The following is a 72089-nucleotide window of genomic DNA, read 5'->3' on the forward strand; positions in this document are numbered from 1 at the left end:
GAGATGGTGAGGAAAGTGGACCTTTCCCTACACTTAAGTGGATTAGGTTCTTCCTAGAAGGGGAAGCACTGGATTTGTTAACATTTTTACCATTCTTACAGTTCTTAGCCATTGTTATTAAGATTGCATAGAACAATTGAGATTGGCTTCTTTTTTGTTTTTGAAAGTCTTCCCCACAAACGGCGCCAAATTGTTTCTGGTGAAAACAATGGGACCTCCGGATAGACCCTTTCTGGTGGGCTGAAGACTGAACTCGGTCCAAGTGAAGGCTGGGTCGAGGATTTCCTGCACAACAAACACACGTAAACTGGCCTCGGGGGTTGTGCCGAGGAAGGCCCCTTTGATGCCGAAGTCAATAAAGTGTTTAGAGAGAGAAAGCTATGCAAGAGTATTAATTGCTTGAGGTCTAAGTGAATAAATGTAGAGAGAGAAGATTGATTACTTATACCTTGACATAAGGGAGAAAATAGGCCTTGAGTCAAGTGGGCTGGCCACATTGAATGGGGCTTTGACTGACGTGGCATGGATTGCAGGGTTGGACCTTGACCTTGGGCTTACGATTGAATCATTTATGGACTGGCTCAATTGAAGTAAATTGAACCCAAACAGGGATTATATAATTATGTAAAACAATTTTATTTTTTAATTTTAATGCAATTTATACAAACAACCAGTGTCCATGATTATAGATTAACAATCAACAGAAGTAATATGCATAGTCAATTAGTATATATATATAAGATCTTTTCCCAAACAAAACCAATTAATAATCTGGTAAAGCCTAAAGAATCCGAAACAATTTATGCATGCTAATAATTATAGATAACAAAGTTTTATCAATTAATCACGCAAAATTAGTGAAACCGTAAGCGTACCTTATGTTGCCATTTAATTTAAATTGTAGTATGAAACTATCATGATTAACGATATGAATCTGCTCAGTCGGCTAAGGCTGGTGCTGATAACGTGTTATGAAATTAAAAGAAAGAGGAAAAAGTAGGGGAGAGAATAGATCTATATTCTTCTTCCTGAATGATGTAGGAGTACATATATATATATATATATATATATATATATATATATATATATATATATATATTAGTGTTTCCTTGTAGAATAATAAACCTAGTATATCTAACGTATTCTAAAATTATCATATGGGTATAATGGGCATCCACTAAATACATATATTATATAACAATGTGAGATATGTTGAATTTATCACAATTTGTTAAAATATATGCATTTATAAATTTTTTTTCTCAAACAAAATTGAATAAATAAACACACGAGACACAGTCTTAGAAAATTGAGAGTACATATAGTTTTTAAGGAAAATTTTTCAATTACTTGTTTATAAAATTGTGAAACATACTATCTGATTTGCGAATTTATAAAATTGTGTCTTACTACCGTAAACAGTTTTAAAATTTTTATTACTATCAAGCTCTACTTAAGACCATTATTTATGACATCACTTTAGACCCTTAACTCATTTTAACCCTTGGTTAATCTTTTCAAGGGCTCAAAAAAAATCTCCTTAACCCATGGTTACCCCCTCTAACTAACTTAACTATAACCCCTTGTAATCCCCCGTATTTTTAAAAAATTTATAAATGAAATTTTATTTTATTTATAATATTTATTTATATTTTTTCGGAATTTATTTTAATTATTTTTAGGTGGAAAATTATTTTATTACATAGGATTTTTATGTACATATAATCTACAATTTATGCTCATACAAACAAAGCCTAACTCATTTCATTTATTTAATTGACCCATTATTTTCATGAGGCTTAATTTTACCCTACAACTCTCTCCTATAAATACCCCATAAATCCCTAAATTTTTCCCACACACAAAAAGGTTAGTCTTTGTAGGGAATATTTCAAGCATTATGATAACCCCAAACTTGAACCCCACTGTGATCATACACTAAAGTACGGTGGCGTTCCAAAGGGAAAGATAAAGAGCAAAAAGAGTCGCCAACAAGTTTTAGGAACTTGTAAACCCAAAAGACAATCCAAAAGGACCATCAACTACTCCATAAGGTCTTGAACCAAACAGGGTCCGGGGATGAAGGTACAAATCCAATCTACAAAAGAAAGGACCCGCCCTATAAAATAGGCCTCTACTTTGTTCTGCTCGTATTCATGTGCGCTTTTCGAATAACATACAAACATTATATTAAACCTACCCTGTTTAATCTATGTTGGTTGAATATTAATGCACAAATAATACTATTATTGGTGATCACTTGACTTAAAATCACATTAGCCTAAACCAAATTATTAATTATCTTATTAAGCGTGATTTCAAGGACAAATTCCCTTTAAACCTGCATAAAAGGCGTGATCAAGCAATAACAATAAAATATATCAAGCAACATAATAAATAAAGCATAATGAATAATAACGATGATAATAACATGATAAGGCATAATAAAGCTTAATAATAATAGCAAGATCCTAGGCATGATACTAACAAGATTAATAACAAATCCTAGCATGTCACTAAACAATAAAGATCGAAGCTTTAAACCTAACATGGTACTAACATGATATTAGAAAGAGTAAAGGCATCCTAAACATGATTCTAGAAAGCATTAAAAACATCCTAACATGATACTAGGAATTAATCAAATCTAAACATGCTTTCTACATTGAAAGAGAGTAATAAGATTACATACTTTGAAGCCTCGTACCTCTTTCTAATAACAAAATACACAAGTTAGTAAACTTCAATGAAAATAATAAACAATAATTAAAGAATTAAATTGAAATCAAGTTAAATAAAGTTTTGACTAGTTTTGGACCAAACCCTCAGAAAATATTAAACCTTGCACGTCTAGGGCGAAGGCAACTTCGAACTTGGCTAGGAGATTCTAAGTCTTGTGAATGCGGAATATTGTGTTTGAAAAAAGGTTGTTTAGAAAGAGAGAGAAAGAAAAGAATTAAGTAATTCTTGAGAGGGAATAGAGAGAATTGAGAAAGAATAGATGATTGTGAATGATGTTGGTAGATGAATGATGTTAGTAGATGATTTTGAAAACAGGGATTCGGACGCTATTTATAATGAAAATAATCCGAAAAAACATAGAATTTGATAAGGAATAAAACTCCACGCTATCGCCAGGAATTGACTCTGTCGCGCGGCGACAGGGTCTGTCGCGCGGCGACAGACTTGTCGTTTGGCGACAGCCTGTATTAGCGCGTTTTTCTTCACGCGGAATCCGATCTTTAATCAACTTGATCTACGGAATCCGTACAGAAGATAAAATATATTTTTAAGATAATAAAACCATATTTTATTCCAAATAAAAATCTTTTAAAAATAATTAATTATTAAATCTAACAATATTAGAATTAAAAGGAACTTTCTAGAAACTTCTAGAAAACTATAATTAATCCTAACAATTTTAGGAATAACAATTAATATTGGGCCCAGTTTAGTATTTTGGCCATAACTTCCTCAATAATCATCGGAATTGGGCTTATAATATATCGTTGGAAAGGTCTTTTCAAACCCCATGCATCTACACCATTATTGGACCCTTATCATGGACCAAAATAATTTAAAATGGACGTTTTCAAATAAATAAAGTCATTTTCAAAAACAGAGAGAAAAGAATTTAATTAAAACTAAACCGCATCACTCGACTTTCGAACCACTTTCACCTAATTCGATAATAACACAATGCGCAAGGCATTCATCACTGGGTTTGGTTTTGGGGAGACACAAATGGGTGTCTACAGAAGCCCCCACTTTGACTGAGTTTAAAGAAACTTATGTTTCGAAAACGAAAGTTAAAGTAGCGATAGGGACGGAGAATGATTCAAAACGTTCTGCGATTCCAAATCATTCTTATAACGCCGATACCTGCAAAACTAATCATCAGTTAAACAGATAAGAGAGTTAAGAAACGCGTATCTTGCACCGTCGCGCACACGTCTCTGAAAGTAACCGTTTGTTGCTGCATTTTGTTGTTTGTGACAACCTCCACAGTATTTCGTGAACGCCATCCTTGAAGATAACCATATTTCGTCGCCTTCAATATTCTTGGTAACAATCCTCCACAGTATTTCGGGAACATCGTCGAAAATAACTGTATGTCGTCATTTCCTGGGTGTGGCAATATGTCGCCACAACAGTATGTCGCCGCTATAGACAATCTCTTCTTTACCTTGAGGGACCGCCAAAGGTGGCCTTGCTTCGCCATCCCCACTATTTGTGACACTACCTCGTCACGACCGTACTTCGTCGCTAAATAATTCCTCTCTATGTTGAGACATTGCCAAAGAATCACTTTACCTATTGACCCTTAATATCATTATTTATCATTGTTTTTTTTATATTTGTGCCGGTACTTTGGTGCTTTTGCCTTTGTAAGCCATTACTTTGGTGCCTCTATTGAACCATTATTTCGGTGCCTTGAACCATTATTTCGGTGCTTTATTATGAGCCAATACTTAGGCGCTTTAAGCTAAAGTGAGACGATCTTTCATCAAGTCGATCACTCAGTGCATTTTCGATCAAGCTGACTAAATCATGTCAATTTGCTTAAAGGGGCTAACTGGCGTACCAAGGAACCCAAATTACTAAAATGGACCCACAAAACCATAAGGAAGAGCCCAGCACTCTGTCGCCGCTCCTGCGCTGACCAGAAGTGCCTGTCGCGAGCTTTTGCATCTGTCACCGCGCGACAGAGTCTGTCGCCTCGCGACAATTCTGTCGTTTGACGACAGAATCGGGGTTTTAAACCCGTCTTCTTCTTCTTTCTCATTTCGCTGCTCTGCTTCACAAATTTCGCGAAAAACTTCAAATTACTCGTTCTTGCTCATTTCTCAACCAAATTTGCTCAAACTTGTTGCAAATCGAAGCTTTTCTCATCTATTTTCCCGATCTATGTAAGTTTTGCTCAAACTCTACTCGGTTTTTGACGAATTACACGTTCTAATTCGCGAATTTTCCGAAAAATTCGAAACTCACTTTGCTTAATTTGCTTTGCTCGCTGAATTTTATGCCTTGAATTTGTTTAATTATGCTTGTATATTACTTTGGGAGTATTTTGAGACTTGTTTGACTCAATTTGGTGAAGAAATAAGCAATTCACCATTGTAGGACCTCTTAAGGTCGTGAAGAACAATAGGGGTCGTTCTTTGCATTTTGACTGCTTTTACTTGTACAATTTGTCACAATATTCATCATATATTTGCAAGAAATCATTTGATTGCTCAAAGAAACACTTCCATGCTTGTTTGAGATTTTGCTCTGTTTTAGTACTACGTACTCTGTTCTTTTTTTTTTTTGAACATAGTATCATGCGGCTTAGGCGAACTTTAGATACTGTAGAGCCTTAAACTTAATTACTTTTACATACTTTAGCATGGCTAGACGACGTGGCTCCGGTTCTCGGTCGAGGGACACGCATCGAGAGGACGAGCCCACCAGCGAGGGCGAGGACGTGCCTTCTACTTCCGGGCTGGGTGTCATGCCTGATTGGGACGAGCGCACTCTATTTCACGCACCAGTTCATCATCTGTCGGAGAGAATCCGACGAGGTCTAGCGAGTGGGAGGACCCGTAGTCATGGTTCGGGTAACTCCACCATCATCTCCCTGTACGACAACTTCATCTGCCGCAATGAGGGGCTTCGTCGTCTTTGGGAGTCATGTGGGTTGACTCCTCTGCTGCAGGCCACTCGGGCCATGTTTTCATACGATGGGGGTAACCTCGTCGTCCGAGCTTTGGTGGAGTTCTTTTGGGACACCACTAACACTTTTCACTTTCCCTGGGGTGAGATGACAGTCACTCCAGCTGACTTTAGTCTCATTACGGGGCTAGAGTTCCAGTCTACTTCTCTACCTTTCGATGCTGGCGTTACCGTTTACTCGCCGGAGGTTTTGGAGTTATTGGGGCCGATCGTTATTCGGGCCCAGGCTGAGGCTCAGTCGGGACAGCTGAGTTCCCGATGTATCCGTCGCGGCACGCTGGCTGCGGCTTTCGAGGATGATGCGACTACCCGAGAGCAGCGGGTGCGCATCTTTGTGCTGATTCTGCTATCAGGGACATTTTCCCCTGATCGAGGTAGTAGAGTACTTCTATACTACCTATCCGCCGTTCGCGACCTTCAGTTGGTCGGGACATATGACTGGGCCAGCATGGCCTATGCTGATTTTTTACTGGGCTTGCGGCGCTCCTGTCGTCACAAGGCCTTGTCTGGAGAGATAGCCCTTTCCAGTTTCTGGAGGGTCGTAGAGGTATATCTCCTTTCCTTATTTAGATTTTAACTCTAGCTTAGAGGCACAATCTTTACTGATTCTCACTTTCTGTATAGATTTGGTTCTACGAGTACTTCCCTTCTCTTGCGCCTGTGAGGCCTTCTCCTCGCGTGCTCCCCATTGCTGCTAGTTGGGGAGGCCGCAGAGGTCCGCCGGAGGTGTTACGCCTTCGAGAGATGATCCTCACGGTAGGTTTTTCTTTAAATTCTTACTTTCTCTTTTATCACCTTTTAGCGTTAGTATCTTACTTAGTGATGTTTCAGGAGCCTAGCCCGGTATATCGACCTTGGGCTGCTTTTCCTATCCCTGCGCTGGCGGCGCAGTACATGGCTGAGCGTCGTTACTTTCTGGGGACATATGGCGCGGTGGTCTACTTAGGGGAGAGGGTGGCCATCCAACACTCCTCGGATACTTTCGTTGTTCCTGCTCCTCCACCTCGGCATATGTTCCACGATGCCTTGCAGCGGGATCGTGCTGGTGGGCCTTCGCGAGGTGCTCCCTGGAGGTCACACGTTTTCCTCGAGCAGAGCTATGAGGAGGACCTAATACCGTTGCTAGCGCCGGCTCCTGTCCCTTCAGAGGAGGCAGCGGTATGCTTTTATTCGTTTAGTTTATCTTTTTTAGGTAGCCCCCAAGTATCTTTCTAACTTTTACTTTTAGCAGGCTGGTCCTAGGGAGTTCATCCCTCCGAGGATGTCTATACGCTACCAGGGTACGTATGGACCGATCGAGGAGCTTATTCCGCCAGCTCCAGCGGGAGAGCAGTTTGTGGAGCGGTCTATTCCTCGTCACCAGACTCGAGTAAGTAGTTTTTCTTGTTATATACCATCCTTATGTTGGGCTTTATAATTGTTATTGACTTTGGCTATTTTGGCAGTTCTCTCGTGAGGTGGTGACGGCTATGGCCAGGTGCATTGACGCCTTTCGCAACCAGCTCGTGAGGTTGCGGAACCTTGCTACCTGTCGTAGCAACGACGCTGAGGAGGTATTACTTTTACTTTTACTACTTTTGGCTTTATTTTCGTTGCATCTGCTAACCTTGATTTACTTTTGCAGGGGCAGCCTATTCCTTCTCCACGCACTCGATCGAGGCCCGAGCCTAGGAGGGAGATTACTAGGTCCGACTCAAGGCGTCGCCGGACTACTTCTGGTGGTCGAGGTGGGATGGGTGGTGGGACATACGAGTTCGGCTCGTCGTCGCAGCAGCCTTTGCAGCCCCAGCTTCTTTCCGTCGGGTTTCAGGGTGAGGTTAGATGGCCTGGTCCTGAGCTGCAGTTCGCGCCGCCTAGTGGTTCAGGGGGCTATGATGGACATACTCCACGGAGTAGGACATTTTTCGATACATTCGGCATCCCTCGCGACTTGCGACCTCCAGCGCCATAGTTGTACCTGTGTTTGTTTTATATTTGACTTTTGTAGGACTTTGTCTATTGTATTTATATGACTTATGTACCAGACACTTGTATACATATCTGCATTTTATTATTTATTAACATTTTATTTGCCTGATTTATTATTGTATGTGTGTGAGAAAGTGTAATTTTTGCGCAAAATTTCAAAATTTTTGCGTCATTTTTAATATTAATGGAGGGTACCGACTCTCTCCCCCAAAAAAAGAAAAAAGAAAATGAAGGAAAGTGTAAAAATACATTAGGCTTTAATATAATAATAATAATAATAATAATAAGAATAATAATAAGAGTAATAATAATAATAATAAAAAAAAATAAAAATAATAAAAATCATAATATTGAGGGTATGAGAAGAGGAATAGAACAATAAGCCAAGTCAAAGTCGAAATCAAATACGTAAAAACACGGTTTCCTACGCGCAATAGGTGACGCTACTAAGGAAACAACTGGCGCCGCGTAATCCATCCTGTCGCCACGCGACAGGCTCTGTCGCCACGCGACAATTTTGTCGCCTGGCGACAGACGCGCTTTCCTGTTTCCTACAGGAATTGAAGTCTGTCGTGCAGAAAAAGTTATAAATAGCCCCCGAATCATCCGTTTACTGCATAATTTAACCAGCTTATTAAATAGTAATCATGCCTTTAGCTAAAAGAACCTTTTGTGGGTACATGGATGAATGGTGTCGTCACTTGACTGCTAAAGATAAAAAAGCATTAGATCTTTCTCATATGGGGGGTATGTTTGGAGTCAAGGGGATGAGTCTTGATATTGACTTTATTTATTCTGCCATAAACTATTGGAATATTGATACTCATTGTTTTAGATTTTTTTATGATGAAATATGTCCTTTACCGGAGGAATTTGGGGCCATTATAGGTTATTATTCCACAGACCTTGCGGTAATGCCTAGAATCAATGAATATTACTATAAAGATTTCGAACACTTTTTTGATTTGAGGGGGACGGCTTTGAAACACATAGTGCATGGTAACATAGTTAATTTGACAGAATTTTCACATTATTTTTATGATAATCCCAATCCCGATTTCCGTGTCTATAAAAGAAGGGCTTTCCTTTATTGTTTATTTAACCAATTGCTCTTAGTGAGTGGCAAAGATAATGAGGGGCAATCGATAATTATATCTGTTATAGAACAAGTTGAATCTGGGAGAAATCCAATGCCATTAATTGTTGGAGAGACTATGCTGTGGTTAGATGCACTAAGAAAGGATTCAAGGGCGCCTTTAAGAGGTTCTCCAATTTTATTACAGGTATAAAATAATATTATTATTAATTTATCAAGAACTAAAGAATATCATTTTTACACTGTAATGTTAATTTAAATACATATTTGCAGATATGGCTCATGGAGAGGTTGAAGCTTATTAATCCTCCCGATGATATTCACACATATGTTCCAAATTGCATAGTCCGCCGAAAGAAACGATTTTTGAAAATCGGTCGCCATGAGTGGAGCAAGGTGTTCGCTGCCGGTGACTTTACCATAAACTGGATTGTTCCTTGGTGGAGGATTTAGGCGATGATTGGTTGTAGTAATCAAGCATATTGTCGTCTCCCGAGCTTATCGAGACTAACCTTTTACTTTCCTTGTAGATTCATGAGACAATATGGTCTCGCACAAACCATCCCTACAGGAGATCTTCGCCGTCCTTATGAATTTCCTGTGTCACAAGAGATTGAGCGTTTTGATGGATACTGGAGTGGTAGGCCCTTATAGGAGGTGATTACCCATAAGGAACCACCTTGCTTGTCAAATAAAGTGAAGCAATGGCTTGATGGAAGATTCCAAAAACCTCAAGTTACAATTGAAAAGACCAATGTGAAGTATCGTCTAGGTGACAAGAAGATCCCTGCTAAGGAACGCCTAGGGGAAAGAATTGAGTTCAAGACTCCTATTATGCCTAGAAAGAAGAGTGCCAAGAAGAATCAAGGAAAAAGAAAAGTCGACTCTACTAAGAAGGAAGCTTGGGTAGAGAAGAAACATGGAGTCCTAGCGGAAGGAGAAACTATCTATATATACTAAAATAGAGTGTAGATCTTCTAACGGTTGTCTCCTAGCGAAGGTTATGGATCAAGAGGAAGAGGATGAAGACACAAATTGGAAAAGAATGAAGAAGGAGAAAAAAGATTAGAACATTGCTTTTCTTTTGATTTATTAGACAAAGTTAATTTGTTTTAGTTAATTTTTCAGCTTTTATTTTATCAATAATGTCCTTTCTTTATTAATCAATAAAATTTCAGCTTTTATTTTAATTAACTTTCAATTAGAGCAATGAAAACAATTACAACATTTATTTTTCGGGAATTAATTCGAGTACGAAAGTCGAATAAATTTCCAGAACATGCGAAACTGGTCTAGACACTCGCAGAAGACTGGCGCTGCTATCTGATGCACTGTCACTGACGATTGGGCTCTGTCGCCTGGCGACAAAATTGTCGTCTGGCGACAGAGACTATCGTCTGGCGCCAGTTTTGAAATTTTACAGACATGAGTTTTTTACTTCGGAGATACAGAATCTGAAGAGATTAAAGCGGCCGCACCCTGTCTGGGTTGCCTACGTATCCTTTGCTTAAGGAATCAGGCCAAACGTAGCTCTCTTGAGTATTTTACTCAAGTACTTATGGGTAGTATTTCTTAAGTTGGTCAAGGTTTGTCATGTTTGAAAATTCATTGCCATCCATATCAGTTAATTTAGCCGCGCCTCCTGACAGGATTGTTTTGACAATATATGGTCCAGACCAATTAGGCCGGAATTTGCCTCTCGGATCTAAGACATTTTTCCTTAATGCTTTTAATACCAAGTCCCCAACCTTGATATTTCTGGTCTTGACCTTTTTGTTGAAATGTCTAGCCATGCGGGTTTGATAACATTGGGTATGATGTAGAGCTTCTAGTCGTTTTTCATCGAGTAGGATTAGCTCTTCATATCGTGCTCTAGTCCACTCAACTTCATCGAGTTTACTTTCTAACGCAATGCGTAAAGAAGGTATTTCTAACTCTACAGGTTGTACGGCATCCATTCCATATACCAAGTTGAATGGCGTATTTCCTGTTGATGTTCGGATTGACGTGCGATAACCCCACAATGCGAAGTGAAGTTTGTCAGGCCAATCTTTATAATTTTCCGTCATTTTCTCAATGATCGTTTTCAAATTCTTATTAGCGGCCTCAACTGCTCCATTTGCTTGAGGTCTATACGGGGAAGAATGGTGATGTTGAATACCATACTTTTGTAGCAATTCTTCACATTCTGCTTGAAAATGAGTTCCATTGTCACTTATCATTTCATGTGGGACTCCGTATCGACAAATTATGTTTCTTTCGATAAAGAATGCTACATGCTTGGCGGTGAGTTTAGCATATGACTGTGCTTCCACCCACTTTGTGAAGTAATCTATTGCAACCAAGATGTATTCATGGCCTCCTGTTCCGGGAGGTGTAATCTTTCCAATTATGTCTATTCCCCATGTAGAGAAAGGCCATGGTGAAGTGTAGGTGTAGAGAAGAGATGGTGGGATATGTTGCAAATTTGCATAAATTTGACATTTTGGGCATCTTTTTACATATTGATGACAATCTTTATTCATGGTAGTCCAGTAATATCCTTCTCGTATTATCTTTTGGACTAGCATTTTGCCGTTAACATGTGTTCCGCATATACCTTCATGGATTATTCTCATAGCCCTTTGAGCATCTTTTTTGTCTACACATAATAGAGCTCGTCCCTTAGGTACCCTTTTGTGTAGTTCATTTCCTATGAGTACAAACTGGGAAGCTAAGAGTCTTAATGCTCTTTTCGCTCTTTTGTCAGCATGAGGAGGATATTCTCCTTTGGTGACATAATTCAATATATCTACGAACCATGGTTCCTCCTCTGGTTCTTCTTCTTGAATTACTTCGTCGTCTTCTATGGCCTGAATGTATGCTGGTTTATGCCTTTTTTCTATGGTTAATGGCATTTGCTCAATTTCTTTAGGTATTCTGACCATTGAGGCTAGCCTCGCCAAGGCGTCGGCAAATTGGTTTTCCTCTCTAGGTAGGTAAGTGTATTCCACTTTTTCCAATTGATCGGTGAGAGTTTCCAAATATGTTTGGTAAGGAGCTAAACTTTCACTCCTAACCTTCCATCTTTTGGAGATTTGATTAATAATTAGGGATGAATCTCCGAATATCCGGAGTTTCTTTACACCTAGGGCTAAAGCGGTTTCGAGGCCCACCACGCATGCTTCATATTCAGCTGCGTTGTTGGTGACGTCGAAATCTAATTTGATGGATATAGGGACATGTTCCTCCTTAGGTGATACTAATAAGACTCCTACGCCGCACCCCTTTTGGTTTGAGGCTCCATCAAAATATAGAGTCCATGTATCATCCTCTGTCATCATTAAATTTTCGTCCGGGAATTCATTCTCTTCTAAGGGTGTTGAATCTTCTATTGGGAAATCTGCTAGAAAATCCGAGACCACTGATCCTTTAATTGCTTTTTGAGGCATAAACCTTATGTCAAATTGGGCCAAATTTACTATCCATCTTGAGATTCGTCCATTAAGTGTAGATCTTTCGAATAGATATTTCAGGGGATCCATTCGTGAGACTACGTAAACGGTATGCACGAGCATGTAATGTCTCAATTTAGTTGTGGCCCACACCAATGCGAGGCACAGCTTTTCCAATGGTGTGTAGCGTGTTTCATATTCGAGCATTTTTTTACTTAAGTAGTAAATAGCATTTTCTTTGCTTTCTACCTCTTGTGCGAGCATAGCTCCCATTGTTTCTTTTGTGACGGTTAAGTATAGTCTTAAGGGTATTCCGGGGAGTGCTGGGGCTAATACGGGAGGATTCGCAAGATAGGCTTTGATCTTCTCAAAGGCTTTTTGACACTCATCGTCCCATATGATTGGTACATTTTTCTTAAGCTTTTTTAATATTGGTTCGCATATCGTGGTTAACTTGGATATGAACCTACTTATGTATTGTAACCGGCCAATAAATCCTCGAATTTGCTTTTCGGTTTTGGGCGGTGGCATGGACATGATTGCTTTAATTTTGGTGGGATCTATCTCTATTCCTCTAGAGCTTATGACATAACCCAAGAGTTTCCCTGAGGTAACTCCAAAAGCACATTTAGAGGGGTTTAACCTCATGTTGTATTTTCTTAATCTTTCAAAGAATTTCTTTAAGGCTGTTGGATGTCCTTGGCGGTCTTTTGATTTTACAATCATGTCATCCACATAGACCTCCACTTCTTTATGCATCATATCATGAAGTAAGGCAGTTGCTGCTCGTTGGTAAGTAGCACCCGCGTTTTTTAACCCGAATGGCATTACCGTATAGCAATAAGTACCCCAAGGCGTTATAAATGTTGTTTTCTCCATATCTTCTTCGACCATGAGGATTTGATTGTATCCTGCGTATCCATCCATAAATGAGAGAAGTGCATGGTTTGCTGTGTTATCTACCAAAATATCGATGTGTGGCAAAGGGAAGTCGTCCTTTGGACTTGCCTTATTTAAATCTCGATAGTCGACACACATTCGAACTCTACCATCTTTTTTCGGAACCGGGACAACATTGGCGACCCATTCGGGGTATTTGGATACCCGGATGAAACCTGCAGTTATTTGTTTTTGTACTTCTTCTTTTATTTTAAGGGCCACGTCGGGTTTCATTCGACGTAACTTTTGTTTTACAGGTTTCATTCCTGGAATTAATGGTATAGTGTGTTGAGCTATTTCTCTATTAATGCCTGGCATATCTTTGTATGACCAAGCAAATACATCGATAAATTCTTTAAGTAGATTAATTAAATCGGTTCTTTCTTCTTTGTTTAGCGTCAGTCCGATTTTAACTTCTCTTTTAATGGTTGGATCTTTTGAGATATCAACTGTTTCTGTATCCTCAATTATTGGTGTCTTATTTTCAAGTGTTTCCATTGCTTTAATTATTTCTTTGTCATTTTCATCATTAGTTAAGCAATGCTCGTCATCTTTAGATAAAGAAAAACAAGAGAAATAAGGGGAAGAAGACATATTATTGAACTCAGAAATCATTACATCAAATAAAGAGATGTCCGTAGGGACTTGATTGCTAACTATCCTAGGAGTAGAAAAAGAAGGTGAGGGTGCTACAACTAAAGACTTAGAAGACTCGACGAGGGAAGACTCTAACTCAGACTCTGACTCAGACGACTCTTCGAATATTGGTCCTTGCCCTGTAGTTATTGAAATTTTCTTTCCATTTATAGTAACTATCTTCACCGTCTTGCGCCATCCACGCTCTTGATCTTCTATTGGAGTGATAAGTTCGGAGGGATCGAAATTTTCGCTTTGGAGAACTGCTTGGATGAAGTCCATAGGTTTATCAATGTCTTTAAGGTAAACATCCTCATCGTCACTGTCCCATACTCCATTAATCATGGCATCTTGTGGAAGTCGAACTAACTTTTTCTCATCAATCAAACGTTGAACCAAGTCCTTAAACTTGAAGCATTGCTCTATTGTATGTCCTCCTGATTGATGATATGCACAATAATATTTGTCTGTCCTTTTCAGTGATTCAAATGGTCTTGGTTCGAGAGGTTGAACTTTTCCGTTCTCGAAGAGCATTTTGAACATGTTTGTGTATGATGTCCCAATTGGAGTATATTTCCTATTGTTCTTTTTGGGAGTGTCAATTACTTGGAGGGAAAATGGTTTCTTTGGCTTAAGAGGAGATTTATTTTTAAGCAACTCATTTTTCTCTTTTATGGCCTCGAAGGTTTGTGAGATTAATTCTTTTAATTCCGAAAGTATTAATGTCAATGCCAATACTTCTTGCTTAGTTGCGGGTTCCTGACCGGAGAATTCGAGAGCATCTTCAAAGATTTCTTCTTCAATGGTCTCGATAGGCTCTATGAGGCTAGATGGATCCTCTTGGTTTTCTTCGTCGGAAATAGCCAAAGAATCCGATAGCGGTGCAGTATTGATACTTGGCTTCTTACTTGCAGGAGGTAATGGGAGCTTGTTACTATCAATCAAATCTTGAATGGCTTCCTTTAATCTCCAACAATTCTCTGTAGGATGACCCCTACCTTGGTGATATTTGCAATGTTCGTTTGGGTTCCAGCTAGCCGTTCTCCTTTCGACAGGTGGGTCCCCAAATGGTCCAATAGGAGTTATAAGACCTTTTGCATGTAAACGATCAAATGCGGTGTCATAACTCATACCAATAGGAGTATAATTCTTCCTAAATGGTTTCTTTTGTCCTTGATTATTATTCATTGCCAATACTTCATTAAGAGGGAAAGTGCTAACATTATTTGAGTGGGTAGATTTGGATGAAGAAGGATTGTTGTTCTTCTTATTTTTCCAGCCACTACTCGAGTTGTTATTAGCAATTTTCTGTTTAGCAAGGTCATCTTCAATATTAATTCCAATGTCATATACCGCTTTGAAAGTATTTAAGTTGCTTTGATATTTGAGATGCTTAGAACATTTTTCTTGGAGGTTTTTAATGAATATCCTGACGGATTCCTTTTCGCTAGGCACTTCAACCATTTTTGCAGTGGTTTCCCTCCATTTATTAAAGAAGGAGGTAAAACCCTCGCTTTCTTTTTGTTTCAGCATTTCTAATTCTCTATGATCGGTTTCAACTTGTATATTACATTTATATCTTTCAATGAAAGCGCTCACAATAGATTCCCAACTAGAAGTCTTTTCTTTATCAAGTGAAAAGTACCACTGTTGACATACAGCTTCTAAGGATAGTGAAAATACAGAATGAAATGCCTTTCTATCTATCCCCTTAATACTCATTACAGTTTCAAAAGCTCTTAAATGAAAATAGGGGTTATCCATGGCCTTGAACTTAGGGATGTCATTGGGATTGAACTTTAGTGGAAGAAGGTCCTTATCCACCGAGACCCCTTGGGAGCTAATCTCTTGAAATCTAAAGTCGCTGGACAATTTGCCCAAGCTTTCCTGGATTAGGTCCATTTGTTTTTGTTTTTCAGGATTACTTATTTGCAGCGATAGGTTTTGCAGCATTTCAGCCAAGTTGGCTACCTGTCCCTTGACTTCATTAAGTTCTTCTTGACTAGCCATTGCCTTCTTAGCTTTCCCTTTCCTACCGACTGGTTTGTCGAAAAGTAAAACTTGAACAAAAGTGTTGTCTTTGATTAAGCGCCCTTCCTTTCTTGACCACGCGCTGTAATTTAAACCATATTTGTTTTAATATTTGACTCTAATTGACTTGTCTTTATGTTTAAAAGATTAAAGTGAAAAAATGGGGTATATATTTTAAGGGAATTTAGTATATATTTTAAGGGAATTTAAAAATTGGAGGATTAATATCCGACTTACCCCCCTAAAAAAAATGACGGAAAACACGCATTCAAGACTCTCTAGACATGGTCATAATGTGACAAACATGTTATGTGTGTGCTTTATGTGTATGTGAGTGACATGTTTTGACTACTAGTGTATGACCATGGGACTTTAAGTGTCTAAACTCAATTAAAGACTTAAACATGGTTTGAACCATTAACAAACTGATTGATCCGATTAGTAGACTGTTAATTAGACTCGTCGTGATGACTCGAGCGAAAGAACTGGACTGTCGCTAAAACAACAGGACTGTCGCCACAGTTTAGAGTCTGTCTCCAGACGACAAAATTGTCGCCAGGCGACAAACACTAGACTGCAGCGCCACAGTCCAAATTCCTGCGCCATTGCTGGAACATTAATCTGGACTGTTTCCAGCAATTTTACTCTAAATGGACATGCCTAAAGTCGTACTAGGTCGAATCGATTAAATTATTAGCCTTTAATTAATTCAAAATTAATTAATTAATTAGACAAAGTCCTTTTAGTCATTAGTCAATTTATTTAGTCTTTAACACAAGTCAAACAAACGGTTAGCACATATAATAAATACAAGCAAGGGTGCACAAGTAGTTCACATAGTCACAAGATGAGTTTGCAACCTAACCATGGCTCTAGTTCTCTAAAGTTCGAGGATATGGGTTAAGTCAAAAAGGTCCATGGTTAAGAATCCATATGCATTGCACACAAGCCTACCGGGAGGGTTGGAGCGAATGGACAGGATTCTGCGAGTGCGAGATGAACTCGGACTCGACTCCATGGTTTGGTGGATTCACAAACATTACACGTACCCAAATCTGAACTTTGCACATGATCGTGGGATATTCCATTGGGCAGGTGAAGCAGGAACCCCCAGAGGGTTATATCCATATGTAGAACACATATGGGTTCAGAAAAGTGAGAAAATGACTCAATCAATAAGCAAAATCGAGCCAACAACACTAGAAATGGTCAAAGCAAGAAGACAGACCCCTGGCTCGGTATTGGAAGAACTTGGCGCCAGACTACAGGGACTGTCGCCGCAAAAAAGCTTCTGTCGCCAGGCGACAGAACTGTCGCCAGGCGACAGAAAATTTTTACGGGCGACAAGCCCTGTTTTCTAGACGCTAGTTCCTACATGCCTTGGCAAGTTTCTGTGTTCTTCGAATTTTCCAGATTTCGCATTATCTTTTCGATTCTAGTCATGAAAGATATTTCCCAAATTTCCTACGTGTAAAATTCCTATGGATTGACTCATGGGGTACTCCCATGAGGACCTTTTAATGCATATGACAATAATGTTAATCAAATCACGCACATGAAATACTTAGAATTTTTCAAGTCTCATCCGCTCATTCTAAATAATTGCCAAAATTTAATAAATTTCAGGAATATAAATAGAAATCCTCCCCAGTGGAGTCGCCAAAAACTGTAGGGAATATTTCAAGCATTATGATAACCCCAAACTTGAACCCCACTGTGATCATACACTAAAGTACGGTGGCGTTCCAAAGGGAAAGACAAAGAGCAAAAAGAGTCGCCAACAAGTTTTAGGAACTTGTAAACCCAAAAGACAATCCAAAAGGACCATCAACTACTCCATAAGGTCTTGAACCAAACAGGGTCCGGGGATGAAGGTACAAATCCAATCTACAAAAGAAAGGACCCGCCCTATAAAATAGGCCTCTACTTTGTTCTGCTCGTATTCATGTGCGCTTTTCGAATAACATACAAACATTATATTAAACCTACCCTGTTTAATCTATGTTGGTTGAATATTAATGCACAAATAATACTATTATTGGCGATCACTTGACTTAAAATCACATTAGCCTAAACCAAATTATTAATTATCTTATTAAGCGTGATTTCAAGTACAAATTCCCTTTAAACCTGCATAAAAGGCGTGATCAAGCAATAACAATAAAATATATCAAGCAACATAATAAATAAAGCATAATGAATAATAACGATGATAATAACATGATAAGGCATAATAAAGCTTAATAATAATCGCAAGATCCTAGGCATGATACTAACAAGATTAATAACAAATCCTAGCATGTCACTAAACAATAAAGATCGAAGCTTTAAACCTAACATGGTACTAACATGATATTAGAAAGAGTAAAGGCATCCTAAACATGATTCTAGAAAGCATTAAAAACATCCTAACATGATACTAGGAATTAATCAAATCTAAACATGCTTTCTACATTGAAAGAGAGTAATAAGATTACATACTTTGAAGCCTCGTACCTCTTTCTAATAACAAAATACACAAGTTAGTAAACTTCAATGAAAATAATAAACAATAATTAAAGAATTAAATTGAAATCAAGTTAAATAAAGTTTTGACTAGTTTTGGACCAAACCCTCAGAAAATATTAAACCTTGCACGTCTAGGGCGAAGGCAACTTCGAACTTGGCTAGGAGATTCTAAGTCTTGTGAATGCGGAATATTGTGTTTGAAAAAAGGTTGTTTAGAAAGAGAGAGAAAGAAAAGAATTAAGTAATTCTTGAGAGGGAATAGAGAGAATTGAGAAAGAATAGATGATTGTGAATGATGTTGGTAGATGAATGATGTTAGTAGATGATTTTGAAAACAGGGATTCGGACGCTATTTATAATGAAAATAATCCGGAAAAACATAGAATTTGATAAGGAATAAAACTCCACGCTGTCGCCAGGAATTGACTCTGTCGCGACGCGACAGGGTCTGTCGCGCGGCGACAGACTTGTCGTTTGGCGACAGCCTGTATTAGCGCGTTTTTCTTCACGCGGAATCCGATCTTTAATCAACTTGATCTACGGAATCCGTACAGAAGATAAAATATATTTTTAAGATAATAAAACCATATTTTATTCCAAATAAAAATCTTTTAAAAATAATTAATTATTAAATCTAACAATATTAGAATTAAAAGGAACTTTCTAGAAACTTCTAGAAAACTATAATTAATCCTAACAATTTTAGGAATAACAATTAATATTGGGCCCAGTTTAGTATTTTGGCCATAACTTCCTCAATAATCATCGGAATTGGGCTTATAATATATCGTTGGAAAGGTCTTTTCAAACCCCATCCATCTACACCATTATTGGACCCTTATCATGGACCAAAATAAACTGAAATGGACGTTTTCAAAGAAATAAAGTCATTTTCAAAAACAGAGAGAAAAGAATTTAATTAAAACTAAACCGCATCACTCGACTTTCGAACCACTTTAACCTAATTCGATAATAACACAACGCGCAAGGCATTCATCACTGGGTTTGGTTTTGGGGAGACACAAATGGGTGTCTACAGTCTTTATTTCTTTTCCCTTTTTTTTCTTTATTTTTTTCGGGGGTTGTTAAAAATATCGCCCTCAAATCTCCAATTAACGCCCACAAAGTAAAATTTAATTTACATATTTACCCTTATATATAAAAAAAAACCCAGGTCAAACCCTCACTCCCTCTTCTCTTTCTTAAAAACAATTCTCTTTCTAAACCACCACCACCACCTTCACCTCCTTTTACCACCCACCACCACCACCTCCTCTTTTAACCACCACCATCACCTCCTTTTTCCGATCTTCACGGTTAGCCTCGGAAATGACGAGGAAGAACAAGGGGAAGGTGGTCTCCGGAGACAAGTTATGTTTTTTTTATTTTCTGAAATCGGGTTCAAACGCCCAATTATTTCGATCAATCTAGGCTCAAACGCCTAGATATTTCGAACGATCGCATGGTTGTTCGAAAGATCTAGGCGGTTGAGATGAAACACCTAGAAAATTCGAATAACCATACGGTTGTTCATACGAACTAGGCGTTTGAGCCTAGGTTGTTCGAAAAATCTGGACGTTTTTCCTTTTTTTTAATTTTTTTTTAATTCGTTTTAAAACCCCCAATTGTGGAATGACCAAACGATCCATAAGGAAATTGTTATTAAAGCATGACTGTATAGTAAGCAGTTTACCTGATTTTTACTGTTGTTGTTGTTGTTATTGTTGTTGCTGTTGCGTCAATTGTTATTAATTATTAATGTTGATCTCTTGTTGCGTTATATTATAGCACAAATTTTGAACACTTAAACTAAATTACTGATGTGATTCTTCTTCTTTTTTTTTTTTTTTGAACAAAGCTCAAGAGGGAACTCAATTGTCAGTGATTCTTCTAATTAATCTTGACACTCTTTAGGATTAGGCTAGGGGACCTGAACTTTGATCACATGAAAAATTGGTAATTTAGGGTAATTAGAGTTTAAGATGTGGAATAAATTAAGAATGTAATACTATGGTTTATTTTAATACATTTCAAAGGATCGGAATATAGTTTAATGTATCCCTCCTTTTGTTTTATGGACATTGGTGTAATTATTTGTTTGATTTTGAAAATTTCGGTGGTTAGTGGTTCAATTGATCGTTGGTGGCCGGTGAACACTAGAGAGAAATTTAAAATTTTTGTGTAGGGTAAAAGTGTTAAGTTTAGGTAAAAATAATAATTTTATAATATTTTTATAATAAGTCTACGTACGTCATTTTAGGATATTTTGCGGTCGTTAGTTAGAGATTCGAGAGCGACGTTTAGCTTTCCACTTTTCTTTTTCCTTTATTTTTTTCTTTTCTTTTCTTTTCTTTTCTTTTTCCTATTTTTTTTTCTTTTTTTTTCCTTCTTATTCCTCCTTTGTTTTCTTTTTATTTTGCTTAATGTTTTATTAAATTGTTTTAAGTTTGATTTTATTGTTTGAAATTGTTTTAATTAGTATCAAAACTATATTTTGATGATTCAAAACTTATAATTTTAGATTATAATTGTTGTTATAATTTTCAAATTTTATAATTTTAAAACCTAGGGTATTAATTGATTTAAATTGGAATTTTAGGGTTCTAACAAGTAATTAATTAACTTGGGACTTTTGTCCCTATTGTATTTCTAATGATTAATTAAGCATAAAAATATGTTTTAAAGGGTGTAGTTTGAGTATTAATTTATGATTGTTGATTGTTTTTTAGGAGGTCAGGTGATTATTCCCTATGAGACTTTTAAGTGATTAAAAGTGGCACAAAGGATTGTTTACACGAGGTATGTACATGTCTACTTCTTTGTAAGTAGTATCATGTTTAGGTACTGTAGGCGTCGTTTGAAGCGTGCTACGTAAGCATGTGGAATGCTTGGCACTCACAGGAAGTGGGAATTATTAACATATACGATTAGGGACAACGATTAGAGACAAGGAAAGCAGGGAGCCGCCAACAAGTTTTTAAGGAACTTGTAAACCGTTCACGAATCATAAAAGACAACTACGAATAAGGGACAACGATAGGCAATAACGATTGAACCGTGAAGGTTACACTCCATTCATAATCCATGAGATTACTAACTCCATATGGTTCGGAACCACAAAAGGAGGATCGAAGATGATGGTACGAAGTGAGTCATGGAGTCACATTCGCCCGTATTGGCCTCTACTCGATTCTTTTTGTGAAAAATGATTCCTGCGATCTTAAAGGAAAACAAACAATATTTTATTTGCTCCAAACTAACATTAGGCTAAATTGGTTGAATATTAATGCAACACATAATTATAAAATATTAGTGATCACTTGAATTAAATAACAAGATTAAAAAGGAACCTAAACCGGTTGTCCAAATTATCTTATTAGGCGTGATTTTCAATTACATATTCCCTTTAAACATGCAATATGGTGATCAATAAATATAGTAAAATCATTATAAATATTGGAAGCAATTTAACCATAATGTCATTAGTCAAATCAAATAATAAACATAATCATGATACTAGCAATATTAATATAAAATAAGTAATTAAATTAATTAATTACTCACATTTCGCGCGCTCCTTTAAATTGCTACATTATGAATAAATTGTTAGTAACTTCAATAAGTAATAAATCAAATTGAAACAGTTAAATTAAATAAAAAGTAGAGTTGAGTTGGTCCAAACCCTCAGTTAATTCTACCTTTCGCGCCTTGGTTTAAGGACAGAACCTCGGGTCAAGTATGGACTCCTTGGAGTGCTTAAGGGAAGTATTATGGAAGAATAAGGAGGCTAGTGTTTAGGCTAAAGAGGGAGAAGAAAATAATTTTTGGTGTAAGGAGAAAGAGAGAATGATTTTTGGTGCCCCGGAACTGCAGAAATCAGGTTTGTATTTATAGAGGAGACGAACAGGGGAATGCACGGAACCCTAGAAGAGATAAGACCCGCAGAAAAACCCTAATTGGGCTCCGTGGCATGGCGAAGCACACCGTGTCACGTGTATAATTTGTCTAAAAATGCGTCCAGATTCATAAGCGCGTGAGGAAAAACGCAGGATAGACACGGGAAAGCACCGTGATACGGTGAAAATTTTCGTGTCACGGTACAAGGCACCGTGCCATGTTGGCATGCACCGTGGCGCGGCATTTTAGCTGTTGTACGGTAATTCCAGTTTTTTATGCATTTTTAAAACTATGATAACTTTTGATCCGTAACTCGGAATAAGGCATATAATATATCATTGGAAATATTATCAAGTATAATTTCCAACCCAATTAGAGTTAGGACAAAATCATTTGTAGATTTTACGATATGGCCGTTTTAGTGAAAGGGTGTCGGTTTTGGGCCGAGTTTAGTATTTTGCTCATATCTTCTTCGTTTTGAATCGGAATTGGGCTTATGATATATCGTTGGAAATCTTATTAAAAGGGCTATACAACCAAATAATAATTGGATCAAAATTATAGGGCCACAAAATCAGTTCAGCTCGGTTTTGTGATGTGTACACGAAAAGTGAAAAGTGAGTTATGGTTTGGGGAAATGGGCTAAAAATTGGGTTAGTTTATGAAATGTATTGAATGGAAATATGGATTTAGCACTCCAAATATTAGATACTCAACCCGACCAATAACGGCGGTGAAAGGTTGTTCATCATCGGGTTTGGTTTTGGGGAGACATTTTTAGGTGTCTACAGGTACCAAAAGGAAAGAACTTAGTTTCATGTCAAGAGAACTCTTGGATGGAAATTGTTTGGTAAAAAATTAAATTAATTCATGTGCTTATGTTTATGAGACATGTTTTGGTGAATTGATTATGTTTGTATGGAATTATGGATGCAAGCATGTTGAATTATATTGGATTAACGATTTTTTCACCATATACCCTTGAGTTTTTTTTTTTTTTAGCCATGAAATTTTTCAATTTTACCATATACTCCTAAGTTGTTACAAAAATTCACCATATACGCCTAATGAAAATAAGATGACTAGAATTTGTTTAATTATACATCGAAACCACCTTAGATTTCTCCCCCTCATCCCCAAAACCATTCTTCTCCTTTCTTCAGCCCCTGAAACCACTTCAAATCTCAATAACCATATCCGTATGATTGATATTGAGGATGAGAAAAGAAAATTTAGGGTGGTTTTAGGGTGGGAAAAAAGGAATGTGGGTGGTTTCGAGGGTAGGGAAATGTATTTAGGGTGGTTTCGGTTTATAATTAACCCTAATGATTTAGGAAATTAACAATCATTAGTCATCAAGGGTATATGGTATATTTTTGTGAAAACTCGGGGGTATATGATGAATTTAAAAAAGTTTAGGGGTATATGGTGAATAAACAAAAAACTCTGGGGCAATGGTGAAAAACCCATTAGAATTAATTGTTTGTATGGAATGTTGATACTAACATATTTTTATTGGATTGGTTTGTTAACCACATTTGGATTATTAAAGGATTGGAATTGAATGGTTTAAGTGCAATGAATTTATTAATTATTCCGCGAGGTTATTATTATTTTATTTATTACTCAAGCATGACTTGTTAGTATGTTGAGTAAAGGTGGATTAAGCCGAAATGGCTAGGTAGGTTGACTATGTTCAACAATTTGGATACTTTGGAATTTAATAGGAATTAAATTAAAGGTCAATTTGTGATGTGATCATCATTGTCCTAAATAAGATTAAAAGTGAATTATATGTATGATTATTATGTATGGTCTACTTGAATGAGTCGGCTATAAATTAAACTTGTAATCACATAAAGTGAAACATGGATGAGCAATAAAACTCTAGAAAGCATGCACTTCTAGAGTATTGACAATTATGGGTTGGGGTACACAGTGATAGCCCGTGGCTTTCCAAGGCTTGTTTGATCAACATGTTCTCTTTTCTTTTGGTATTTACAATTTTATTTTATAATGAAAGTTAGATGGGATCCTAGACTAACTTTGTGAGAATAAAGTCACGCCCATTCTTCCATCGCGCTATACTTTTATTTTAAGTGGTCATTTGGAACCAAAATGGTTTGGTGGATTGGACAACCTCGTCTATTGCTTACTCCAAATTAAATTAATTAAACTAAATATAAAGAGTGAAGTGTTGGAGTTGGTTGAACTATTTTAGTGAGGAGTCTTGGTTAATGAAATTGTGATGTATGTTTATTTACTTTAATTAGTTGAGCATGCTAAGTTTGTGCGTTGTAGCTTGTATGTACTCAGCTTTATTTGCTGATTGCGTGCTTTTGTGTGTTTTCTTTTGGTCATGGCCTTCTCCTTTCAATGACCCTATGATGATCCAATTATTACACTTGTATTATTAGGGAGCAGTATTGCACATGTTAGCTTGATGATGTGAAGTTCAGGGATTTGACATATGCACTGTCAAGGGATTAGTGTAATTGAGAGTATTCGTTTCTTGTGTTAAACTTATTTATGTTTTACTATTTCATTCACAATTTGGATTTTGAATATTGGTTTGGTTTTAAATAAGGGCCTTTATGGTTCCAGTTTGTAAGTTTTGACTTATTAGTTTTCTTTACTTATATTATTTTAAGATTTAAGTTGGATTTTCGCTGCGATACTTTGATAAAGCCTTAACATTTTAACCATGGAGGTAACATGCCAATGGTTCTCCTCTATTTTATTTAGATTAAGTGGTTTGGAAAAGGGAGAATTATTGGGGTATTACACCCCCTTTCCTTTCTTTCTTCCTTATCGATCTCCCTTTTTACCATTTAAAATCTCTCCAAGCTTGTCGCTCTACATTCACACTAATTCCCCATCTATCCTCTAATTGCTCCAGGTTAATGTTTAATTCGTTTAATTTGTTTTTCAAAAATTAATCTATTATTGTTTTCGATTCTAGGGTTTTTCAAATTTCAAGGATTTTACAATTTAGGGTTTGTGGATTATGATTTTGGTTGATTAACATAGGGCTTTTCTAATTTTCTTTGAATTAAACTATCAAATAAGCATAATATGTGATTTAAATGGGTTGGGTTAAAGGGGGTAAATATGGGTTGGGGGGGGGGGGGGTTTGACGTTTAAAAGCATAACCAAGGGTTAAACGTGAGTTAAGGGTCTAAAATGACATCATAAATGTCTTCAGTGGAGCTTGGTAGTAAAATAAATCTATTAAAATTATTTACGGTAGTAAGTTACAAGTTTCTTAATCTGCGGTTGTAACTTTTAGAGTTAACCACACAATTAGGCCCTCAATTCTTATATTTTTCACTCTTTAGTTACTCAATTTTTTTTTTTTTTCACTCTTTGGGTACTCTAACCCAAATTCCGGCCAATTAACTAGCCACTAACTCACCATTAACTACAGGTAATTAAATTTAATCAAAAAAAATGCATTAAATTAGGTGCTTAGTTTTCAAAAAAAAAATATATATATATAGCCATTGGAGGCTATTAAAACAGTAACACAACAGCAAAAGAACAACCAAAATATTATCCTTTGCAAACAAAAAAAAAAAAAACTAAACAAGTTAAAAATATTATGATTGATTTTAGTTTAAGAAATTTTATACAACCAGAATATAAAGTACGGAGTATGTTAGTTTGAAGAAACTAAACAAGTTAAAAATATTGTTCTCAACACGACAACACTGGTTATAATTTAAAAAATTTACATACAGCGTACGACTATTTTTATTCATCTAAAAGTTCGCACCAATGAACAATTTAGTGAAAAGCACAATACTCCCTCCGTCCCTTAATTAGATGCCTACTTCTCTTTATTATGTGAGTAATAAATGCTAGAAATAGGCATCTAATAAAGGGATGGAGGGAGTAGCATTGTTTCTAATAAAAATAAGGTTACCCAATCACCCATGCATAAACATGGTGCAAACCCCAAATACTTGAGATCGAGCAAGAGTGAGATTATTTAACCATGAATTGATATATAATATATAAGTTACTTAGTATAAAACTATAAAATCTATACATCTAAGTAGCTAGAATTTTAAAAGCACCTAATAAAATTAAAAGTGGTCTCACTTGGACCTCTGTATAGGTTGAATAGTTAAGGTGATCTTACACTATTCAATATCAGCTAAATTAAAAAAATTAGTGTCATAAATAACTTATAGCGGTGAATCGGCTTGATCTGTGAGACTATGACTCGTTATTCCTTTTTTTTTTATGAAGTTGAGTTTTCTTTCTTGTTTTATTACTCAAGTATTTATGATGGTGTTGGCGGTAGTGGTGGTGACGACCTAAACTTTATAGTAATTTAATTACATAGCCGTTAAAATATTTTTTTGAGCATATAATAAAATCCCATTTTAAATTGGTTATTATCTGTTTGTCTTATTGACTTTTTGTATGTAAACTATTTTTTTGGTACAAATTGTATGTAAACTTTGGATCTCTGATTAGAATTTGGGACATCTGACCTTATATATTACAAGTACAAGTATGCTGGTTTGAAGAAACTAAAAAAAAAAAAAAAAACTAAGCAAGTTTTAAAAAACTAATAATTAACCCAAGAGACTCAATTGTTAACCCTAGGTACTCAATTCTTTTTGGAAATTTAATTTTTTTGGGCGGAAATTGGGCTTGAGTACCCAAATAGTGAAAAAAAAATAGAGTACTCAAACGGTGAAAAATGTAACAATTGAGGGCTCATTTATGTAGTTAACTCTAACTTTTAAAATGACATTAATACGCGGTAATAATTGGCACGTTGTCCAGTTTTTAATAATGCGAGTATGTGCCATATATTTTTCAAGTGTATGTACAATTTTTTATATACTTGGAATATGAATAATGTATGAAAAACTTTATCTTTTTTTTTATATATATATTCTATTTGTTTATTCCCTTTATATTATATTGCATATATTTTAATTTAATACAAAAATTGCATTTTGCGTATTAAACATTTATCATAAAAACATTTTATCAAAAGCTCAACGAACCGGAGTAAACACAAAATTACCAAATTGTCCATGATATACATTTATCCTTCTAAAAAGTATTTTGACAAGTCGGTGAACATATTTTTGGAAGGAATTAACTCATGTTCAATTGTTTTATGAGTTTTTGGAAGGTGAGTTTGCAACTACTGTAAACAAGATTCTATCACAGATGATCAATCATTTGGAGGTTTTTGGTCTTGTTTTATGTTCATCAAATTTTGATTATCAAATTCTTGATGATTACTTTGTCGTTATGATGCCATAAGGAGTTAAAATCATATAATTAATTGATTTGAGCCCTCAAGATCTTTCCTACAAGGATTTTCAACAGCAATACGTCGTGTTCAATGAGTTTAATACTCTACAGCTTTGAAGTACCAATCTTACAGATACAAAAGTATAGAACTTAATTTTGCAAGTACCACTCTTACAAATCAGATCTATGTATTTTGTTGCAAGAAGGTCGGCCAACAAATGTCAATATCAACATGCCAAATTTATGCCTATTCATTTTGAACGCAAAATTAGATATTCCGATTAAGGGGTTGAGCAAGTCATTTAATTTGCGTAAAATAGAAATATCATGCCCCTTGTCATCGATCCGGGAATCGTTGAATCTATACAAGTATGTAAGTGATATCAATTTACATCTAAAGGTTATTATGGCATTCACTAGCCTAATACATGAGGGAGGTATCTTTGAAGATGATACCCTCCATCTTAGTGTTGATATAGCATTAGCCTTTGATTTTGTTTGAGATACCAATTCAAGTTTACTGGCAATTAAATCAAAGTGTGAAGATGTTCTAGAGTTTATCAAGTACATTCTAATTTCATCTCCCTGAAGAGAATATAAGAAAAATTAGGGAGAGAATAGATCAGTTTTTTGACAAAAGAGAATAGATCAGTTTATTATTCCATTGAGTAGGGATATAATATATATATATATATATATATATATATATATAATAGCTAGGATTTTCTTATAAAACACTAAACCTCAAACCTAGAATATTCTAAAGTGTACAGGAATATAATAGACATCTATAAATATTTTTCATAACAATATCTACTTATTTGCTCACATTAATATTATTTGACTTTTTTTTTTTTATTGAACTCTTAAGAGTAGTGTGCAAAAATTTATACCCAAATTTTTTTTGTTTACATATTTTCCCTTATTAATCTTACAAACTAATAACATTGTGACATAAAACCAAACTGAAAGAAATTCTCGAACATGGCTAACTATGAGCGCGCATCGCGCGCGTTATTAGCCACCCTAGTGATTTCAAATATTCACTTTCTTCCCTTAAAACTTTAACTAACTAAACTAATTGATCATCCATGTATCATTAATGATTTAACTTATAAATAGTGCTACATTGAACAATTTAATTGCGAAAATAATCACTTAATTCGCATTCCAACTGAGGGATTCCAAAGGGAGGTTTAGGAGACATTTACAAATACATAATGAGGGGCAGTGCAGTCATTTCGCTTTAAATTGCGCAAAATTTCACGTGATATCATTGGGTGATCAAATAATTCCATTATATATATCGAGTGATATTGTATATGCTTGTAGTGGTACCAAATACGCTATCAGTGGTGTTATAAAATTTTCTAGTCATATTATAGTGTGTTTCTCATTGAGTGGTCAAATAATACTATTGTATATTCAGTGATACTATATATGCTTTTAGTGATACTTAAATAAAAAAACTTCAAATGGTATTCTATAAGCTTTCAGTGGTACAATCAAATTGTGGTCCCATCACTATTTTCTCTTTTATTTTCACTTGTAATGGGGTCTATATTACTTTTTATTTCATCTCTCTTCAATGTACAATTTTCACGGAAATTAATAAACATAAATAAGAAGTAATCCCTCCGCCCCATAATATAGTTCTTGTTTTCCTATTTTGGAGATCTAAAATGTTGATCTTGTTTCTATTTTTGAATAGTATGTAAAGATCATTATACCATCACTTTTTAACTTTATTCATTGTACTTTCTAAATTACCCTTGAATTTTGCACATGCATTGTACTTTTTCAATTTTCTCTATCTAACTTTCGTCTATGATTGTACTTTTTACTTTAATTAATGTACTTCATCCACTTTTTCCTCCTATTTCTTAAATACCGTAAAAAAAACAAACAAGAATCATATTATGAGACGAAGGGAGTAGTAAAAGTCCATTAAAAAAATAAATTTACATTAGGTGTGCAAAAAAGTGGAAAGAGAAGGTAATAAAAGTAGTTGGAAAAGCAAAATTTACATGGAAAAATTAAATTTGAACAAATATTGTTGTAAAATAGAGGGAATTTTGGTAAATATTTAATATTACCGGTATTTTTAAAAAAACAAATAGAATTATCATTTTGGGACTTAAAATTGACAAGACTATTAACAGGGAATAGAGAGAGTGTATTTTAATATTGTTATGTATTTGTTCATACATAAGTAACCTACATCTACACTTCCTCCATTCCAACTTGAATTTCTCGATTGGGAAGCCCTCCAACTCGACAACTACGGAACACATAACAACTATTCCTTCCTTTCACATTTATAAGAATTACTAGATGAAGTCCGTACGATTCACAGTGTGTTTGAATTTTTTGAAATAATTTTTCTATATATATATTTATGTGCTAAAATTTGTTATATATTTAGATAAAATTCCTGATACCAAAAGATAATATTTTACATTTGATTAATTAAACTGGAAAATCTCATTCGCCAATTTTGCTTACGTGTCATTTAAATTATTTAATTCTAAAAGAAATTAATAATCTCGCATTTAATTGGCTACCACTAAAATTTAAAAGAAATTAATAATCTCGTATTTAATTGGCTGCCACTAAAATTTATTATTCTACGTGGCGCGCTGAAAAAATTAAATCCTACGTGGCTCACTAAAAACTCGGGAAAAAACTCCCCTATATATATATATATATATATATATATATATATATATTAGATTATAATATCTCACATTATCACTCCATTTCCCCTTTTTTTTTTTTTTTTTTTTTTTAGAGGAAATAATACTCCATGATTTCATTTGCATTGTTTCATCATCATAATAATAATAATATTCCACCCACCTTTATCTAAACTCTGAATTTTTCATCTGGGTATTTCTGATTTCACCCACATTCATGCAAAAAATTCCAAACTTGGAAAAAAAATTAATACGTTGAAGGCAGAAATTGGAAGAAAAATAGTGTTGGAAGCTTGAATTGTGAATAAAAACAAAAGGGTTTGTAATATGATGAAAATGATGCAATTTAATTTGATTTTTACAACAAGTTGCCGATTTATACACTGGCAATTTTGCTCCTCTTCGTTCAATCGGGAAGCGTCGGTATCATTGGTTCAAGGAGCTTCAAGAGGCATTGGCCTTGAATTTGTATGTAATTTTCCCATTTTTCCTCATTTTACTTGTAATCTCTTTAATTCTTCTTTCTTATCTATTTTCATTATATAAATGCAAGTTTTGGAATTTTCTTGAATTTTTGGGTGAAATTCAGGAGCTTTAAGAGGCCTTCAACTTGTTTAATTTATTAAGTTATGTGGACGTCAACTAGATTAGTTGATGTCGTTGCGTCGTTGGAGGTGGTCATGAACTGCCAAGTGATCGTGATCAAATTCTATCTACATCATTGCTCTTGTGGCTCCGTATGCATTGGAAAAGAAAAGTGTGTAGTACTATATATACTATGTTGAATACTATGTGAATGTTTTAAGTAAATGTGGGTTAGTGCCAATTTTTGATTTTTTTTTTCTTCTATATTTATAATAAATGAATATAAAACAATTATACATGGTTGTTCAAATCAGTGTTAAGGATATTCTTGTGGTTATTGATCTTAATTATTATAATTATTTGTGTGTTAGATTTAAAGAATTAATCAATTCTCCCCACAAGTGTTACATACAAGTATATTATGAGTGTTTAATACAAACTCTTAATAGCCTTGGTGGTGCGATTTGTGGTGTAAGGGGTTCAACCTTCTATCTGAATCATTCTTTCTTTTCAGCATGTTTAGAATCACAAAAGAGGGATATGTATGCAAGTGACACATTCTTGATTTGACGAGTTTTTGTTTCATGGCTTGTCTTGGAGTTGGTTTGGTTCAATTTTGTTTTCTTGGACTGTTCCTTGGGTTTTTGTTTGCCTTTTGCAGTTACTTGGCACTCATTTACTTTGACTGGTGAATTAGTCACATTTGTATATTGGGATATGATGGTGGATTTGGTGAGTTTGGAAACTTTGCACTCATTTACTTTGATGGTGGATTGGGCTCACTTGTGTTCGATTTAATTTTACTTGAGAGTCCTGACAATTTGACAAGCTTCATGTGGAGGAATCTATTTGTCTTCAGTTAATAGTGGAGGACACGCATCCAAATCTACTTTAGCTTAGGGCAGTTATGTTAGCGAGGGAGAGAGGAGGGGGGAGGGGGGGAGGTGTTAAGACTTGTGACTTTGGAAACTTATCTAAATTCCATGTTTTCACATGTTGATGCTGCAGCTGTGCCATCTTATTCTTGCATGTGTTAGTAAAGATACTCTTTTTGCCGTACGGAATATTTGATGTATTATTACCATTCTGAATCTTTGATAATTCAGAAATGTTCTAGAACTATTTCACAGCCAAAACAAACCTCCTTGTATATTTTACTTGATTTTTATTGAAGTTAATTCACGTTATCCTTGCATTACTTTGGTTATGGCCGAAGCAGTTTCCAAAGAACCCAACATAGTGAGTGAAGCTGGTGTAAGTTATGTCCCTAGAAATCTAGAATGGTTTAATTAGGTAAATAAAACTTTCTAACGTTATAAACTCTGATATATTTAGGACAGTGAAGCTTATAAATCAGGATTGGTTTCTTCTGCTCTAATACATATAATTAAGTTGTTTGATGGTGTTGGACTTTAAGATGTTCTTTAATCTTCAAGATCACTCTTGATCTTGTTCAACATCAAGAGCAAGTTGATTTGTCTGTAGTGATCATTGTACATGAAAGATTTAAGCTCTATCCAACAATTTGTTATTCTTTTGCATTATTTGCATATATGTGAGTTGGAGGTGCCAAGCTATGCAATGAAGAAAATAAGAAGAAAGTATGAAAGCTATAACTGTATTTTTGTCCAAAATAAATGTTATATATTCATTGCTTTGTACACAAGAGGTCATACATTTACAAATATGGAAGTTGAGTATCTAGCAAAGTGAATGAAGGTGTTATTTTTCAAATAGAATTTTATGTCTTAGTTAATTCAGTAATGACCAATTCTTGTTATTGCAATGGTAAATAAAATTTGTTTATGGAAGAACACATGTTTGATGCACAAGCTAAAGATGTTGAGGGAGACATACCATTTTAATACATAAATTGTCAAAAGATCAAATCCTGTGTGAAGTCACCCATTGTTGCAACCACTTTACCCATGTGTAATCAGTGGGTCATGAGAAAATAGCTGAGTTGAAGGGATATTGAAGGTTATACTGCTATAGTTAAATTGTAAATCCCTGTCCGAGTTCGTCTGGCCACAATGCCATCATATAGTTACAATTCTACGCATCCCTTTCTCTACCTTTGACAGGATCCTTTCGGGGTAACAACATATTTTAATCCATTATATGTATGATTGCTGAATGATACTGAAGACCTTGAGCAGGGTTTTCTTTTCTTTTTCTTTTTTTTTTAATAAAAAGAAAATAGATACTACTAGTGATTTTAATTATTTTTTATTTGACTTTGATGGTCAAAGCAGGGTAATTTGATAACAAATTGTTAAATCATACTTTTGATAGTTGCTTACATAAGTAGTTATGTAACTTATGTTAGTGCCATATATTTAGCCTTTTAAATTAGTGATGCAAAAGTGTCAAAGCTGATGAGGTTCAGCTATCAATTTCAATGTGTTACTTGCATACACATTACTATATACAGTAGTTTCAATTATCAATGTCAGTGTGGGAATTTAGAATTGTTCAGTAGCAGTGCTAATATGATGAGCATGACCTCATCACGCTCTCATTATTGGCCAACTGTGCATGAGGTATCCTAGCTGATTTGCTATGCAATTCCAGGTAAAATGAGAGTATGAAATCCGTATAACTACATATCTATGTGTTCCATTATAATCATGTTACAGCAGATGTACATTCATATTTATCAAGCCTTCTCTTGTCTCCCTAAATCCTGAAGAATATGAGAATTTCTTCGCTGTTTTCTGTATAGCACATACATAACAATATTTTGATGTGAGAAGATAATGTGGCTGAAGCAGGGGAACCTTTAAGGGAAATCTCTCTTGGGAACTAGAAATAAATGTCTTCTTATCTGAGAAAAAGCAGTTGAGCAAGATACTACTTCAATTAGAATGATAAAGATCACCAGGCTACTTTTAGTCTTTCACCCCAAGTAGATATGTCCTGATATCTTGAGCCCTAAAGATGTCAAATTTCTTAGATGCCATTATCATTGAGCCCTAAAGATTATACTTCCTATAAGCCATTTTTTTATATGTGCTAATTTTTGGTGAAGAAAGCAAGGTAGTCTAACACAAAATCAAAGTGAAAAACAAAAAAGAATATATTTTAGAGTGGTTCTCTCTCATTTCTCCTATGATGGAACAACTGTACGATGCATTATGAATGTTAAATATCACAGACTATAAACCTAAGTATTTTGATAATAAGGCTGTTCCCTTTATTATCTTAAGGAAATTCATTCCAAATTCTGAATTGTGTTCCTGCTGACTCATATTTGCTGGTAATATTGCAGTGTTACCATCTGAATTGCAATTTGTGTATTTTGTCTGTCTAATTAAAAATCTTGCTTGTGGAATCCCCTATAGCATGATGGATTTGAGTTATCACTTTGAATTTCATCACTGACCCGATGATTGACTTTTACAGGTAAAACAACTTCTGAGTAGGGACCAGAAAGGGCATGTTCTTGCTACATGTCGAAATCCTGATCAATCTACTGGGCTGCAGGAGCTGAAAAATCAATACTCTGACCGACTTAAACTTCTGAAAGTCGATGTGACAGATGAAAACAGCATTGAGGTTTGGGACACCTGCTTATTTATTAGTATTTCCTGAAGTCCCAATGGGTGCACTAGATTACCTATCTACTTTTGAGCTCTTTTTTCCACAAGGAAAAATTACTTGGTTCATTTTGGAGTTTCAAGTTTTGGGAATTTTCATATTAAAAAAAAAATTTCCTCTAATGACCTAAACACTTTGGGACATCAAAAACCATTGAGACAAACTTGGCTCTATGACAAATACAACACAAACTTGCCCACTTTTTGCACCCAACATCACAAAAGGTTCCCTTCTTTACTTTCAACAACAGCTATCTTGAATTCTTGATAGAATTTCACACCGTCTTGATAGCTGTGTTGAAATTGGTCAATTTTGTGCTATATTTTATTATGGTTCCAAGTTTTTGTCAATGATTGTAATTGGCCCAAGCTGCCTGTAATTGGAGATTATTCCCAGTATTTTGTTTGACTTTGTATTCTTAGGTGTCGGTCATTTGCTTCCTTCTATTAAATGGACTAAATTAGAAAATTGTTGCATCAGATATGGTTTATTTTGACAATAATAGATGGACTTCAAGAACTCCATTTCAGCCTTTTATTCGATCTCCTACTTATGTTGGATGGACAGTCTGCCTTGTAGCTTCATTGTGTAAAACCTACCTGATATAATTAGCCTTCTTCCCCTTAGGAAGGTTTATTTGCTTATTTATTCTTTGGAATTGGTGAAAGTGACATGTATGGCTGATGAAGACTGAAAAGAAAATATACTCTTTGGATATATCTTTCATGCTGCAGCAACTTCTGTGAGTGAAACATATGGTTATTTGAATCTTCTTCTCAACACATCTGGAATTCTGTCTATACCCAATTTGTTACAACCAGGTATTCTTTTTGATGAATTTCAAATTTTATAAAATGAGCAATTGTTTAAAAAATTATCTTCTTTGTTTGTTAAATAATATGTGTGGCTGAACTTATACATTCAATTGTTTCGATTCCATTTTTGCTCAGCACATGTGGCCCCTGCTTAAGTCGGGAGGGAAAATAGGGACTGCGAGGGATGCTGCTGTTGTGGAAAATTTGAGTGCCAGAGTTGGATCTATTGGTGAATATAATCTAGGTGGATGGCATTCATATCGAGCTTCAAAGACAGCATTGAATCAGTGTAAGATTATTATACGAGTACTTTTTTTTTTATTATTATTATTATACGAGTACTTTATAAATGCTTATAAATGCATTCTATTGATTTTCAGAAACATACACATATAGTTAATATTATATGAAGGTGTTTATATGAAGTAGATATAAACATTTTAAAAGTGTATACGTAATATATGAATATTATTGAAAGCCAACGTTGCCTGCTATACTAGGGAAAAGTCTCATATAGAGGAAAAATGTGTTTAAGTGACTCGGGTTTATATATTTCTCATTTGTCCTTGTTAATCAATTAAAAGCGATTTATGTATTTTTCTGTAGGCAAGTGTAATATATATTATATTGCTTTCCAAATTGTAACAATTACAACTTAAGAACTTTAAAGTATGGACGAACTTCCTAGGCAGGATCGCAGGACCCTTTAGTGGTAAAAAGTTCTACCAACAAAATGGTACAATCGCCTGAGACAAATTATGTACAGCAAATAAACCACTCAAGTACCAAACCATCACTCCTTGCCAACCAGTTTGCCAACCAGATATAATACATAACAGCTAGCATAGTAAGCAGCATAAGCTGTCTTCTGAATCTGGTAATTTATCAGGTTTTGTTTGATCCATCTCACCATTGCTATAACAGTGATAAATTCACATCTAATTCCCAGCCAAAGCTTAACTCTGCTGCAAAATGTTATCGCTATTTTGTTGACTGTAATAATTCCCCAAAAACGTGATCATGGTTTTCTGTGTCATGCTATATATCAATTAATACAGAGTGCATTATGCTTGTCAAAGATTTACAAATTTTATGGATGTGACAAGACGAGTATATGTCAACATTCCTCCTGGAACTCTTATTTCTTATCCCAACCCTATGGTAGAGCTTCAGACCTTCAGTGAATATTTTTGCTAAGCTGATCGTCTCCTTATTGGACTAGCTTGACTTCTTCATTTATAGCTTCTCTTAGCTAGCAAAACCATTCTTTAGTTTGATAAGCTTAGTTCCTTTATGAAAGACTTGATTTCTTGGAAATTGCTTTTTTTTTTCCCTTTCTTTTTCCTTTGGATAATTGGATAATCGAAATTTTTTTAGTTATCTCTTTATCCTCACTAAAATCAACCCTAGGTCTTATCATCTTCAGTTCTTCACTGTGCATGTTATTTGTTATCTTTCATTTCCATAATGACCTTGCAAGTTCGTACAGAATTCCGTTAACTTGCTCATTTGGAACATGTGTTAATATTTTAAAAAAATTGTTGTTAGGCAACTATACTTTATATAGGTGCAAAATTATGCTTAACTTGCCTTTTTTTTTTTTTTTTTTTTTTTTTCTCTTGATACTGAAAATTGCCCATGCTTCTTGTAAAATGGTACAATTGTTAGTAGGCAAGTATTATTTCATAATTCAAAGGGTTCTTCACTAACGAATGCATTGCAATCTCATTAATTAGGCTAATAATTTTTATATTCTATTTACTCCGTATATTCTAAGAAATATGATAATTTTTTTGGACATTCCGTAACAGTGTACGTAGGTACTTATGTACATATCATTCTGATGGAAGGAATTCAAATTAGTATATGAGGGAACACCAGCACTTGACCTGTACGGCTGTGCCACAGTGCAATCTTGTCTTTTGATCCTATTGAAACAATTAGTTACTCTGTTCATGGTATTTATACCCTTGTTTCTTGCATCTGCAATGACAAAAACAGCTTCAGTGGAATTTGCTCGTAAGAAGGATCTAATTATTTGCCTCTTGCTGCATCCTGGCACAGTTGATACTGATTTATCTCAGCCTTTTCAGAGAAATGTCCCAAAGGAGAAGCTATTCACCAAAGAGTTTTCTGTGAATAAGCTCTTAAGCATCATCGATGGTGCTAAGATTCATGATAACGGGAAGTTTTTTGCTTGGGATGGTCAAGAAATTCCTCGGTGATGTTTGATGGTCTTGGATTCCATTAAGATTTCAAGTCATTTGCTTGCCTTTGTATCACTTTATTGATATTCAAATAATTTGTTCGCCAATGATAAAATCATTCTGAATTCTTCACGGCACGAACAGTTAGAAAACAAGTGAAAGTCATACAGGTAGATAACTGATGTATATTACTGCTGTCAAATAATGCTGAATGTAGTACTGGAGTTATTTTGGTGCTGCAATTCATGTTACTACGTGTCTACGTACATACCTTCTGCTCGTCAACATAAGCCGAGTGGTCATGCAAGTGCAGTTAATTAATTAATTTATTTTTTCTATTTTTGTAGTTGTATTACAGATCATACCTTTAACATTGTAAGTTTTTTATCTAGTCATAGGTGCGCGCGCTATGCACTCTCCCACCAATTTAGCAAATATTTTTTTTAATAAAAACGCTTTTGATGCATGTTTGTTGCGAGTTAATCAATAAATTTATGATAATTATATGTTGTATTCACTGAACAATTATATACAAGGTTCTTTAATTAACATAGATAATACATAACAAACCTTAATTCGTTTGTAAGGCATTCATTATATATGATAGTTAAATACAAGAGGATGCACAATTAGCAGCAATTTGACACATTAATGGATTGGAAACAAGACATAAACCAGAAGCCATGAGCCCATGACTCTATGCCTGACTGCACCGAATGCACAGATGATTTGATCAATAGGCCTATCAAGAAAATCCCCACACCATTACATCCATAATCTCCATCAGAATTCAATAAAGAGCTATAGTGAATTAGTGATAGAACTTCCTCATCAACAGGAATACAGGATAGATCCTTTGAGATCTCTGGCGCTTATAACCAGTCCTCTTCTTGTGGTAAATGCTGCGTAATCCTGCAAAATTAACAAATCATCATCAGCCTTCAAGCAGTTAAACGATGAAAGAGAAAATAGATAACAACACATAAAACAACCAAGGAGCAATAGTTTAACAGTAACAGAATGATCACTGTCCTTTTACTTTTGAAGCTATCTCGAATGCTTGGATGCCAACTTACTTATTCTATGATCACCTATACGGGCAGGCAACCTAGCAGGTATCATTTTGCTAGGTAGTGTTGCCATTGAAAAATAGCCCGTGGCCAGACAATCTCTCTCCTTTGCCATCATGTTCTTCCATAGCTTCATTCACTTTTGAAGCACAAGAATCGGTGTGAGCAGGAGAAAATCCTACTGTGTTCCTGGAATAGCTACAGAAATCACTCATGTCATCATTCGTATCCATCTTAACAAGAAAAGCATCCTTCTCCGGTCAGTGAGACGAAGTGATGACAGAATTCGGGGCTGGAGACGTATCATTGCAATCTTGGTCCTGTACCTTTAATCCAAGATCCTAATTAAGGGATGCAACTTCATTGCTCCCCTTTATCACAATGCTTATCTTTCAGACACTGATTGCCTTCATCTTGTCCTGCATACATCTTGATCAACGCCTAGCTGATCATTCTCGATTGGCAGATTCTGAGAACTCTCTCCCTCAAGTAATTTCCCAGCAACAGTAGCCAATAAATCAAATGCACACAATTGATTGTCCACAGATTTTTCTCAAATCAAGCGTCTCTTCTATAATGCAAGTTCATATAAATTACAAAATCTCAACACAACAGATAATCAAAAGGAAGAGAATTTACCGTAGCAGACCTCATGGTTCTAGGGATGAAAGGCACCCAACATCCGCCGAGTCTATAATCTACCTCTTCTGCAACATATCAAGGAGAACATACCAGAGGAGTCTTCAATTCAATGCTACTGTCAACACCACCCAAACTGAATCACGTCAAAAATCAATCAAAACCCAAGGCTTATTCTATAAAGTCTGTTGCACAAAACAGTTGATTAAAGCAAACACATAACAAATTGTAAACACAAAAATCCATAAAAATCACATAAATGATCATTCAAATTATCAAAGAAAAAGATTGAAAATTAATGTGATATTAGCGCCAATCAATGTGATTGATTAATGATAATTATCAAGATAGCACAATTAAAAACATAATTTTCATGATCATCAGGAAGTAGTTGGCAGCATATTTCATCATCCAAATCAGCAAAACCTTAAATAATAGCAATATCCTAAGAAAGTACGATACATGAACAATATTATGCTAAAATAATTATACGACAAATTGTTCGATCATACCCATGAATTATTTTTCATCAAAAATTAACTGAAACCAAGCAATCTATAAAAAAAATATAAAATAAAATAAAATAGTGAATTGATGATCTAAAACCCTTTGGATGAGAAAGGCAAAATTCTAGGCATCTTCTTTTTTATCAAAAACACTAAAACCATTATTTTACCATCAAAATTTCTCATAGAATAAGGAATCCTTTTAGCTAGCTCAAAAACTGTTACTCATCTTGCTGCTTGTTTTAGCTCAAAGACATTGGAGAGGGATGTTCCTCCTCATCTCTTGCTTATAAAAAAGTCGAGTGAATTGAATCTGCTGATCTCTCACAATATACTTAATTTGTCTTACATTTAAGCTCACAGAAAATACTTTACTACAAACAAATATTGCATAAAATGTTGTACCTTCACATCACCAGCTGCACAGAGTCTCACGACTGCATCAACACCAGGCCAGCAAGGATCCTACACAAGCACTAAGTGGTTTTTTTCCTCGTCTCAGGAATTGAAAGTCGGAAACATCATCTACACATTAACTTGATAGGAGATACAGAACAGAATCAGCATTAACTAACAAGGAATAAGTTGTCAAAAACATAATTGAAATCCACAAAAAAAAAAAAAAAAAAAAAAAAAAAAAAAAAAAAAAAAAAACATGACTGATGGGAACTTCTACCCGGTTAAAAGATACAGAAAACAGAACATAAGATTCGACCTAAGAAGATTCACATGCTCAAGGAATAATGCATACATGTCATAGAAAGTTAATGCAAACAAACGAAAAACCCCCAATCAACTGTAATTCAAAGTAGGGCATTTTTTTCCCTAAGTCACAAACTCCTGTCTTTTCCTGTTTTGGTTAATAATTATGCTATTCGGTAGTTTATTAGAAGATTTGTTTGCAAGCTATTTGAGTGTGTTGAATTAAAACAGGACAATGGATAAACTACTCCATATTTGGCTACAGCTAAATCAACAAAAGCACTACCCAATCCCACATACACAAAATAGGAAGAAATCACATCTATAAACAAATGGCTCTTTTAAAACAAACTTGTCACTAAGTTGACAGATTAAAACTATAAGACAGAAATTACAGCAACATTTTCCTAACTTTATTTTAAGGAAATTCTTAAATGAATAAAGGTGCCGAATTCTGACATTTTTGTCAAGAATCATATAGGCTTTCAGCATCAAGGAACTATAGATGTGAATAATGAACTGCAAATGACATCATAAGAAACCATACTCTTCCTTTCTTGCTCCATCTTTCTTTTCTGATTTCAGTCACATGCTAGTTGTTCCCTTCTTACCGTGAATTTACTAAAATCATGATATGTTAGGAGCATTCAATAACTTGCACAATCACTATTTCACTACACACAAACAGAAAAATCATACTCATATAAGATATAACAAATACATACAATAACAATAGAAGAGGACACCAAGTAAATATAAGAATCTGCTCCAAAGCAGGGCAAAACATTCAATTCAAAAACTATAGAGGCTATAGACGGAAATTATGTGGTCGGTAATTACAGCAACATTTTCCTAACTTCACAAAATTCCACTGAGATTCACCAAAAAAAAAAAAAGGGGGGGGGGGGGGGGGGGTGGTGCCTCAAAGATAAATTACTATCATGTAAGAGTATAATCTCTAAAATACAAGTAGATAAAGTAGAAAATCACATCGTCTCTACAATTTATAACCAGTTACAACACAAAAACAGCATTAAGCATCAACAGCAGGTCTGTTGTCATAAGATTCTCTTGCTTCTAAAATATTTGGGCAGTATCTCTGGGAAAGAATTTCAACTTGCTCAATAAATGATTTCCTACCATGCTCACCAATATGGCGTACCATTTGATTCCAACGCTTACGGCAAATATCACCAGATCTATGTTCCAGAAGGTTGTCCCAATCCACATCATCTTCACAAGCATCATCACGGTCTACGAGTGCAATCAACATTCTATAGTCATCAGAATTAGCCCACTTCCCTTCAGCTACCATGGGAGATGTTAACAAGTCATACCATTTCATGCAACATAAAGAATTGCTTCGAGTTGTGAGCTGATCATTAACTGCCTCCCAAGCTATGTTATCTCGTAGCATACCATGCTTCGATATCTTTTCTGTATATACTTTCATGCTCAAATCCATGTTGACAAGATTAAATAAGTTCTGGTACTCTTCTTGGGACCAGGCCCCCTTTTTTAAATTGGGACCTGGTCCTCCTCCATACATCTTTAACATGAAACCGATGTTTACCGAGTTCGTCACCCAATATTTTCCAATCTGGTCCGTGCTTTTCATAGAATTTCTTGACTAGTTCCACCTCTTCTGGGGTCCACTTGCGATCCTCACTTCGTTCAAAAAGTATGTGAGCCCTGCTATAGACAGCTATATAAGGTCTCCAAGGCAAAGATTCTCCAATTTCTTTCCAACAGCCTTTCAGTTCTCGGTGCAATCTACAGTTCATGACCATTTCAACACCTTCGTCACCCAGCTGGTGATCCTCTATGTATTTATATACAGCATTTCGGACCATCTCATCCTCCTCTTTGGAGAATCGTTTACCTTGTACCAGCCCATTTTCAACACTGTTGTTCTCCTCATTTCTATCTTCAACCACTTTCTTTTTCTCCTTGATTGATTCATCAGCAAGAGGGAAAACTTCCACAGTTTCAGAAAATTTGACTTTTTTTGATTTCTTATGATTGTTGGAAAATTCAGAAGGCTCAGCAGCTTTATTCATCTCAGGCATACAATCAGTTGCATCTACCTCGGTATAACACCCACGAGATTTCTCCTTCCTCTTTTTATTGCCTCTATCCTTATTTTTCTGACTTCCATTGATTGGCGCACAATGGGTACTCTTCTCAAGTTCTTTATCCGAATCAACTGCTCCTGAAGTATCCTTCTTTTTCTTTTTTATTTTTTTGTCTTTTACAGGTTGGATGTTTTCAATAACCTCATTGTCAAACTGATTTACATTCAAATTGGTATGACCAATACTTCCTTCCGTATCCATTATCTCTGAGGCACCAGCAGAATCAGCATCTTTGCATTTTTCTGATTTCTTCTTCTTTTTTTTCCTAATCACCTGCTCATTGTTACTATTGCCTCCAAGTTGACTATCCTCAACACTCTTGTGTGCATTCACATGGCTATTTCCCAAATGCTCTTCACTCAAATATACATCTCCCAAATTGTCCTTCACATTTTTCTGCTTCTTGTTCGCAATAACCTCATGATGAGTCTGTTTTTCTACAAAACTAGCATCACCAACATTATCATTAGACTTCTTTTTCACTTTGAATTCTGTTTTATTCTTCTTCTTCTTAGCATGCCCTTCTTCTTTAGAGTGTGTCGCACCTCCCTTCACCAGCTCAATGTCACTATTCTCTTTATGATCCACATCATCTCTATCATTTTTCCTCTTTCTACTCCTTTTTGATCTACTAACTTCTAAATTCTCCTCATTGACAGCCTCACCTGATGATTCTAAAACCTTAGAAGCCCCTCTCCTGTCTCCAGATTTACCCTTCTTCATTTTTCCCTTACTTTTATTATCATCCCATAGCGTGTCTACATCTATCCCATTCACATCCTTCTTTTTCTTCTTCCTAAGACTTTTATCCATATCTGCACCAAAGTCTATGTCTACACCTGAATCACTCAAAACCTTCTGTTTCAGCTGAAAATTAACATAGCCAAATTGCCATAACTAATACACACAAAGAGCTCTAATTTCATAGCTGAATCTTAACATCAAAGGGTTGTGCAATACATTAGCAACCAAATTTGATTCAATCATCTCATAATTTTAGGAATATTTGATTCAATAATCAAATTAGGCTCATAATTTTCTTTTCTTTTGGTGATGCTTTCATAATCTTAAATTTAGAACCAATAGTTCAGATTTTCGAAACATTAGATTGTGAAATTGAAATGATGATAACAAATACAAACAACTTACCAGAATTGAAGCTGCTTCAATGGCGGATACAAGAACTAGATTCAATGGAGAACGTCAACTGCGCTTCAATGGAAAACGTTGAGTGCGCTTCAATGGAGATCTGAGGGAGAGCAATTCAGGGGGTGTTTGGTTCAAGCATATTAGGTATAAGGCATGAGTTTGGAATGAGCAAAACCCATACCTTGTGTTTGTTTCTTGAAATTTCATTTTTCAAACCCATACCTCAAACCCCCAAGGTATGGGTTTTTGAAACCCAAGGGGGGAGGTGGGTATGGCTCATACCCATACCTTTAGGTTTAAAATTAAAAGGAAAACTATCATTCCTAGATAAAAACCAAACACATGAAATCAAGTATCAAGTTTCAACCCCATACCACCCTGGTTTCATTCCTCATTCCAAACCCATACCATTGTTTGAACCAAACGCGCGCCCCCTCAATGGGTTGGACGACTTGGTGGAGCCCTAATGGGTTAGATCCGTCTAATGGCGTTTGGTTCGCAATGTTTGATGAGTTTGGAATCAGGAATGGGGTTAAGGCGGTATCGGTTGGAATTTAATACTTAATACGGTTATTTTACCAAATATCTCTGAGTATTTCGGGCATTCACGATATACCCATGAAACATTCTAAATACACGAGCATTCACGATATACCCATGAAACATTCTAAATACACGATATACCAAGTTTAACAAAAATGCCCCTAAATACTCATATGACTAATGAGCGTCAACTTCGTTAGTCAATAAGGGTTAATTGTGTCACGTGGCATCTCCTGATTGGTTGTTTTTTTAATTTAATATTATTAAAAAATAAATTAATCAAAAATTATTTTTTTCGGAGTAATTACCATATACCCTAAAGTAATTTTTTTATTCGCCAAATACCCATAAATTTTTTCAAATTCATCATATACCCATAAGTTTTCTGAAAATGTCACCAAATGCCCTTAATGACTAACGGCTCCGTTAGTCATTATGGTTAATTACGCCACGTGGCAGCCTCTCATTGGCTATTTTTTAAATTATTAAATAATTATTTAATTATTAAAAAACTTTAAGAAAAAAAAGGAAAAATTGCCTAAAATAATCTCAACTTTGCCTCATTCGTTCCCTCAAAAAAAAAAAAAAAAAAAAAAAAAAACTTTGCCTCATTCGTCAAAAATAATCTCAATTTTGGATTATTTTTTAATAATTCGAACTTTAATGTGAATTTGCTTAGGGATGGCAATATTAGATGGATATCCACTAACTCGATCCACTCGCTTAAAATAAATGGACGAATACCCGAAAATAAATGGATGAAAAGTGGGTGACGGATGAACTGGATGATGAATCGGATCGGATATGGATGATGATTTTTCACCCGCTAACCATCCACCCACCCATTTAACATATAAAAAGATTTTTAATCTAAGAATTTTAATTAAAAAAAATTAAAATATACAATAAAAATACTTTGTTTGTTGCAAATTAATTTTTTCAAAGAATATGTAGTTAGTGCTTCTTTTTTATTTTAAAAAAATAGTAATAACTTACGGTAGAAATAGCCATAAATTAAATTTTATGCGAATTTTTTGTTCATAAAATGTTCATCCATTAGTCACCCGATCCACTTGTTTCATCCGCGGATGATGGATGGACGGATACGGATGATGGGTGAAGCAGGTGATGGATAAATGTGGATGATGGGATTGGAATGATGGATGGATGCGGGGTGAAGCTCCACCCGATCTAAATCCGATCCATTGCCATCTCTAAATTTGCTTCCAACGGTCCCAAGTGGCTTATACCTGTTGAATTGGTAATTTTTTTTTTTTTTTAAGATTTAATTTACATGTGTTAATACCTGATTGGTCAAAAATAAGTTTTAATTTTAATTTATAACTAATTTTTTTTCTTAAAACAATAAGTAATTACTAATTAACATTTAACTAACAATAAAACTATTTTTTTCTAATAATAATTTTTTTAAAAAAAAAATACTTACTTAAAAGTAAAAATAAAAACCCTCCTCCAACACCATCACCAGCAGCCCCAACCATCCCTAGCCCTCCGCGACCGGCCACATCGGCACCCAGCTTCACCATTTCCACCGTCAGTCAGCCCGCCTCTTCCTTTTTCCCCTTACCTTGCGCCCACGACCATTATTGCCACTGCCCGAGCTCCCCTGCCAACACACCAATTCAAGTTGCTTCTAATCGCACATCATCGCAGCTCTAACACTAACATCACAAGAACAGGTAGCAGCCTAGCACACGTACATCTCGCAACCCCAAGGGAGGGGAGCTCTTCGTGGTGGGGAAGGAAGAGGGTGGGATTTAAGGGCTTAGGCTTTGGCTGCTGGGTAGTCGCGCGACGAGGAAAGGGGGGTCGGGGTAAGGGGAAAAGGGAGGGGTAGGTTAGACGGCGTTGGAGGTTAGGGTCGATGGGCCCCGACATGGCCAGTCGCTGGCAGGGGTGATAGGTTGTCGTACACCTGTCAAAAATAAATTCCTAACAAAACCTACTAACAATGTAACAGGGTAAGTAGGGTCGAATCCACAGAGATATGGTATTCAATATAACTTCTAAGAAATTGGAGAAACTAAACTATGTCACAAAATCGGGATAAAAAGTTGGTCTAAATTAAAGTAAGAGTAAAAATAATTAAACGGCCTAGGGTTATGGTTCACCATGCTTATAGTTCTAAATCTATCAAAATATCAATAACAATTCAATTGATCAATTAACTAGCTTAGAGCAATTGTTAAGTCTACGGTCGGGTCTTAACGCTCTCAATTCAACATATGTAGTTCAGTCGCTAACATAATCAGAATTGCTAATTGTAAGTAAGTGTAAGGAGGGTGTGCCCATCGTAGGGGATCCTTCTCTTTATATGCCCATGGCCCTTTAAAAGCCTAGGACTTTACACTTGTTAGGGTGTATTAGGATTTGAATTCCTAACTGTTTGGGGGGCCTTGAATTAGAGTTGATCCTATCATTACGCTTTTTGTAAGAAACAAGTAAGGAGTCGCCAATGAGTTTTAAGAAAACTCATAAACCTCGTTCATGCCTCTCTCCCAAGTAGAGTTCAAGAGATATTTAGCACGAATCGTAAGTTTACCCATGCCCAAATTGGTCTACATGTACCAAAAATGAGTTCGGGAGCGAGGGTACCAAGATAACGTTCCCTTTAGGGGGGAATCGTTATCCTAGCCCTAGTGCGGCCTCTACTAGCTCTTCTTTTTTCACAATTTTATCACCAAACAATGTATACAACGTGATACCTAGAAACTAAGTTAGTTGATTTTATTTACAAGCATTAATCACGTAGGAATTACATTGCAAAAGTCGTTATTCTTATTTAATTCAAATTCGTGAAAAGAACAAGAAACACACAATATTCGCCTTGTCTTAAGTGATCAAACAACAATTAATTATTCAATTCTATTCTTTATGTAACGCAAGATGCTATGTGAAATTAATTAATTAAAAGTTTGTTTAAAGTGATCAAACAACACTAATTAATTGATTAAAAGTTATTGATGAGTGGCATCTATGGCACCCTTTTATCCTTTTTTCTCTAAGGATTCTCCCCTCATTTGCACTTGTTTGAGCCTTTTCTAAGCATTTTACCTTAGTTTTGCTTTCTCTTATCCCTTCTCGTGTTTCCTTTCCTTTTACCCCTTTTTCTTTGGTTTTCTTAGTGTCTCTCAATGAGGAGCTTTATGTTGAAGATTTGCCAGACTTTCGGTAGATGCCGTGCCGCGCCCTGGAAGAGGTCTCTCCTCCTTGACCCGCGGGCGCGGCATATCGAGGATGCCTTTTCCCCTAATTCCAGACCGCGGCCTCTCCTCAGTAGGAGAGGCCTCTCCTGCTTTTAGCCGCGGGTGCGGGCTCAGATGCCGCGGGCGCGGGATGCTGGCTTAAGCAGCTCCGTACCCAGATTGGAGAGGGCGCGACTACTCGCTAGAGGGCTCTCCTTGGTGTTTTATTTTTGTCTTTTGTGATGCATATAAATAGCCTCCTTATTCAAGTTTGTAATCATCTTTTATCTTATCAACATTTAGCCCTAATCTTAGAGAGAGAAAGTGGATTATTACTCAAGTTTCCTTTATTGTATTCAACTTTGATAAAGTTTAATCTTCAATCAAGCAAGACTTCAAGCTTTCATCTTTTATCAATCCTCTCTTTAGTAATCTCTAATCCTTTCTTTTAGCTTTATTTATTTGCCTTTTTGTTGTTTATTTTCATTAATCTTATTAGTTCATCTAGTTATTATTGTTTCCATTGTTTCTTAATCATGTTTTGTTTTGTGTTTCTTGAGTTTATTTCTAGTTTTGCTATTATGTTTAATCCCCCTTCTCTAGGCTAATTTCTTAGATAGGGGAAGAGGGTGGAAAATATGTGTTGATATTGGATGAATGATGATGATTGGATTGAACTCATGCCATAAATTGATGAAAGACATGATTTTTGATAGCTTGAGATTATTGTGGCACTTTATTTGATGTTCTCTAGTTTAAATGCATGAAAGTGATTTGAACTAGATTAAGATCATCTCTATTTTAATGATTGCATGAGAATGAGGTGTTAAAGTAGAGTTTTATGGATTGTGCTTCTTTATTCTCTTGATTCGATTGTAACTAATAGAATGCATGAGAATGATCCTAATTAGTAAACACCTTTTTCATTGATTTGCCTAGATTATTGCATGAGAATGAATTGTTTAGGTAGAACCTTGTGTTCCTTGGCATGTTCATCTTGATAACCATCGTTGTTCTCCTCTTTCTAATCATGTTTGACACCCCCGTACCCCTAGCGTCGTTCTCTTTTGATTTAATCATCTTTATCTTTGCTTGTTTGTAGTTTTAGTGCTTTTTATCCAAAAACCAACAAAAACATTCCCCTTTTTTTACTCTTGCATTAGTGATATTGATGTTGGACGAGTGAGCTTCCTTAGTGGTTCGACCCTTTACATGCCCCTATACTTGTATTAGGGTAGTTTAGGAATATAAATGATTAATTTGATTAGGGTAGTAGTTTAACAACCTATCTAACCCCTTATCAGTTATTTAAACAAAAAAGAACATATGATTGATCTAATTGTTCGGGAATTTACCACTTCTCCTTGCTAGGTCTTCATTTAGAACACTTATGGACTCCTTCTTGTTCGGGAACCTCCACCATAGTAACACGTAATAAAGGGGGTGATAAAGAATTTATGTCTTCGTCATGTGCAATTACTAGATATATAAATGGATCAAATTATGGAGATAATTAAGTTCGTACATTTGGGTTGTCGTTATATCATAGCTAGAGGTACTAACGATCTTTGGGCTAGTAAAATAGGCCAAAGCCCACATGAACGAATCCTATAAGGTCACACAAAGGGCCTACATCGAGCACGAGAGGATGAGGCCCATGATGGGCCTCATCCCCTAGTATGGGCGACTACATGGAGTAGTATGGAGGTTATTGGGCTTCGTGACTTAGTCTAATTATAATAAGATTATAAATAGACTAAGTGCCTAGGTTTTTCAGTGGATGCAATTGAGTGATCAGTTTAATCAAACCCTAATTAGCAAACACGAGACCAAACCCCTCTCATACTCCTCTCTCTCTCACTGCTCTCTCCTCCTCCCTTGCGCCGGTTGTGGTGGTTCGTGGTGGTCGGTTAGTCCATTAAAGGTGGCGATCGCGGTTTTCCTTTTCACTCGACCAGTCTAGTATTGGTGGACGACTCGTTCGAAGGTCGTGGACTAAGTAGAGGAGCAACGCTTGGGGCTCTATTCTCTCCCTGATTTGTCAATCAATTGCTACGTGGAATTCACACTTCAAAGGTATGAATATATGTCTTGTGTGTTATGCATGCGATCTTGGGATTAGGTGCTTGATTGAATATGATTCATGGTTTTCCGCTTTATAGTACCTATAAACTCCTACAATGGTATCGGTTAGCCTTTTACATGAACGCGCTAGATTATAATCATACGATTATTTGAAGTCCATGTTAATTTTATAATCAATTAAGAGGGAGAAATTAATTTAATCATGGTTGAATTGTTATATTTATTGTGATTAAACTTTTGGAATTGATTAAATGCAATTTAATTATGCTCAAATAGCCATGAAGAGGACCGAAATTTATCCCTAAAATGTTCGAAATTTTCGAACCTCTAACCCTAATTTCGAATTTTTCGAAAATTCAGAGCCCTAAAATATGATTTTTGTGCTTAATTTTGATTTAATTCTAATTGTTTTATGTTTCATAATTTTAATCGGATTGATTTATGTATAAAAATGTTTTGTGTATGATCATCGATTTAATTTTAAGAGTTAGAATTAAATTGGGATTAATTTTATGATAAACCCTAATTTTAATATTGAATGATGATTTAATTTTAAAATTTGGACTGATTTAATTTAATTTTAATAAAAGTTATTTTGATTAAATTAAAAAAAAAAATAATTTAAGGCCAGCAAGCGTGGCTGGGTGGCGCAGCCATGTGGCTGCTGACCTGCTGGCAGTCCAAAAGGGAGCAGAAGGGAGGGCAGCGGTCCAAGGTGGCTGGGCAGCAGCTGTGCAAGTGTTGCACGCTGCTGCCGTGGCTGCCACTGTTACTGCTCGCTGCTGTCCTTTGCGGCAGTGGCTGCTGCCGGCAACCAGCCACCGTGGCTAGCTTTGGCTAGCCAACCACGGTGGCCGGCGATGGTAGCTCGATTTTCAAAAGAAAATTTTTTTTAATTATTTTATTTTAAAAATATTTCAAGATAAATATGATTATTTTTGGGATAAAATAAAATATTTTGAAAATATGATCTTTTATTTTGGATAAAAATATTTTGTTTAGGATAAAATCAAATCTTTCAAAAGTTGTTAAATTTGATATTATCCATATTTAAATTTGTTAAATTGGTAATTATCCATAATTAAGTGGTTAATTTTGGATAAGATTGATTAGGATATTCTGAGCATATTCCAAAAGGATAATAACTGATTTAAATAATGTGATTATCCCATACTTAGATTAGGATATAATTGATTTTAAAATTATTTGATTAGCTAATAATTAAAATAGAATCTCCTAAGTTTGTTAGGATAATCATGGAAGATTAAATATGATTTATCTTTCTAGATTAAAATATGATTTGATTCTATCTCACGCCTGAATTAAAATATATGATATTTTATAATTGGTCATGAATAATATACGATATTATCTAATTATGATTTAAAATATAAGATATTTTGGGAAATGCGTTGTCAGCATGTTGAGTGATTTATTATATGGCACTTTTATAATATATGATATTATGTTGCTGTATATATAGACTAGTATTGGCCATAGATTCTAAAATACGATCTGCGCATCGTGATGTTTTTGTAATCTAAATACGGTCTGCAAACCGTTAAGTATTTTTGTAACTTTATTTAAAGTAAATAGATTAGTTATTTAAATAGTGTTAGTCCAGGGAAGCCCATGAAGTGAAGGCCCAAAGTAGAAAGGTGGATGGGGATCCATGATGATTTAAGTGGGAGATTTTCATTTCTAGTTTTCTTAGGACTAAGGGGCCATACTATGTCATGTCTTATTGCATTAGTAGATTATGCATGTTAGATTTTATTTATGTTGATTGATGATGCGCTAGAGTTCACTAAATAATCACAACATAATGAATCTAGGTCCCAATAATATTGAGATTGCTTTTCCAATTAGATACCCAACAATCCTTCGATCATGAGTGATGGGTCGGCCTCCGCAGAGTGTCACTTGTTATCTTGGATAATTTGGGGCAGATCACATTCTACATATTTAAATTGTTATGCTCAACAAGGTTACCTAAAGCGTTTAGAACCTTGAAGCAAAGGGTAATAATTAAGCATCTGATGGTTAATTATTCAACCACGAGTTACAAAAGTTGTAATCAGTAAAGAGTTTAGTCACCTTGTAAATGTAATGGTTGATGGTAGGGCCTCAGTCCGGTCAATTATTGCACAAATAAAGGGTCTTGGAATCACTGAAAATTCAATTGGGATCAATTAATGTTGAATAAAGTGCTTTAAAGTTACCTAATTAATTCTTTTATGGTACTTTAAATTTTAATTAAACATAATTATTAAACTTTGCCTTATTTTGACTCAGATGGGTAGTCGTAATCACAATGACAACAACATTTACAATCTTCGACCATTCCTTGAGAAAGATAGGTTGACAGTTTAAAACTTATCCACATGGGAAAGGATGCTAAGGCTTGTTTTGAAATCTGAAGGTAGAGAGGATGTCATTGACACCCCATTGCCAGAACCTCTGCCAGAAAATGCAACCAACTACGGCAGAAGTCAAGAAGCACAAGGAAACTCATGATAGAGCTATGCCTATCACTTGTTTGATGATTGCTACCATGGAGCCTATTCTTCAAAAGCGTTTTGAGGATTAGGATGCATACACAATCATGCAAGAACTCAAAGCTTTGTTTAAGAAACAAGCTAGAGTTGAAAGGTACGAGCTCCATCATGAGATTCTGGACTGTAGGATGGAGAAGGGTACCACAGTTCATGATCATGTTTTCAGAATGATCGGCCTTATTCAAAATATGGAGAAACTGGGGCACCCATACAGTGATGAGATGGAAACAAACATCATTCTCCACTCACTTCCAGAAAGTTTCAACCACTATATCATGAACTTAACATGACTGCTGCTGCAAAGACTATGAATCAATTGCACGCAATGCTGGTTATTGCTGAAAAGCAAATCCCTAAGGAACCTAAGAAGGAAGTTGTTATGATTCAAAAGGGAAAGGGGTTCAAGAAGAAGGGGCAAAAGGCTAGTGCCAAGAGCAAGGGCAAGTTGCCAAGGCTCCTGAGAAGCCTAAGGCGAATCCAAAACCCAAAGCTGCAAGTGAAAGTGAATGCTTTTACTGCAAGAAGAAGGGGCATTGGAAACGCAATTGCCAGAAATACCTTGACTTCCTCAAGAAGAATGGAGAATCAACCTCAGGTATTATGTTATAAACATTTTAACTTTCACTTAGGTATGTGATACCAAGTTGCAGTGCTTAACATCATTAATGTTGTACAGGAACTGCAAATAAGTGAAGCTAGCATGGAAATGGAGCTTGAAGGTGCACTAGAAGTGTTTGAGTGGCCAGAAATAGCTTCATAGTTTTATTTTCTGATCAGTTTATCATGATTTTAGAATAATTTTCGGTTTTTAATGAGACAATTTCCAGTTTTGGTTTGAATGCTGATTCGGTTTTTACGTGGCATGCACAAGTGTTGATCCATGACTAACGTAATAAATTGTTTTCATTTATGCTAGATATGAGTTAATTTTATAACATTGATAAAAGTAGATCACGAAAGCAAAATTAGATGATTCAAAGTAAACTTACTTATAACAAAGTAAGATTAGGTCTCTTAACCAATATGCACATCCAAAGTAACAATTGGATGGACTCTTGTTCTTATTTGATTATGAATCACTTGAAAAGTAACAGTCATGCTTGATTAGGTAAAATGACCAAGTCGCCTTTTAGTTGAAAGGGAGAAAGAGCTAATGACCTTTTGGAACTCATACATATGATGTGTGTGGAACATAAGTTCAAGAATTAGCAAAGAGATTTAACCATTTCATTGCTTTTACTAACGATTTAAGTAACTATATTGATAATTACTTAATGAAGTAAAGCTTGGAATCATTGAAACGTTCAAAATTCCAAAATGAAATGTAAAATCAGTCTGAGATAAACAATTTAGCACCACAATATGATTGTTGTGATAAATATTTAACTCAAAATCAATGATCATCTAAGGGAATTGTTGAATTAATTCACAATCTAGAAACACTAAATTAAATATGTGTTAAAAAGAAGGAATCAAACTTTGCTTTCCATGGTTCGATCCTAGAATAGCTTTAATGATTTACAAATATCATTTTGATACATATTAGAACAACAATTGAGACTATACTAAACAAATACTCAACCAAAGCAATAAAGATGACGTCATAAAAGTTATGATTTGGAAATGTTCCAAAAGTTGTCTTTTCAAAACAAGATTAAGGATTATGGAATTGATATAAAATGTTTACAAAGATGACATAATAAAGCCTAAATCAAGTAAATAGTTCTTCGTGGGTTTTCCCATGGAAACTAAGAGGTATTATTCCTACAATCGCGTAGATAACAAAGCGTTTGTTGCTCGCGATAGTGTCTTTATAAAAAGAAATCTCTTCCTATAAAGCCAAGTGGGAGTAAAGTTAGATCTCGATGAGATTCGAGACGAGAAACAAATGGATGTGGATAACACTACATCAGAGACGAGGGCGTATGAAATCAGCTAACTTGATAAATCATATGTCGAAGCAAGCTAATTCAACTAGCGAGGCTTCTATCGTCTCACTTGAATAAAAGGCTTCAAAGAGTTGAAGAGAATAATTCTATTGTTGCTTATACCTATCGTAGGTTTCTTGGGATCAAAACAAACAGTTTGTTGAAATTCTGAGAAAAGGTGGATTTTAAAATTTTCCTATTGGAATGGTTAGAACCCATATCCTACAAGCAAGCTTTGGGTAAGTGCCAACTCAGGAAGTGGCTTAAGGCCATGAAATCCAGAATGGACTCCATGTCTATATAGATGTGTTAGTCCATGATAGTCTTACAAATGGGGTCAAACCTATTAGATGCGTAAGCCTATTTGGATTCTTTTAGTGATTGCTGATTTCAATTACGAAGTTTAGCGTTGGATATCAAAATCACCTTCTTGAAATGTTCTTGATGAAGGATATGTATATGATACAACTTAAAAGTTTTGAAAATCCAGAAATCACATAAAGTTTTGCAAACTTTAGAAATCCATTTAATGGATTGAAGTAAGCATCAGGGAGTTGGAACATTCGTTTCGATTAGGCAATCAAACAGTTTGATTTCCTCAAAGAGAGAAAAGGAATCTTGTAGAAACAAGAAGTTTAGTGAGAGCAATTGGTCTTCTTAGTCTTATATGTAGATGACATACAGTTCATATGAAATGACATATTAATGCTTGAATAAGTCAAGCAGTGGTTAAGGAGTTATTTTTATATGAAAGAATTAGGAGATGGTGAGTACATATTGGGAATCAAGATCCACGAAGTGAATCTAGAAGAATGATTGGACAATATCGAGAGACTTATGTTGATAAGGTTCTTGACAAGTTCATAAAGCAAGACTCCAAGAGAGGATATCCTTCCCATGTTTCATGGTATTATACTCAGTAAAACTCAGTGCCTTCAAAAGCTAGTAGAGTTGAGTTGTATGGATAGTGTACCTTATGCTTTTGCAAAAGGGTCCATTATATGTGCCATGATATGTACAAAGCAAGATGTTACATATGACTTGTGCATGTGTAGCAGGTTTCAAGCAAATTCAGAATAAGCATACTGAAAGTTGCCAAGAACAAATCCTTGAGTACTTGAGAAGCACTAAAGGAATGGTTCTAGTTTATGGTGTTAAAAGTGAACAAGTGGTCAAAAAGTTATACGGATGCAAGTTTCCAAAGAATCAAGATGACTTTAGATGTTTATCTAGATGCATTTTGTGTCTGTATGGAGAAGTACAGTAAGCTTGAAGAGTTCAAAGCAGAATGCTGTTGCATACCCAATATCAGAATATGTGTTTTAGCTACAGTAAAAGTAGTTAAGGAGGAAGTTTGGATCAAATTTTATTGTGACTAAAAGGACACCTTTGCCAAAAACAAAGGAGCCAGGGTCATATCACAAATCCAAACAAATAGATATGGGATATCACCTCATTTATGAGATCAATGACAAGCGGGATGTCATGATCTGCAAAGTTTTATTATGAGTGAGAAATCACTAAACCCCTTCCATAGACTAAGATATGAGAGTCATATTAAATCCTTGGATTGAAGCAAGTTATGTAATTTTATGTTTTGAGAAAGCATATTACATAAGGAATGCATATATTTGCAGAATTATGTTTAAAATAGAAATTTAATTTCTCTTATTTAATTATGGTTTTGGAAATTAAATAAAATGTCCAAGATAATTATGAATTGATGGGCTCATCAAGTTGATGACCTGGTGAATGAAACCCCACAGGTGAACAAAATTCATATATTATTTAAGTTCCTAGTTCGAAATCATTAAAGTGGACATAAATGATTCCAATAAATGGGCTAGCATGTAAGAAGCACAGTTTCATGGGCTATAGGGGCATAGTGATGCTCGATCAATCACTTGGATATGCATGAATGATGCATGATCGAATTATTGACCTACTTTGAAGTTCAAGTATAGAGCTTCTGGATATATTAGTGGATTCCTTTGACACACTAGTAGAAAATATGTGATGGGAAGCCCCAAATGACAAGCGGTTTTAAAAATCCGCTTGCCATTTAGCCAATTTTTTTTAAAAAAACCACTAATATCAATTGGCAAGCGGTTTTGGCACGAACCGCTTGCCATTATAACAAATGACAAGCGGTTTGGGGTTGAACCGCTTGTCATTTGTTATAATGGCAAGCGGTTCAACCCCAAACCGCTTGCTAATTTAAAAAAAAAAAGCGATACCTTGCCTTAGTCGAATTTTTGGTGAATTCTTCCACTCCCGCCCTCACTTCTCATTCACTCTCCAGCTCTCCTCTCTACCTTGCATGTCCAAGCTCCTCCCATTCACTCTCCTCTCTACCAGACAACGGCCACCACCACCATTCACTCTCCTTGTCATTTTATTTTTATTTTGGTCTGAATTGAAGCTGCTGCTATTCGTGGGTGTTCGTGTGGGTGTTCGTGGGTGGTTGCTGCGGCTGTTCGTGGGTGGTTGCAGTGGGTTACGGCTGTTGGTGTTCGTGGCTGCTAGTGGTGGAGTTCGTGGCTGCTGTTGGTGGTGTTTGTGGGTGGCTGCTGCTGCTCATTCACCACCACACCTCTCTCTCTCCCTCCCTAACTTATTGGAGCCACCACTTCAATCTTTCTCTTTCTCACTCTCAAATTAGGGTAAGTTCTTGCTAAATTTTAGTTTCATATGTATTAATTTGTATTAATTGTTTGTTTATTCCGAAAAGTTAGGGTTTCAAATGTAGTTAACACAATTTTATTTTAATTGTTTTATTATTTGTTTGTATATTCGATAATGTTAATTGTTACTTTAATTGTTTAAATGTTATATAATGTATATATTTTGTTTGAATTGGAGTAACTTTAAAGTGAAATTTTTTAATAGAATACTTATTAGTTAACATTTTAGTTTGTTAAATGTGGTTAGTAAATTATAATGTATGAATGGATTGATAAGTAACCTTAGTTTGATTGTAGGTAGGTTAATTTAATTATTAGCACTATATAAATGAATGAACTTGCGTATTGTTGAATGTCAAATAAATGCAAATTATTGAATGTTTGCATCATCACTTGCCTAGATACCCGTTCGAGTCTTTCTCAATAGGAGAAAGTCTTGAATAGTCCCCGGTTGGGACTGTTCTTGGACGTTTAATCTCACTTAGGTAGTGAATGTATGTCTCTTTTTCGATTTTAAGGAATATCTCGGCTTATCATTTTCTCACCATGTTCTCTGGGTGCATATGTAGGTAAGTTATTACCTACATTGTGTACTTGGAGAATTGGGGGGAAATGCTGCCGGATTTTCCTTAAAATTGAAAAGTTGACATACATTCACTAGTGAGATTAGACGTTCAAGGATGGGTTAGGTTGGAGTGATAAGGACCTTTTGGTGTAACACCTTAGAAATTCCTTTCTTTTAAAATACTTGTTTTGCTCTGTTTAAAACTTTAATTAGGAATATCTAAGACATTACAGCCACCGTGATAACGGCTAAGGCAACTATCAAAGACACACAGCGGAAGACAAATTTCAAAACCTTTCAAAACAAGTCAACTTAAAAAGTCAATCAACGAAAGTAAAGTCAAACCGAAGCCAAACGAAGTAAAATAAAATCAACCTACAACTTGGAACCATTATAGGCCCTTATTAAAACCAAACCAAATTTAAAATCTTTTCGTTAGCCTTGCATAATAATATTATCATAAATAATTAAAGCGATAAACACATCATAAACTTATGGAAACTAGCATGATACGCTCTTCACTCATGCCCATTCATGAATATGTTTTAACACTTGAAAAGCTTATCTCTACCTCTTTCCACTACTCTCCATTATAAAGGGGTCATCATAGGGCCAAGATAAAGACAAGGCTAACAAACACACAAAACACACCATCATCAAAGCTGAGTACATAAGCGCAAATAACACACTAGCGTACGATTCTCTATCAACACACTACTTACCTTGTTGCACCTGTTTTTCAAGCATACCACATTCAATAAAAATTCTCACTAGACACTAAATAATTTAGCATTGATTACGCATCGAACGGGTTTCTCCCTAGCCTCCCCCAATAAATTGAGGTTACTGACACGGGAGCTAACCGTGCCAGCATAAAAAACCACACATAGGTGGCGGAATTCCTGCGCATAATAATAATAAAAGGAATATACAGCGTCCTGTACTCCATTAGAAGTTATGGTTAAATATAAAACCCCATAACTCCCCCCATATGTTCATACTCAAGGTATATACGTTCCAAGAGTTTTGGTGCGTAATCTCTTTCACTTTACGTTATTTACCGATTATTAAACTTGGTGATGACTCTCAAACCATAATCATTCAATCAACAATAATTATTCAAACAATTCAATATACCAATTTAATTGTTTAATAATTAGTGACCATATAATACTTAATGTTGAACCCTTTTAATTCTACCTCGGTGTCAAAGACACCTTAAACGCATAAAGCGCCACAAATCCTATCTCTTGGTGTTAAAAACACCTTAAGTGCACTAAGGCACCAACATGCAATTTATTCCTCGTGTACATAGACACTTATATAGCTCCTTCCTCATGCTTAAAGTATCAATAAAAATTATATGAACCATAATAAAATTCCTTTTCAATATTCCAAACCAAATTAAACATTTAGTTTAATTAAACATTCTCTCTATCATGCCATAAATAAATATGTGGTTCATAAATAATATTCCAAGCTATTATTTTCCATTCAATAATCCATCACAAATAAATCATGCTTCATAATCCAATCACCAATAACATCCAAATCATAATTTCCAATCCAAACCTAGCATGATACTACTTGTAATCAATCAAACACATTTAGCATGCTATTACATCAACATAATTATGCTAAGTACGCGAACGTACCTCAAATAAGCCCTTAAAATAGCTGATTACACTACAACAATTCCCGAATCAAGTCTCCTACATAAAGGGACAATGATACTATATTAATTCTCCTTGTATACACAATTTCCAGCAACTTAAATTTACTTTAGACTACTTTAAAAAAAATCTAAAAATTATTTAAAAACCCCTAATTAAACTCCTTTTTAATGGGTAATCACACCCTTTCATTAGAATCACAATTATACTACTTTAAATAAAATTCCAGCATTTTAAACTAATCAAAAACCCTTTAAATCTCAAGGATAAAATTTAAAGCATAAAAAAAACTTCGTTAAAAATCAAAAACTGCCCGAAAATCATATTTAGAGGCTGAATTTGGCCACGAGAGGGTGGTGCTCACTACCAAAGGTAGTGAGTCTTTTTTAAAACATTGTTTCCATATGGAAAATACTACTCTTTTTATCAAAATCGGATGAGTTCAGAACCTAATCAGGATTAAAACGGGATTAATATTAACGAATGGAAATCTAAGAATTAAAACACGAATTTACGTGTTCAAAATATTCTGGAATTAAGTTAAACTAATCAGTAGTTATAATCACCAAAATTTCAAACATCATTACTATAAAAGCCCTAAATCAATTGTTCGTAAAAACCCTAAAATCGTGATTTTCAATAATTAAAAACCCTAGGTTATAATATTTACAAAATCTGAAAATTATGACATTTATAAAATCTGAAATTATAAAGTATAATCATCAAAATACAATTTGATACTAATTAAATTAATTTCAAACAATAAAATCAAAACCCATAAATCAATAATTATAATTACACGAATTAATAAAACAAAGGAGAAAATAAGACTAACCTTTTTGTGTGGGAAATTTTTGGGGATTCATGGTGTATTTATAGAGTAGAGAGTGTAGGGTTAAATTTGGGCTTATAAAGATGTGGGCTTAAGTTATGGGTTTTGGAATGGGTTATTCCAATAAGAGTATGTAGGAATAATTTACATTGCCCAATAATTAATAAACGTTTGACCCAAAATATATTTTACTTTTATAAAACCTTATATTTAAAATACTTTAACCCTTTAAAATATTTAATTAAAATACTTGAGCCCTTAACAATACATTTTATTAATACTTAAATACTTTATAAAAATACATAAAAATACGGGGTATTACATTTGGGAGCATTCATTTTTACGCGATATGGATGATATATATGCTATGTACTTTGATTGACATAATATATGTTACATTTATACATTGTTTGAAATGTGTTGGTATGTTTAAAGGCAATTTAAAACGTCAATGGATCGCGGTTGGATGTATGGTGGAATTTTTTAATGGGGTTCAAGAGTTTTGCAAGAGTGCTTCACAGTATCAGCTTAGAACGGGTGTCAATTACCTTTATTCTCCTTGTGTCAATTGTAATAATGTCACAAGGGTCGATAGTGTTGATACCATCATGGCTCATGTACAATGTCATGGGTTTAGGCCTCAATATCATGTTTGGGTTTGGCATGGTGAAAAGGGATCGTATAGAGAGAATGTTGTTGGCAATGAGACGCATGTTGAAAGTGTCGAGATTCATGTTGAAGAAGAAAATGGGAGTGATGATGGTGGAGATGGGGATGAGACCGAGGATGGTGGTGGTGATCACTTGGATGAGATGATGTGTGATGTTGAAGGTGAATTTGGTGACCAATCTGATGTATTTGAGTCATTATCAGAGGCTGCGAAAAAGCCTTTGTATCCTGGGTCCAAAAAATACACAAAACTCTCAGCCGTGCTTACACTTTTTAACATTAAGTCTAAGCATAATTGGAGCGACACTAGTTTCACTTCTTTGTTGACTGCATTATGTGATATGTTGCCAGATGGGAATGAACTTCCTAATTCCTACTATTATGCAAAGAAACTCACGTGTCCATTCGGTTTGGAGTATAAGATGATACATGCATGTCCTAATGATTGTGTTCTGTATCGAAATGAATATGAAGAGTTGGAGGAGTGTCCACGTTGCGGTAAGTCGCGTTATAAGCGATCAAGCTGCAATGCTGGTATGAAAGGACCTCCTGCCAAGGTGTTGTGGTATCTTCCTATTATTCTAAGGTTAAAGCGTCTATTTTCAATACCAAAAGATGCTAAGAACTTGAGATGGCATGCTGAGGGAAGAAAGAAAAATGGTTTTTTGAAGCATCTTTCTGACTCTCCTCAATGGAAGAACATCGATATGAAGTTTAGGGCATTTGGTGATGAAGTTAGAAATTTAAGGCTTGGGTTGTGCACGGACGGTATGAATCCATTTGGCACTCTTAGTACCTAACATAGCACATGGCCGGTACTTTTAGTGATTTACAACTTGCCTCCGTGGTTGTGCATAAAAAGGAAATACATAATGCTTTCACTTTTGATAACGGGGCCAAGGCAACCTGGAAACGACATTGATGTTTACCTTGAGCCCCTTATTGATGATTTGAGAAAGATGTGGGACGAAGGAGTTACCGTTTTTGATGCCCATAAGAACGAGATGTTTCTATTGCGTACTGCCCTTATATGGAACATCAATGATTTTCCCGCATATGGCAACCTGTCCGGGTACAAGAACAAAGGGCATAAAACATATCCCATTTGTATCGATGACACACCGAACGTGTACCTTGATCACTATGGCAAAGATGTTTACGTGAGGACCCGAAGATTTCTTAGGCGCGATCACCCGTATCGTAAGCAGAAAAAGGCCTTCAATGGGAAAGTTGAGGAGGGGGTTGCGCCTAGGCCATTGAGCGGAAAGGAGGTTTATGCTAGAGTGAAGGGTATACCATGTGTTTTTGGTAAAACAACGAAACCAATTGACTCACATGCTCTCTTTAAAAAGGAATCAATCTTTTGGAAGCTTGAGTACTGGAAAGAACATGATGTTAGACATTGTCTCGATGTGACGCATATAGAGAAGAATGTTTGTGATGCAATTATTGGGACAATTATGAACATTCTTGGAAAAACAAAGGATGGAAAGAGTGCGCGATTAGATTTGCAAGAGTGGGGTGTTCGTCCAGAATTGTGGGTTCAAACAAAGGTAGGGAAGGCAAAGGTAAAGGAAAAAGGAACCGAAGATGGTGGACAAAACCGTGAGGGGAAGCGCAAGGGAAAGGCCACGGGTATCTCAAAGAAGAAAGGTGACGGAAAGGCAAGAACCAAAAGGTGTATTTACCTCCGGCTTGATACACATTATCAAAGGAAGAAAAAAGAAGGTTTTGTGCTTGTTTGTATGACATTAAGCTTCCATCTGGGTTCTCGTCAAACATGAAAAGGTTTGTTTCCTTAAATGGAGAATTGAAGTTGACAAGTATGAAATCCCATGATTGTCACATGATGATGCAAGTATTCCTACCGATTGCAATTCTTGGTATTTTACCAAAGCATGTGAGAGAAGTTATTACAAGCCTCTGTGGGTTTTTCAATACTATTTGCAGCAAAGTTCTTGATCCCTTTACACTTGATGCTCTCCAGGCGAATGTTGTTGTAACTTTGTGCAAATTTGAGATGTATTTCCCACCGTCACTTTTTGACATAATGGTGCATTTGATTCTGAATTTGGTTCGTGAGATTAAGTTGTGCGGTCTAGTTTTTATGAGGTGGTGCTACCCTTTTGAAAGACACATGGGTACAATGCAAGATAAATTCAGAAATCCAGCCCAACTGGAAGGCAGTATGATACAAGGAATTGTGTCCGAGGAGATAGGGAATTTCGTGGCAGAGTATGTTGCCGTTGCAGAACCTATTGGGCTTCCCACTTCCCGACATGAAGGGAGACTTGATGGTCATGGCACAATCGGGTCGAAAAGGATCTGAGCTGCTCGAGATCAAATCTTGCAAGCTCACCTATTTGTGCTGCATCATATTGCGGAGGTTCACCCATATTTATAAGAGCACATGGATAGTTTGCATGTTGAATTTCCATCAAAAGGGGAAAGAGGACTAATGTAGTTGCATAATAAGTGTTTGTGAAGTGGTTCCATGATCGTGTGATGCGTCAATTGGATGAGACTGTGTCTGATATAATAAAGTGGCTAGCTTATGGTCCAAAGGAAGATGTTCATTCATTTGAGGGATATGACATAAATGGGCACACATTCTGGACTGAGAGTCAGGATCAAAAATCCTCATCGACTCAAAAAAAATAGTGGTGTCACTCTTGTGGCTTCATCAAGAGAGTTTGCAAGTGCGAAGGATACATCACCAATTGACGCACTATCATCATACTACGGACGAATTCATGAAATATGGGAACTAGATTACCATGAGTTCAAGGTAGGTCTATTCAAGTGTAAATGGGTCGATAATAATAGGCGTAACGTCAGAAATGACGACTTCACTCTTGTAGACCTTGGCTACTTGCGGGATAGTCTGGAACCATTCATCCTTGCATCTCAAGCTAAGAAAGTGTTCTATGTAACTAACCCATCCGATCCAAAATGGTCCATCGTCCTTGCTGGCAAAAGGAGAATTTTAAGGGTTGGAGAGGTTGAAGACGAGGAAGAATATGATGCATTTTATGATTCTCCCCCTTTCACTGCTCCTACACTTGATGTAGCAACTAATGTAGACGATGATGCTACTTATATTCGATCTGACCACAATGAGGGAATACTCGAATGAGGTACTTTTATTGATGCATGTTTTATTTACTAAATATCTTTCGCTCCAACAACCTTGTTTATTTCAGGAAGTATTTTACATTTTTGCATTTTCAACGTATAAGCATGTAATATACACTAAATATGAATTGTTAAGAGGATTATATGTGAATTTGTTATGAAAACAAAGAAGTTGGGTAAGTGTTTGGCTTTTTTGGTGCCTCGGATTTGATTGCCATTACTGATGACTAACAACATGCTTTGCTTGTTACTGTAGGTGTGTATTGGATCCTGATCAGAACCTTCATTGTGATGAGGATATGGATGATGAAGACGATGACGAGTTGTATGATATTAATAAGGATACATATTTGGGGAAACAGAAAGACAAAGCTTATGACGAGTTGCAACGTAGGCTTGATGAATATGAGTGTATAACTGAAAGTGCCCCGCCTATTTAGGATAATGTGGTTTCCGAGTTTGTAGGTGATTCACAAGGTCAAACTCAAATGCAAAGTCAAGTGAAAACCACCGGTGGTGGAGGAAGGGTAAAGGCACCGGTGAACAGAAAGAGTAGGGGTGCAACAAAAGCTTTCAAAAAACCCGGGGTTCCCATGGTGCTTGAGTTTGATGAGTTAGGTCAACCTACTGGCCAATGGCGCGACAAATTTTCTAGTCAAGTTGGCATACTAACTCGTAAAATAGCCATCACACTTGAGTGGGCCGATATACCTCACGGGTTGCTTTAAACATTTTGGGACAATACAATGGTAAGTATGATGAGTTAGGAACATAGCGCATAACCCGCTCACGGGCTTAGAATCATAGCGCATAACTCGCACATAACACGCACGAGCATAACCCGAGGCCTACTGTAGCTGCCTGGGCAGGTTCAGCTGCCTAGGCTGCTGCCTGGGTTGGTGCAGCTGCTTGGGCAGCAACCTGGGTGCTGCAGCTGCCTGGGCAGCTACCTGGGCTGCTGCCGCTGCAGCTGCCTGGGCTACTACAGCAGCCTGGGCTGCTATGGGCTACTGTAGCTGCCTGGGCTATTGGGCTGCTGCAGCTGCCTCAATTCACGTTTTTTTTTATTATTTTGTTATTTTTTTTTGTATTTTCCTTGCCTAACGTGGATGTTTGCGCCTATTACAGAGTCTGTTCCATATTCCTGATGAGCCAGCCAAGAGAAAGTGCTTTGAAGCTTTTGTACAAGAGAGATTCAAAAACTTCAAAAGTTACTTGAGAACGAGATGGATCCATAAGAAAAGAAGGAAAAGACCAAATTAAAATGTGATTGATGTTGAAGAAGAGGAGAAACCTCATAAGAAACTGTAGGATTTATATCCACAAATAATGGTGAAGGACTGGGAGAAGTTTGTGGAAAAATCTTCCACTAGAACTGCACTTGTATGTTTTTATTTATCACTAGAGTAGGCTGCTGAATTTTTGTTTACTACAAAGACTGATGCTAACATATATATCTGAATGTGTAGGAAAAAAGTGAACAAGCTAGAATCAATGTCGGGAAGAAATTGTATATCCATCATATGGGTTGTAAGACATTTGTGGAATGTAGACCAAAGTGGATCAAAGCGGGTCTATACCCCAAATCCATAATGTCATCATCTGAGAAACCACTTGCTTCCACGGTCATAACTTTGGTAAATCGTGCAATTGACTGGTGGTGTGCTATGCATTGGATCAACAAGAAAACCGGCAAGTATGTCATGCAGTCGGATACAAAAGTAGTAGCAGATGCACTTGTAAGCAAACTTTACTACTTATTAATTATATTTTCATGTAAAGTACATCTTACTTAGAACCGATAACTTTTTGTGTTGTTACAGCTCGAGCATACATCGGAAGTGAGTGAAGGCAAGCTCACTCCAAGCATCGAAAAAGATCCTTTCACCTTAGCTTTGGGAAAACCATACCACCCTAGGCGAGTAATTGGTTCTGGCGGGAAACAACTAGGGTGGGAGAAGGTGATGGATTCATAATACACCAAATCCGGAAAAAGCAGATCAAGTGTTAATTCGCCACATCATATGGATGAGAAGGAAAAGGAAGCAATCAAGGCGGAGATACGCGCAGAGCTGCAAGAACAGATGCAAAGTCAATTCAATGCCATTCTAAAGCACATGAACTTGCCGATTTCGCCATTACCCTCGATTACCCCAGTGGAATCATGTAGTCACCCAGGAGGCCCCGAGGACGATCCAGTAGTTGAGAGAGACGTAATTTCAGTACAAGGACAAATTACGTCATATAAAGTTGGTCAAACGAGGTCTTTTTCATGCTTAATTATTTTACTTTTGCAGGTTCCTAGTCCTATGGATGCAGAGTCAATGAAGATTGCAAATCCGATACGTGAACCTTTCCCAGATGTTAAGGTAAACTTCATTACCTAATCAAATTTGCTTCTGTTAGGCTTTCATTTGTTATTTCATAACTTATGTCCTAATCAAATATGTAGGAAGAGACGCCTTATGAGCTTCTTAACCCCGGGGAAAAAATAGGATGGACAGTTGTAGTTGGTGGGGTATGGTAGTGCACAACCTTTTGACAAGGTCCATTTCAAGTCTAATACTAGCACCCACTATATCTCGATCGGGATCGATTCTATAGTTGTTGGGTTTGAGGACCTACCACTACCGGTGCCTAGAGAGGAATATGATTTTTTTTTAAGCTGCGTGATGCGACCGGTAGCTTTGTGCAATGGCCACGTGATCGGCTGAGGTGGAAGGAGGGGTAAGTATACACTACTTGTATGTAACTAGATTACCATGTGCTTTGTGCAATGACCATGTTCTTTTATGTAACTAGATTACAAAGGAAAATCAGTCCGCTAAAAGGAAGAAGGTGGAGAAGCCAAAATCCAAGGAAGAAGGTCCTCCGAACATGGAACAAGGACAAGTGTTGAAGAAGAGTTCGAGAGCTTCTTGTACTCCACTGGTAGAAGCCGATGTCCTTAAGTCGCTTTCGAAAGCATGTAATTTTCTTCACAACCGTGTTAGTGAGTTGCCTACGGATAAACATATTCAAGTCAACTTGCTTAAGGCATTGTTCCACTACGATGAGGATGCGATCGCATACATTTCCAGAGAGGATGTGACGGAATTTCTAACCGATTCCATGTTTAACATTTCCATCATTCAGACTTTCATGAGGTAAATTAATGCGACTATTTCTAACCATATTGTATTTTTGATATTTTCGTACCAAAACAATGCAAATAGTAATTATCTTCCCACATTACTTTCTTGAAGGTCACTTTAGGAGCCCCTAAGTAGTAAACTCGATGGTGAGGCAGCAGTTGGGTGGTTATGCCCCGAGCATACCTCCGTAACCAAATGCTTACATAACCCTCGTGATGTGGTAGATTACCTTGAGCGGGGTATTAGAGAATCAATGCGTGCGAGAAACAAGTTCATATTAGCCCCCTGCTTTGAGGAGTAAGTTTAAATATGTCACTCTTAATTTGTTTGTTAAGTATAGATGTTAACGTATAACAATTGATGGATTATTATTTGATTTAATATATATGTAGTCTTCATTGGAGCCTTATGGTGATTTGTGTTTCCAATAACACAATCTACTACTTTGACTCGGCTCGTATCTGGCCACCAAGGAAGTTGCTAGTGAATAACCTACTGAATAGGTACATACCGCTTCCTATTGTTTTATATCCTCACCTAAGTCATTGAATGGTTATGTTTCTAATTTTGAACTTATTTTTCTGAAGTGTTATGAAGAAGCTGAATTGTCGTTCGGTTGCGGGTCCTACATGGAAATATTCGAAGGTAATGCCTTGATATAGTGATTTGTTTAATAAACTTGCCTTCAGCTATGGCTATGCATGACTAGATTAGATTTTTATGTCATGTCAGTGTACGCAACAAGACAACGGCGTTAATTGTGCCCTGTACGTGATGAGGTTTATGTTTGACATAGTCAATAGGTGCACAGAAGCTCAACACATTGAGGAGGTATGGTTTTTTTTTTTGTTCGATTTTGGATAAAAGCATACTAAAACTTAGTTGGGTGTTCTTTTGATGTGATATCAAAACTTACACGCCTAATACTAGGTAATATGGCATGGTATGAGAAACAAAAAGTTCATATGAAAAAAAATGTAGAAAACGGGCAACGTAGAAGTCAAATAGCCGATTTTGGATAAAAGCCGTCCTAAAACTTAGTAAAACCCTCTTTTGATGTAATTTCAAACCTTATACACCTAAGACTAGGTAATATGGGCATGCTATGAGAAAAAAGTAGGTCATTTGATAGAAAATGTAAAAAATGGGAAAGTATAAGTCAAATAGCCGATTTTGGATAGAAGCCGTCCTAAAACTTAGTAAAATGCTATTTTGCTATGATTTCAAACATTAAACACCTAAGACTAGGTAATAATGACATGTTATGATATAGAATTAGTTCATTAGATAAGAAATGTAGAAAACGGGAAAAGTATAAGTCAAATAGTCGATTTTGGATAAAAGTCGTCCTAAAACTTTGTAAAATCCTCTTTTGATGTGATTTCAAACTTTAGACACCTAAGACTAGTTAATATTGACATGTTATGATAAAGAAATAGTTCATTAGATAAGAAATGTAGAAAACATGCAAAGTAGAAGTCAAATAGCCGATTTTGGATAAAAGCCGTCCTAAAACTTAGTAAAATGCTAATTTGCTATGATTTCAAACATTAAACACCTAAGACTAGGTAATTTTGAAGTGTTATGATAAATAAATAGTTCATTATATAAGAAATGTAGAAAATGGGCAAAGTAGAAGTCAAATAGCCGATTTTGGATAAAAACCGTCCTAAAACTTAGTAAAATGATATTTTGATATGATTTCAAACATTAAACACGTAAGCCTAGGTAATATTGTCATGTTATGATAAAGAAATAGTTCACTATATAAGAAATGTAGAAATGGGCAAAGTAGAAGTCATATAGGCCTTATTTGGGAGATTTTGGATAAAAATCGTCCTAAAACTTACTAAAACCCTCTTTTGATGTGATTTCAAACCTTAGACACCTAAGAGTAGGTAATATGGGCATTCCATGAGAAAGAAATTATTCATTTGATAGACAATGTAGAAATTGGGCAAAGTAGAAGTCATGTCGGCCTTATTTGGGCCATTTTGTGAAAGAAACAAACCTATATATGTTTCCTTTGAAATATTTGACATACATTTAGTTTGAAATTTATGTAATATGAATGATGTTTAATGTTTGGTTTTTTCTTTTTTTTTTTCCAAAGGTTTGCAAGATTCAAAGGGAAGGCTCGTTAACAAGGCAAGAAATTGATGAAATTCGCGACATGTGGGCTTTTTCGTGACATTTGATGGCATCTAGCTAGAATTAGTGAGCTTGAGTTTTTTTGTTATTATGAACAATATTTTTTTTATATGTACATTAATTATATATAATTAGTACATATGTAGTATATATTATTTATGAGTGTTATATATGTTATTAGTTTGCATTTTATTGTTGTTATTGTATTATTATTCTCAAATTTGTAATATTTTAATTATTATTAATTAATATTAATAATAATAATAATAACATTAATAATAATAATAATTTTTATAATGACAGATTAATATGTATATCAAAACAGGTCACTAATACTATTATTATTAATTAATACTAATTTTGGAAAAAAAAAATACAAATGGCAAGCGGTTTGGCGCCAAAACCGCTTTCCATTACACTTGACATAATATTATGTCAAGTGCAAATGGCAAGCGGTTTTGGCGCCAAACCGCTTTCCATTACACTTGACATAATATTATGTCAAGTGCAAATGGCAAGCGGTTTTGGCGCCAAACCGCTTGCCATTCTCCCCTAATGGCAAGCGGTTTTGGCGCCAAACCGCTTGCCATTCTCCCCTAATGGCAAGTGTCATGGCCGCTTGAAGAGGGAGAATTCAGAAAATACGTGGCCGCGTTAAATGTATTACTCAGTAATCATTTGGTTTTGTAATTCTAACTCAGGTTTCAAGAAACGATTTGTAGATAAATATGATCTCGACATGTGATGCAATCATATTATCAAATCGACGCATATTGACTTAAGGAATTTGAATATTGCACACTTGTCTCAGACAAGTGGGAGATTGAAGGATTTATGTCTTCGTCATGTGCAGTTCCTATATATAAATGGATCAAATTATGGAGATAATTAAGTTCGTACATTTGGGTCGTCATTATATCATAGCTAGAGGTACTAACGATCTTTGGGGTAGTAAAATAGGCCAAAGCCCACTTGGATGGATCCTATAAGGTCACACAAAGGGCCTAGATCGAGCACGAGAGGACGAGGCCCATGATGGGCCTCATCCCCTAGTATGGGAGGCTACATGTAGTAGTATGGAGGTTATTGGGCTTCGTGACTTAGTCTAATTATAATAAGATTATAAATAACTAAGTGCCTAGGTTTTTCAGTGGATGTAATTGAGTGATCAGCTTAATCAAACCCTAATTAGCAAACACGAGACCAAACCCCTCTCATACTCCTCTCTCTCTCACGGCTCTCTCCTCCTCCCTTGCGCCGGTTATGGTGGTTCGTGGTGGTCGGTTAGTCAATTAAAGATGGTGATCGCGGTTTTCCCTTTCACTCAACCAATCTAGTATTGATGGACGGCTCGTTCGAAGCTTGTGGACTAAGTAGAGGAGCAATGCTTGGGGCTCTATTCTCTCCCTGATTTGTCAATCAATTGCTACGTGGAATTCACGCTTCAAAGGTATGATTATATGTCTTGTGTGTTATGCATGCGATCTTGGGATTAGGTGCTTGATTGAATATGATTCATGGTTTTCTGCTTTATAGTACCTATAAACTCCTACAGATGAGTGTTTAGGATAAAAGGGTTAAGAGTACATAAGTTCACAAAGTTTCTGCCAGAGTTTCGGGTTTAATTTAGTCTGTTTAAGCCTCGTATTAAGCCTCTATTTATAGGGAATGGGTGCGTTTAGGGTTTCGAGTGTTCTGCCACATCAGGTGTCACGCGTATCTGAATGGTTGTGCGCGACTGCCCAACACAAGTGATTTAGATGCGCTGCTAAGGGCAGTGCAACTGGATGTCTTGCACGCTGTATTATGGTAAGATTCGATTTTATATTTTTATGAAATTCTGAATCTTCCGCAAGCACATCACTAGAGGTTGTGCTGGGTGTCACGCGCAACCTTGTGAGTTGCGTGCGCCAGACCAGCGCGACTCATTGAGATGCGCACAGATTTTTCTGCGGCAGCTTTATTTTTAACCTAGGTGCCTCTAAATCCATCAAAATTAGGTTTTAACCTCGGGCTTAAGCCTAATTATGATCGGGCTTAGTTAGTTTGGACTTAAATTCATTTTGTTTTGGGTTAGGCTAGATGTTTTGTATTTTTGTGACTCAATCAGTTGTCCATAAGCATTCTTCACGTTGATCCAACACAAAGATGGTTTTATTTATTGTCATAGCACTTCCTGTCGGGACAGGAGGCCAAAAATAGATGTCTACAGTTAGGCCCCACTTTGATCGAGTCTATAATAGACGAGGATAAAAGTAGCCAATGAAATAAATCCGAGAGTCATTCTGCGAAGTTCCCTAAGAATAGAGAATCTTTCAGTAGTGTTTGAGAATTTCGAAACTATTCTCGATTCACTAATTGTTCAAGACAAGTAGCTGATAAGGCTAGAAAGGTATTTTCTAGTTTTAGTGCGCTAAAGAATCTAGTTTGAACCTTTGCAAATGTAGAACGCTTTTACAAGTAAAGGTTGTCCCGGGTGATGTCATCTCATGAGAAGATATCGGTTTAAAAAAGAGTACAGAGGATGATATCCTCTCAATTATGGCATCGTTGATCTAACGTCCCTCGATATGTCATTGAAACTTTAGTGTATGATTTTAACAAGTTAAAAGATGATAAAAGAAGAGGTGTTTCGGCATTCGTATCCTAACACGTGAATAAAGGTTTTGACACTCGCTTGCCAAAACGCAGTATTCGGGGTCCACAAGATAGAAATACATGTCTCAAGACTAGAGGCATATATCAAAATCTAGTAAGAGAGAAGAAAATCGGCAACTCTCTCAGCAGTTTTGTCCACAAGATGAAAACGTGCATCTCAGGAATAGGGGCACGTGTCTAAATAGGTGCGACTTCGGCATGTCGCTCTTTATACAGGGAGTGGACGGACACCCTAACTGTCTGGTAAGCCAGTAAGCTCACTACTGTATTTGCTTCCAATCGAAAAGTGTCTGTTCTCGATGGTTCGACGCGCTAGTTGTAGACACTTGATTGTGTCTCCCTAAAAACCAAACCCAGTGATGAGTATCTTTCACGTCATTTGATTATCAAACAAGGTGAAATGTGAAAAGTCTTGTGATGCGGTCGTTTTAATAAAAAATACTTCTTTCTGTTTCCCAAAATATTTCTTTTTTTACTCTATTTATGGAAAATATCCAGTCCAATTTAGTTTGGTCAATGATAAGGGTCCAATAATACTGTAGTTGGATGGGTCTTGAAAAGAGCTTTCCAACGATATATTATAAGCCTAATTCCGATGAATAATGAGGAAGTTATGGCCAATATACTAAATTTGGCTAAAAATGGTTTTATACGGCC

At 35.9% G+C, this 72089-nt stretch overlaps 1 long non-coding RNA gene and 1 pseudogene across 2 annotated transcripts; one reads left to right on the forward strand and one right to left on the reverse strand.

The window, feature by feature from the left end:
• Positions 1 to 35090: 35090 nt before the first annotated feature.
• On the forward strand, positions 35091 to 37587 carry LOC145579216 (uncharacterized). The gene is made up of 3 exons (XR_014099090.1): positions 35091 to 35209; positions 35339 to 35492; positions 37015 to 37587. It is a non-coding gene; the product is annotated as an uncharacterized LOC145579216 (long non-coding RNA).
• A 3684-nt stretch (positions 37588 to 41271) lies between these two features.
• LOC145580227 (uncharacterized) lies at positions 41272 to 43740 on the reverse strand (annotated as a pseudogene). The gene is made up of 2 exons (XR_014099343.1): positions 43612 to 43740; positions 41272 to 43329 (listed from the first exon to the last, which is right to left on the reverse strand). The product of XR_014099343.1 is annotated as an uncharacterized LOC145580227 (transcript).
• Positions 43741 to 72089: the final 28349 nt, after the last annotated feature.

The sequence above is a fragment of the Chenopodium album genome, chromosome 14 (assembly GCF_948465745.1).
Source record: "Chenopodium album chromosome 14, dcCheAlbu1.1, whole genome shotgun sequence".
In the NCBI taxonomy this organism is placed as follows: domain Eukaryota; kingdom Viridiplantae; phylum Streptophyta; class Magnoliopsida; order Caryophyllales; family Amaranthaceae; genus Chenopodium; species Chenopodium album.